At 44.8% G+C, this 72,089-nt stretch overlaps 1 protein-coding gene across 3 annotated transcripts; it reads left to right on the top strand.

The window, feature by feature from the left end:
• The first annotated feature begins 19,312 nt into the window (after positions 1 to 19,312).
• Positions 19,313 to 69,685, top strand: LOC133890169 (myosin-6-like). Of its 3 annotated transcripts, none has more exons than XM_062330625.1 (39): positions 19,319 to 19,792; positions 20,634 to 20,762; positions 20,986 to 21,129; positions 21,457 to 21,602; positions 21,682 to 21,838; positions 22,051 to 22,109; positions 22,243 to 22,402; positions 24,436 to 24,585; positions 24,672 to 24,808; positions 24,888 to 25,034; positions 25,140 to 25,241; positions 32,976 to 33,033; positions 33,147 to 33,248; positions 33,544 to 33,581; positions 33,663 to 33,789; positions 34,967 to 35,134; positions 35,217 to 35,348; positions 53,258 to 53,367; positions 53,440 to 53,500; positions 54,089 to 54,266; positions 54,363 to 54,568; positions 55,094 to 55,213; positions 56,170 to 56,268; positions 60,148 to 60,357; positions 61,647 to 61,786; positions 61,908 to 62,016; positions 62,173 to 62,211; positions 62,296 to 62,376; positions 62,481 to 62,651; positions 62,774 to 62,923; positions 63,900 to 64,073; positions 64,335 to 64,487; positions 64,562 to 64,632; positions 64,722 to 64,821; positions 67,061 to 67,117; positions 68,420 to 68,476; positions 68,589 to 68,669; positions 69,015 to 69,100; positions 69,193 to 69,685. In XM_062330625.1, exons 1-39 carry the CDS (start codon positions 19,790 to 19,792, stop codon positions 69,305 to 69,307), a joined length of 4,527 nt encoding a protein of 1,508 aa, XP_062186609.1. In that variant the 5' UTR covers positions 19,319 to 19,789; the 3' UTR covers positions 69,308 to 69,685. The 3 variants fall into 3 exon arrangements, with proteins under 3 accessions (XP_062186611.1, XP_062186609.1, XP_062186610.1); XM_062330626.1 differs by lacking the exon at positions 19,319 to 19,792 and adding an exon at positions 20,834 to 20,866 and having other exon boundaries at positions 20,633 to 20,762; XM_062330627.1 differs by lacking the exons at positions 64,335 to 64,487; positions 64,562 to 64,632; positions 64,722 to 64,821; ... (3 more) ...; positions 69,015 to 69,100; positions 69,193 to 69,685 and adding an exon at positions 63,858 to 63,899 and having other exon boundaries at positions 19,313 to 19,792; positions 63,984 to 64,073.
• Positions 69,686 to 72,089: the final 2,404 nt, after the last annotated feature.

Here is a 72,089-nt window from a genome sequence, read left to right as displayed (position 1 = left end):
TTCCTAGAGCCTCTCTCACACCGGTGATTTGGGTTCGAGTCTCGATGCTGGCACTGGAAGGGGTCTCTGTTTCCCTTCTATTTGAAAAATAAAAAATGTAGTGTTGATATAGCTACCCAAAAAAAAAGATATGGCTGCTACATCACTTAAAACCATCCACAGAGCTAGTCTTGGATCTGAGTTGGGGAAATGTTGTATATGGTTTTAAAGATGAGGGAAAAACTGTATTAAGAGTTGAGGGACAAAAATAGTTTCTTTCTTTAAAAAATATGTGCATGGACTATCCAGATGACATTAATGAAGCGCATCGGACTGATTAAATAATTCAAATGCAGGAAATGTTGGAGCATGCATTCAGTAGTAAAGTGAATTGTTTCATGAACTGCAGCAAAATCAGTGCAGCGTAGTATTTTTACACCAGAACCAAGAACCAATACGCTGGTGTTCGACGCTTCAGTACTTGGTGCAATTTTACCACCAAAGCATTGGTAAATACTCCCTCTAATTGCAAATATAGGTCGTTTTAGCATCTTCAACTATTCTCTAAATATAAGTCATTCTTGAACTTCTATACATTTTTTCTTTCTTGTTCCCGTCTTGCTCTTATTTAATAAATACTACTACTCTCACAAATTAATGAGTTATCTTTTCCAATACAGAATAAATGAAGAGCAAGGTCATTTGATCTACTTTCTTAATCCTTGTGCATAAGTCTAAAATGACTTACATTTGTAATCGGAGGGAGTATTTCAAGGACAAGTCTATTCGGACTCGAAGTTAAGCTCTAGTTGTGGTTGAAGCTGTGGTTGTGGTTGTAATCAAGTCCTAAGATAGCACATCAGTAAAACGAGCATAACTCTCTCATACAAAATCCATTTTAGATAATCTTGGATATTCTGTAAAGCTTACGGCGAACCATTTCCAATGGATATGAGATTGACCAAATATTCTTATAGTTTAGGTCTTGCATGCCTCTTTCCGCGGCTGCACAATCCTATATTGACCTCCTCACGTCCCTCCTATATATACACAGTAGCCGTCGTAGTTTAGATTTGAGTTTAGCTTAGATTATTTTGTTTTAGACAGTTACACTGTTTATCGGTTTGTTGAACCACAACTCGAGTACTTCATTGGTAATTAGCAATATTCAGATTGCATCTACATGTTCTTGCTTGTGTTCTCAATTCGTTTGCAGGAAAAGTTTTCTTGGCGAGGTCAACCGCGTCTGGCACGGTTGATAACCATGAAGTAGTGGTGTAGTGGTTACGAGGTTTCTCAATCTGTTCTGTTCGGAGTATTTAGATCATCAACGTTGAAACTCCACCAATCAACTTATCATATTAACTTTCAGAAGATCGGGCAAATGCGCATCAAAACTCATCACTAATGAGTGAGACATTGATGACGGGTGTCCTCATAACCTGTCACTAATGAGTGGCCCTAGCAATGAGCCATCCGAGACTATATTTAGTGACGTGTACCCTCTCCACTAGTCACTACTATCTTCAGTGACGTGTCCTTCTCTCGCTGTCACTAATGGCCCCTCGTTAGTGACGGATTTTGGTCGGGTTTCGGTCCGGGTAACATATTAATGATAGATCATTATTAAACTCATCACTAATAATGTATTAGTGATATGTTCTATTCCGCTGTCACTTATATTATATTACTATATGTGGTTTCTTACTTAGTGGGCGCTGGATGAGGCACAAACCGTGAGATGCATATGTGAGGCTACTCCTCGATGGTCTTGCCTAGTGTTGCCGCGATGCCCACATCCTATTATACTGTGAAGTGTGAACCAACCAATTGTCTTGGCCGCCACCTAATCAAGTAAAAAAACCCTGGAGGGACAAAATGGCAGGATAGCCACTCAAGTCATTGACAGCACACAATAACCTCCTAATCCTTCTGTAGGGTTCTTTGCCATGAACTTCATACATTGCATAGAAAACCCAGAAAACACAAGGCTGAACCAGGAGGTTGGTGTCCTAGATTAGCTCGGGTCGACCTAATGAAGCAACAAAAACTCCTAACCTTCCAATTATGTGGTCGGCAACGGCACCTCAACAAGCGACGCTTGACAAGTGACGTTTGTGCGTGCGTGTGGGGTTAAGCGGGCCTCTGGCTCAGCCCTGTTATATGTGGTCAGTGAAAGCCATTTAGAACACCCAAGTGGCAGACCATCTAAATTTCTCAACTTTAATCGAACAATGCACTCCAAATACTGACATTATATCTACGGCAGGAATAAAGAGCCTGCATGTTTTCATTGATTCAAGCATGAGCTTGCAAGTAGCATGTAGCAGTATAAGAAAGAAAGGAACATGTTTGGCAGAGCTTTCGCTTCAATATTTTTAGCTGATTATTTTCAGCTCTAGAAATTCATAGAGCTGAAGTTATGAGTATACCAAGAATATGTAGGTGAGTTATTTTATTTTTATTTTAATCTAAAAAATGGGACTTTAACTATTTTATTTTAGCCTACAAATTCAAGATCTGATGTGAAGCTGAGAGCTGGAGTCCTGCCAAACTGAGCCTTAAACGTCTATTTGGCAGAGCTCTAACTTCAAGAATTCTTGGAGCTAGGTATTCCCAATACCTAGCTCTACAAATTCGTGAAGCTAGAGCTATTGATACACCAAAAGTGTTTGAGTGAGCTATTTTATTTGATATTTTAGTCTAAAAATAGAGAGTGAAACCAATTCATCTTTGTCAGAGTATTGAGTAATGGGTCATCCTGCCTAATAGGCCTCACGAGAGATATGGTGACCTACGGGGATATTTCCTGAGTCCTGGCCCTTCGCGCGACCAGGTCAAGGCTCGCATGACCATCGTGAGACTTACGTGACCAGCCTCCTTGCGATATAATGTGATCCAGTGACCAGCCCTTGCAGGTCGCGGGACGTCCATACGTAACCTATCTAATCACATTTATTGATATCTACTCAAGTGCTTAAAACCTCTTTTATTGCAAATATGAGCAATTTGAAGTAGCATATTTTTGTGGAAACTCTATAATCATGTTTATGATTCATCCAATCCCAAATATGCAAAAGATTTCATATCAAATGCTTGAGTTGCTCCTATATACAATATTGATGAAAATTGCAAAATCTTTTGCTTGAGGTTTGTAGTCCGCTTTAAATTGCTCTTTTGGACATATATGCTTATGAGATGTTGACACTTTGTGATAACCGAGAAATTCGTTATATTATCAACAATTTTGCTATGTTCAACTTAGAGCATAATCCATTGCACTTGTGCTTTGAATATTCATTTCGGACTTGTGCTTGTTTTGCCTTCAATTGAATTAGTTTCAATTGGAATTGGTATCTCTTTCAATTGTTTCAATTGGTATGCTTTGAATTTTCAATTGATATCTCTTATAAGTATTCAATTGATACCCTTTGAAATTTTAATTGGTATCTTTTTCAATTGGTATCTCTTGTAGGTATCTAATTGATATCTTTGAAGTTTTAATTGGTATTTCCTTTTGAAATCTCTTTTGGCATCTCTTTGAACCCCTTTGACCTATTGTATAGCTTGTTCTCCTCATATAGCTCGTAATTGGATAAGTGTATTTGGTTTAACTCAAATTATGAAAATACACATATCATGAGGAGTTTACACTATACATGATCTTGCACTAGCTTTCGATGATTCCTTTTGTGGGATAGAGCTAATGTGCTTCGAATGATTTTTGGGAAAAATTTCTCTTTTAGCAAGTCCTACTTAATTCTTACCAATTTGATGTCAATTGGGGGAGAATTCGTTTCGATGATTCCATTTTGGCATTGATGTCAATTGGGGGAGAATTTGGACTAGATGTTATATTTTGTAAGAGGGCTTTGCTTATGGATGATAATTTGCTTATTGGGGGAAGATGTCAATTAAAGGAGAATTTGAATGTTTGCCTTTGAGAAATGAGGTGAAAGGTTTGCTTGCTTGATATGTATAAAGAAAACTCCATCCAAAATTTGAGATAGACAATATATGCAATGATATTCGAGATTCATTCACACATGCATAGATTGTGGGGGAGTTTATTATATACATATGTTGGTTTTTACTAACATCAAAACCTTTGTGGTATTTGATGCTAGTAAAACTAGTTTTGGCAATCTCAAATATCTTTGTGATATTTGGTATTTCCAAAACTTGTTCTTTGTATACATTCATCTTCGGACTATATGTATACTTAGAACTTTAAATTTTGTCAAATATAATCATCTAGTGAGATTGTCATCAATTACAAAAATGGGGGAGATTGAAAGTGCATCTAGCCCCTACGTGTGGTTTTGGTAATTAATGACAATACATATGGACTAACAATATTGTTGAGATTGTTAGTAGGTTGTTCAATAGGTGATGCATGGAGAAGAGACATGCATAAACTCTATGTGAATGGGAAGATTGAAAGTACATCAAGATGAATGAGCTCTAGGTGATGCTCGGATGTGATGCATGGAGGAGAAATATGCATCTAAATAAATGAGCTTTTAGTGATGCTCATAAGAAGAAGAAGAAGCTCAATAAGATTAGCAATAAGCTTGAATGCTAAGTTACTTTGGAGATCAAGTAACTAAAGGTATGCTTGTCAATAGAGTTTTATGGACTAACCCGTGTGCTACGTGTTTAAGAATGAGTGGGGTTAGGTTCTATATGAAGATTGACAATATGCATGAAGGCTAATAAGTTACTTGTGGAGATCAAGTAACTTAAGGTATAAATGTTGTCATTTAAGTTTTATGGACTAACCCATGTACTTTGTGCTTGAGAGTGAGTTGGGGTTAGGATCCATAAAAAGGCATAAGTTGAATTGAAATCATATATGCCAAGAGTGAAGAACAAGAATGGACTCCATATATGAAAAAGTGAATTCCTAGAAGATGTCGAATACAAAGTGGTTTTCTATGGTAAGACGGTGAAGGGCAAGCAAGACTCGGCTGCGATGGACCATCCGTGGTGAAGGGCAAGCAAATGGCTTGGCGCCGAAGGACCAAGGCGGTGGTGAAGAGCGAGTGAAGGCTTTGCGCCGATGGACCGTGCGAGGCTATGTGAAGCTATGGATGATTCACATCAATCATATGAAGAATCAAGAAGAGATGGAGTGAAGGATATATGGAAGTTGGCAACCCTCAAGGTTTGAAAGAAAAAGAAGCGGTACTTGAAAGTTTTCAAATGCTCAAAGTGGTTCAAATGAGTTTTATCTTTGAATTTGAGTATAGGTATGCCGCACTATTAAGAGGGATGCAACGTGAGCTAATTGTCACGTCTCAGTGCTCAAGAGTTCCCAACCAAACCCAAAGTGAGAGTTTGTTGTTAAGAGTCCGGAGCGGAAAGTGGGGAAGTGTCCAAAATGGGTTTTGGAGTGTTCCTAATTTGATCCTTTGTGTTTTAGGTCATGAATTCAGTTGTGATGTGTAGCCCTCTGAATAAGCTTTCCATAGAGTCCAAAATCGTCGAAATCGGACTCCGGGATCAAAAGTTATCGCCGTTTTTCGGAGGTCAGCTGTGCTGTGGCCGGAGACTCTGGTGTAGGTCGGATACTCCGGTACCTGGAAAGGCCGGAGACTCCGGTGAAGTCCGGATACTCCGGTACCTGGAGTGGCCGGAGACTCCGGGAAGTCTCCGGGGCTGTTTTCTGGGTTAAGTGCCGACCGGAGACTCCGGTGTAGGCCGGATACTCCGGTAAAAGTCCAGAAAAGAGCGTAACGGCTAGTTCTGACACATTCTGTGACCGTTCTGACGCCGTATTTGGATTTAGGGCCGGATACTCCGGTGTTCACCGGATACTCCGGCCAGTTCTGACAAAAAACAGTAATGGCTAGTTGTTTGGAGTGGGCTATTTATACCCCACTCACCCCATCCTTTGGGGCTGCTGGAAGGACACGAAAAGAACACATTTTTAGAGCCAAAAGAACCTCTCCCACTCCATTCTAGTGTGTGATTTGAGAAGAAAAGTGAGTTGGGTTGAGAGATTGGAAGATTGAGTGCAAGTGAGCCAAATCCAATCTTGAGCACTTGAGTTCTTGACAAGAAGTTCTCGAAGCGTTTGTTACTCTTGGAGGTGAAGCCTCCTAGCCGGCTAGGTGTCGCCGGTGAGCTCCCGTGCTTGTGGTGAGCCGCAGAAAGTTTGTGAATGTCGATCTCGCCTCCGGAAGGAAAGAGATCAAGTTAGTGGAAACCGAGCTCAAGTGTGACCGAGCTTGGAGAGGAAAGCGGTTGAAAGAGACCCAGCTCGTTGGAGCTTCCTCAACGGAGACGTAGGATTCACGGTGGTGAATCTGAACTTCGGGAAACAAATTTTTGCGCCTCCTCTCTTGTTTTCTTACTTTTAAGTTCTTGATCAAATCTTTGCGTATATTGCTCGATCTACTTGTTCGTGTGTATTTGAGTGTAGGTTCTCCGTGGATCTACTTGGAATCATCTCCGAAAACACACGACATCACTTGGTTTGAGCTAGAACTCTCCACTCATTAATTTTATTCAGCTTCGGGCTCTGTTCTGTACAGAAACCGGAGAATCCGGACTTTACCGGAGTTTCCGGACTTGTACACACCGGAGTATCCGGATGAACAGTGTTTTCAGGTATATGAACAGTATTTTTCAGCCTTTTTCAATTTAAGTTTTATTGCATATCTCTTGCTAGAATTAAGTAATTTTTGTCACCTTAGGATTGTAATTTCCACACTTATTTAGGGTGATTGTGCACTAGTTGAGCCTAGCATATTTATGTTTTTCTCTTGTGAAAAACTCGTTAGTTTATATTCCGCTGCAAGTTTAGGCCAACGGTAGAAAGGGTTGAATTTTTGTAAAAACGCCTATTCACCCCCCCTCTAGGCGACATCATTGTCTTTTCACGGGCACGTAACTTTTCTCTGACAGCATTGTACTTGTGTAGACACGCGCTGTCTTTGCGCAGCCTGTAGAACCTTATCCTGCTGCATTTAATGCGATGGGACGGAATGGTGCACCCTACACCGTCCCTGTCTGCTTGTCTCTACATGCCGTCCTCGTCCACTTGCCTCTACGCGCTGTCCTCATCCACTTGCCTCTGCGCGCCATCCTCGTCCACTTGCCTCGGCGCGACGTTCTCGCACACTTGCCTCTACTGAATGGCTGATAACATCCTATCTGTCGTGTGACACTGCGCCGGCCTGTGGAGTCTCACACCGTAGCTTTTAAGGCTACAGGATGGGACACCCCCCCTGCACTGCCCACGACCTTATCCATCAGGGTTGGTGCCTGATGAAGAGGATTGCTCGGACGAGTGTTCAATCAAGTCCCGTGACCAGGGGGGCTGGTCGTGGGTTTGTGTGAAGATGTAGTGAGAGTGGTCGCTAGAGGCTTTGCACCGTTCGGGGTAGCTCATGAATGACTAGATTTTATAGGAGATGTTCCCCTAACCATTTGTACCCTTCGTGGGTCCAGTGAGGCCCTAATCTGGACGGTCCGAGTCGGGTCGGTGTCATCCAGGCTTACTGCTTTGAGTCGATCGTCTGGGCTGGCGATGACCTGGACTTTTACTGGCCGTTTGCTGGGCTTGGCGGTCTCGGGCTGTGACCCGGGAGTTAGCTCGACCATGTCAAGGCTCCTCTTGTCGTAGTGTAGGGTTGTCTTGGCGTTGCCGGTAATGGTGATGGCCGTGTTGGCCCAGGGATCTTGATCGCCTGGTACGCGTAGTGAGCGACGACCATGAACTGGACCATCGTTGGTCGCCCGAGGATTGCATTATATGCAGTCCCGAAGAAAGGTGGGGAGGGCTTTAAAGAGCTTCTCGAAATTTGCAGGGCGTCCAGAGCATCGGTGAAGAGAAGGTTGATCGAGCTTCCCCCGTCGATGAGCACATAGCTTAGTCGGATGTTTTGTACTGTGAGTTCAACCACGATGGGGTAGCGACCAGGGTGCCTGACGTATGCCGGATGGTCGGGCTGAATGAAGGTGAGCGGGACCTCCGACCACTTGAGGCATGGGCTTGGGTCTGATGCGATTGCCCAAACTTCCCAGATCACCGATTTGTACTCCCTATTAGAGGAATACATTGCGGCACCTCCGATGATGTGATCGACCATGTGGTTGGCCTGTTGGTATCCCAGTGCTGATTGGTCGGGGGCAGCCTGGCCTACATCGTCATTGCCGCGCTTGTGCTTGTGCTTTTCAAGCTCCTGGTCGATGATGCCTCGTACGACCTTGCATTCGGTTAGGCCGTGGGCTTCCGTGAGATGGATTGGGTAGTAGCCTTGACCTTTTCTCCCGTCCTTCTTTTTGAAGTGTCGGTGTGTAAGGCCGGCTTGTTCGACTACCAAGACTTCAAGGGATCTGACTTTTTGCTTGCTCTTCTTATTCTTCCGGTCGGCTCCTTTGGAAGAGGCGGGCTGATCGTTTGCCGGGCGCGACCTAGAGTCAATTTGCCGCTCTAAAGCCTCCGCTGCCTGTGCGCATTTGTTTGTGAACTCGAAGAGCTCAGTGGTGTTTCGGATCACCCGGGTGGCCAGCTTCTTGACCATTTTCTGGTCTTTGACCCCCCCCCGACCCCCCTTTTGAATGCTATGATCACAGGTTCCCCCATGATCCTTGGAATGGTGTTCCGACGCTCAGTGAAGTGCCGGATGTAGTCTCGTAGCGACTCTCCTTGTCGCTGTTGGATCTGATATAGGTTGTCCTCGACCCCTGGTCGGGCATAGGTTCCCTGGAAGTTGGCGACTAACTAGTCGCACAGGTCTTCCTAGGAGTGAACCGACCCTCGGGGGAGATTCATCAACCAAGACCGGGCAGAGCCAGTCAGGGTGGTAGGGAAGTAGTTGGCCATAACCTTCCCGTGTCCTCCGGTGGCCTGCACCATTATGGTGTAGATCTGCAGGAACTCTTTTGGGTTGGTCGAGTCGTCATACTTTTCGGTAAGGACATACCGGAATTTGTTCAGCCAACACACCTCTCGTAGCCTGACGGACAGGGTGTTACACCCCATAATGTAATGGGGCGCTGCCAGTTGCTGGACGGTGGCGCGTGTCCCGGGGAGAGACGGTGGTCTCTAGGATATGGTGATTGGTGGAGCCGTCCGATATTTCCCTGCAGGGGAAGGCGTACGGTAGGGTTGTTTGCCCTTTTCTAACACCCATCGGGCCCTGTTCTCCTCCTTTCTGGTGGCCACCTGGCTCTGGATTACACCTCGAAGGTCATGCTGGTGCAGGGAATCGCGTAAGTCAGAGGATTGGCCACCCCGTCTTGGTGATGGCCCACGGGTACTTCCCATTGTTGGGGAGCACGGGATCTGTTCCGCCGCGTGCCTAGCTTTGACCCATGGCGACCGTGACCCTCACCGAACCTTGTGAAAGGAGCGATGCATGCCAATGCAGTTTGGCGCCAGGCGGTTTCCGCCACGAGGGCGAGATCACATAGCCAAGGTGCCGCCGGTGAGCCTTCTGGTACGGGCATCGGCGGGTGGCTGAGGAGAACCCATAGGGTCTGGAGATTCTGTGCCAACGTCATGCTCTCGTAGTCGAGACACTGGGTGTGGAGTGGTGATAGGTCGCGAGGTGGGGAGCCCCTAAGGTTGGGGCAGCGCGATGGCCTGGGTGAAGATGCCACCGTAGAAAATGCCCTATGCAAAGGCTCCTCGGGACGGTGTTGGGAATGCTGGGGCTGTCTTGAAGCTCCTGCCTGTTTGGCGCCAGGCTGGTTTTCCCTTGGGCGCAAAGCTGGGGATTCACCACCGACGTTTGAGGCGTGGGGCCCTCCAGCGCCCTATGTGGAATGGGCTGCCATGCAGACCTCGTGTTGGGTTTTGGAGCATCCAGATTCTGGCTCGGTGTCCCATGCCATGAGTACACCTGGTTCGTCCGGGTGGTATCCCATGACGAATACGTCGCGGCGGTCGGGGTCCTTAGAACGGGACTCAGTGGTTGCCGTGGATTCGGCCATGGGTAGCCTGATCAAGTTTTCTCAAACTTACTGAAATGACGAAAGCGCGCCCCCTACCTGGCACGCCAAATGTCGGGGGTAAATCCTTGACAGTGATCCTGGGGTGTGTTTGGTGGGTGCGTGAACGGCGTTTCAGGGAGAGAATGTATCTATCTATGCAAACGAAGGATTCTGGGACACCGGGGGTTATACAAGTTTGGGTCTCTCGGAGGATAACAACCCTACATTCTGGTTCTTTTGTGTGTTAGAGTAGATCTCACTTGGTTACAGTGGCGCTCTAGAAGATTACCAAAACTGATGTGCTGTGTCTTTACAACAGGGTCTTCATCCCTTTATATACTAGGGAATAGGAGAACTAACATGTCAGTTCTACACAGATGGCCTCTGCTCATCCTAATATCTATCTCAGGTCATCATTATGGAGTATCGGGAACGTAACTTTGCTCTGACAGCATTGTACATCGTGCATCCACGCGCAGTCTTTGCCCAGCCTATAGAACCTTATCCTGCTACATTTAATGCGATGGGATGGAACGATGCACCCTGCACCGTCCCTGTCTACTTGTCTCCACACGCCGTCCTCGTCCACTTGCCTCTGCGTACCATCCTTGTCCACTTGCCTCTGCGCTCCATCCTCATCCACTTGCCTCTGTGCTCCGTCTTCGTCCACTTGCCTCGGCACGTCGTTCTCGCCCACTTACCTCTACTGAATGGCTATTAACATCCCATCTGTCGTGTGGCGTTGCGCCGGCCTGTGGAGTCTCACACCATAGCTTTTAAGGCTACGGGACGGGACACGCCCCCCTTCACCGCCCACGACCTTATCCATCAGGGCCGGTGCCAGCTGAAGAGGATTGCTCGAGTGAGTGTTCAATTAGGTCCCACGACCAGGAGGCTGGTCGTGGGTTTGTGTGAAGATGCGGTGAGAGTGGTCACCGGAGGCTTTGCACCGGTCGAGGTAGCTCATCGACCGACTAGATTTTATAGGAGATGTTCCTGTGACCGTTTGTACCCTTCGTGGGTTCGTTTAGTCGGGGTACTCCTTTACTTGGTACACCGTCACCGAGGGGACAGGTAGGGTTATCGATGTAAGGTAAGAGTGGTGGCGTCCAAGAGGATGAGACGGGCCCCATAGTATCACCGACGCAAGGTGCAACATGCACACTCCGCGTGATGATGGTATGATAAAAGTATATCTAGCTGGATATGGGTTAGTGAAAAATGGCCCACTTATAAGTTCTCCTTCTTTTGTATATAAAGAGGAGAACAAATCTAGTATTAGGAGAGACTCATCTGTAACTAGTTCACAAACATTGATAACAAAATACACGGACGTAGGGTTGTTATCCTTTGGGAGGCCTGAACCTGGATAACCCTTGTGTTCTTGAGTTCATCACAAACACACGCACACAATAAGCATTGTTCACGTGTCCATCAACCGGTACACTCTAGAATCAATATCAGGAACTAACCCTCAACAGTTGAAGCGCCAGGTAGGTGGCACATTTTTGCGTTTTGGTAAGTGTTGGAGATTAAATTGGGCCATACATGGCCGGATCCACGACAACCGCTGAGTCCCGTTTCGAGGACCCCGATCACCACGAGGTGTTCGTCATATGATATGACCCAGATGAGCCCAATGTGCTCCAAGTATGGGACACCAAATCGGAGTCCGAAGGCTCCGAGGCTCAATGGGAAGTTTGCATGACAGTTCATGCAACGAGAGGGCAACGGAGGCTCCCGTGTTCCGGGTTTCGATGATGATCCCTAGGCCATGCGCCCAGAGAGGAACCAGACCTGTGTGACACAGGGACACTCTAACACAGCCCCAACCACCACAACGTCGCCCGAAGGAGCTGCAGCATACGGCACAGTCTTTGGCGGCAGCGTCACCAAGGCCATCATGCCACACAAATGGTGGGGGCTCCCCCTTGCGATATGTCGCCACTTCGCGCTCGACAACTCAACTATGAGGCTATGACGCCTGCACAGAATCTACAGACCGTACAAATACTTCTTAGCCACCTACCGGTAGCAGTACCAGAGGGTTTGCCAGTAGCGTCATGGTTGCATGACCTTGCCCTCTAGGTTGAGACCACCCAACACCAAACTGCAACGGCAAACACCATATCTGTCGCTAGGATTGGTGAAGGTCAAGATCGCCAAGATTCGTGTAAGGGCCCACAACAGGAAAGATCATGTCCTCCCTCGGTAATAGGGAGTGCTCGGAGAGACCCGCCGTGTTGGGACAGCCAATTGTTTGACCTGCACGACTCTTTGCGCCAACGCGACCTCCGCAGCGTGATCCAAAGCCAGGTGGCCATCCGAGAGTAGGAGGACGACTCCCGGTGAGAGTAGAAAAAGGGAAAGAAGCCGTACCACTCGCCTCTCCCACGTAGGGAGGTATCATATTTCTCCATCTTATCCCTAGGACCATGTGACTGTCGTCTCTCTCCCAGAGCACGCACTGTCGCCCATCAGCGGGTGACTCCCCGTTACGGAACGGGGTGCAACGCCCTATGAGCTCGGTTGTGAGAGGTGCGCTGGCCGGACAAGATTCGACCAGTCCTAAAAGTATGATGGCTCGATCAACCCCAAGGAGTTCCTGCTAATCTACACCATCACGATGCAGGCTGTGAGTCAGTTCGCACCTGGGAGGATCTGTGCGACTAGTTTGTCGCCAACTTCTAGGAGACCTATACCTGACTCGGGGTCAAGGATGATATGTACCAAGTCAGGCATGACAAGGTGAGTCATTGCGAGACTTCATCTGGCACTTCACCGAGCGCCGAAACACCATTCCAAGGATCACAGGGGAACCCATGATCATAGCATTCAAGAGAGGGGTCAGAGACAAAAAAGATGGTCAATAAGCTAGCCATCAAGGAAATCCGAAGCACTACCGAGCTCTTCGAGCTCGCAGATAAGTGCGCACAGGACACCGAGTCCCGAGAGCATCAAATTGATGCCATGTCGTGACTGACCTCAGACCAGCCCGCCTCCTCCAAAGGGGTCAGCTGGAAGGAGAAAAAGAAGAACAAACGCATGAAAGGACCATCCAACGTTATGGCGGTCGAGCAGACCGACCAACCACGCCAATGCTTTGAGAAAAAGGAGCGTAAGAATAGTCGTGGCTACTGCTCAATCCATCACACAGATGCCCACGACCTGACCGAGTGTAAGGTCCTGCGGGGCATCATCGAGAAGGAGCTTGGAGCACGTAAATTCAGGTGCGACAAGGATAGTGAGGATAGGGCCGACCCCGAGCAGTCGACACTGGGGTACCAGCAGGTCGATCACATGGTCCACCACATCTTTAGGGGCGCCACTACATATTCCTCGAACATGGAATAGAAGTCGGTCATCTGGGAAGTGTGGGTGACCACACTGGGCCCAAGCCCACGTGTGAAGTAGTCAGAAGTACCACTTACCTTCAGTCAGGACGACCACCACACGAGTGTCAAGTGACTTGGTCGCTACCCTATTGTGGTCGAACCCACCGTTTAGAACATCTGACTTGGTCGCATACTGATCGATGGAGGGAGCTCCATCAACCTCCTCTTCGCTGACACGCTGGACGCCCTACAAATCCCAAGGAGCGCATTGAAACCATCTCCCCCCCTTTCTTTGGGATTACCCTGGGCTCTTCGGCTAAGACCTTGGGGCAGGTCAAGCTACTTGTCACTTTCGGCTCTCCAAGTAACTTCAGCACCGAAAAGGTCCTATTTGATGTAACGGACTTTGGGACCGCTTATAACGTGATCCTAGGGCAACCAGCGATAACCCAGTTCATGGTTGTTGCCCACTACACGTATCAGGCGATCAAGATCCCTGGTCTAATCAGGGCCATCACCATCTTTAGAAATGTAAAGACGGCCCTGCACTGCGACAAGAGGAGTTTGGACATGGTCGAGCTAACTCTCAGTCGCAGCTGAAGAATGCTACGCCTAGTGGTCGCCCGATAAAGGTTTACGTCACTGCTAGCCAGGACGAGTGGCTCAAGGCAGTATGCCTTGACGACTCTGACCCGACCAGGACGGTCCAGATAGGAGCTAGCCTTGACCCCAAATAGGAACTCACGCTCATCACTTTCCTCCAGATGAACACGAACGTCCTTTCATGTAGTATATCCAATATGCCTGAAGTCCCCAGGGACTGATCAAGTACAAGTTGTCAATGCGACCTCACGCGCGACTAGCCAAACAAAAACGTGTCAGTTCGTAGTCGACCAAAAGGAAGCACTTCGTAAGGAGATTGACAAGCTCCTGGAAGTAGGCTTAATCCAAGAAATACAGTACCCAGAGTGGCTTGCTAACCCAGTCATTGTCCGAAAAAACATTGGTAAGTGGAGAATATGTGTCAACTTCACTAACCTCAACAAGGCGTGCCTGAAAGATCTCTTCCCTCTACCCTGGATCGACCAGCTTGTTGACTTAACCGCTGGTAGTGATCTTCTAAGCTTCTTAGATGCCCGATCGGGTACTACCAGATTACCATGTACAGGAAAGATGAGGAGAAGACTGCTTTTGTGACACCCTTCAAGGTCTTTTGCTATGTAAAAATGCCTTTTGATTTAAAAAACACCAGTGTCACTTACCAGCATTGTATTCAGCTTATTCTTCGACAACAGCTTGGTAGAAACATCGAGACATATGTTGATGATATGGTCGTAAAGAGTAGACCTAGTTGCGGACCTCCAGGAAATGTTCAACAACCTTCTGAAGTACCGTATGAAGCCGGACCTTGAGAAGTGCACGTTTGAAGTCCCATCAGGGAAGTTGCTCGGGTTCCTCATCTCCAATCGAGAAATAGAGGCAAACTCTGATAAGATCAGAGCCAACTGGCGACCTCCTCAGATACGTAGTTCAATTATATTTTCAAGCCGCTAACAATATTGCGGAATACGAGGGCCTCTTGTCTGGAATGTGAGCAGCCTCCGCACTTGGGATTAAATGCCTATTAGCGATAGGGGACTCGCTATTGGTTGTTAACCAAGTGCATAAGGAGTTTCAGTGCTCTGATCTGACAATGGTGGCATGCCTTGCTGAAGTGCGAAGACTGGAGCGATGTTTTTTTTTAATTTTGAATCAACTTCCTAGCCAATGAGCTGGCATGTCTAGCTTCTTCTCGCAAACTTGTTCCAGTCAGAATCTTTGAAGAAAAACTCACACGACCATCCAACGTGGTCTCGGGCCAAGGTGAAGAAGATGCTCCACTTGAAAACGGAGCACCAGAGGCAATACCTTTGGAGGCAATGCCTCCTTCAGTGTTATCGACCTCAGGTGGCCATCATGTGGTCGCCTTGCTCGATTCGGGTATGACCTAGATGGATCAGATCTCAGACTACCTTTAAAATCGAGCAATCTCTGATGATGATACATTAGCAGAAAAGATCTCACGGCAAGCCTGCAGATACTCCCTGGTAGAGGGACTCCTTTACCGCTAGGGGAGCAATGGCGTTTTGTTGAAATGCATCACTCAGGAAGAGAGGAGCACAATGCTCTCTGATATCCACAGAGTAATATGTTGTAGCCACGCTTTGTACCACGTTCTGGTCGAAAAAGTGTTCTGGTAAGGATTTTATTGGCCCACTGCTCTCTAGGATGCTTGTGAGATGGTGAAATGATATGAGTCATGTCAGTACCATGGCCGACATACCAACCTACCAGCCCAAACACTGCAAATTATATCACTCTCTTGGCCTTTCGCTGTCTGAGGTCTCGATATCGTGGGACCGTTTCCTAAAGCCCTGGGTGATTTTGAATTCCTTTTCGTGGCAATCGACAAATTCACCAAGTGGATAGAGATCGAGCTCATTAGGAAGATCACTGCCGTAACAGTAATTGCATTCATACGGGGGCTGCTAGTGCGGTTTGGCAGTCCAAATCGCATAATTACGAAAAACAGGAATCAGTTCGTCAGTAGTGCTTTCTAGGATTACTGCGAAGAGATCGGGACCAAAGTTTGCTATGCATCGATGGCACACCCACAGAGAAACAGATAGGTCGAAGGGGCAAATGGGATGATACTACAAGGGATCAAAACTCGGGTCTTTGATCGGCTTTAAAGTATTCTAGACGCTGGATAGACGAATTACCCACAGTAATCTGGTCCCTGCGAACGACTCTTAGTAGGGCTACGACCGAAACCTCTTTCTTCCTTATTTTTGGTGCAGAGGTAATGCTTTCCTCCAAGATCGCATTTCAATCACCCCGAGTGGCCAACTACTCGAACGATAACCAGCTGGCGCAACGAGAGGATGATGTAAATTTGATTGAAGAGTTCCACGAGCGTGCTCTAATTCGAGCTTCTCGATATAAGCAAAGCCTCAAATCCTATCACAACTACAAGGTGCGGGAGTAGATACTAGTCGTAGGTGACCTCGTCCTTAGACAAATTCAGAATAAGACCGGTCGAAATAAACTCTCCTCTAAGTGCGAAGGGCCCTACAAAGTGGTTAATGTCACCTAACCTGGTGCGGTCAAGCTAGCCATGGAGGACAGTTATGAATTACATAACTCCTGAAATATTGCCCTGCTGCGCAAGTTCTATGTGTAGGATTGCTCGGAGATGGGCATATTTCTCTATTTTCCAGAACCTTCCGGACGAGCGTGGAATATAATTTGTAAGTTTTTAAAGTTTAAAAGACCAGACTCTCTGTTCTACAGGATTTCACGACCAACAACAGACTCCCGCTAAATTAGCTCTCCGACCACAACACGCGATAACGCTCGATAGCCACTACGGGGCCTGACAACCAAGAAGTTAAAATGACTAGACGGCCGAGGGTTCTTGAACTGTGTTGGTCTCTGCTCGCACAATGTCAAAGGTACGAGCGGCTCGGGATCACGACCACAAGGCCACAAGTCCCCACTCAGGTCGGGCACTAGTCGCCGCCAAGGAACTTGTCGTGCTAAGGGTTATCCCGTGCTTCGAAAGCCTAACTAACGAGTAGGGTAGAACAATCAGAGCCTACTCGTCGCGACAGCATAGGGAAAACTCTCTGAAAACTCAGAACAATGGTTCGGACCAGACGGTCCAAAACCCGCAGGGCTCGCGTATGGCTTTCAGCCATCAACGAGGCTATTAGAAAGGGCCAAAACATTTTCATTCATGGAAAAGATAGGTTACAGACAGGTCAATTACATTCAACTAGGCTAACTATCCTATTACATGCTTATTCTTTCCCTCTCGACTCGAGTGTCTAGAGCCACGTTGACGGAAAGGTTCTGCCTAACTCTTGCAAATCGTAAAGATCCATCACCTCTAAGAATTCAGAAGTATATGGACGTCTACTTGCTATTGAACGAGTTGAGGAACCTCTTATACTGTTCCTTGGGGCGACAGTTGGTTGCCCCGGGAATCGAACGACGGCCTGCGTAGGGGCCAGAGAGGGTGCCCAACGCGAAGATCCTGCTAGAGTTCCTGACCCTCCTTCTACTCCACGGCTAACCCTCCTTCTACTCCTCCTCCTCCTCCGCCTTCTCCTCTTCGTTGGTCTCCTCCTTCAGAAGGTCCCAATCGATCTCCTCTTCGTCGTTGGAGATGTTGATAACATCGACCAAGGCAACCACTCAGGCCGGAGGTCGAGCGAAAGCGGTAGGGGGAGACCCTCTCTGTAGTGAGGGAAGTACGATAGGGGTTGCCTCAAACCCTGTGAGCAGGACCTTGAGATTGTCTGCCCCCGTGGGCACCACAACAAGCAAAGCTGGTGTCAGAGGCGATTCAGCCCTTGCCAAATCCTCCAAAATCATCGATCTTCCCGACGAAGAATGAGAGGAGGACACTATGATCAACAAGAAGAGTTGCCTTCTTGCCTTGCAAAAAGCATCGATAGGTGGCTGGCTGGGTAAACTCATGCTTTTATAGCCTGGCCGACCATTGATTTGTGCCTAGGGTGGAAGGTGGAACCACCGTGGGAAATGTCCCCAATCATATCATTTATTACCCAGGGGGCTCATGGCTGCTTCCCAATCAAAACCATACATGCGTAACTACGTCTGGACACCAACACCTTAGTTTTTTATACACATCTCGTCATGGCACCTCACTCTTGGAAGTACTGACAAACCTCAATCGGTGTGGCATCTGAACCACTCGAAATTCAAAAGGGCACGCATAGGGAATCAAAAGTCACACGGGCCTGACATCAATCAATGTTTCTCTCTCTTTTTCTTAGGATGCTTAATCTCCCACATGACATGAAGTTTAGAGTCAAACTCTGAAAGCTAACGGCATCGACGACCCCTGTCTAGGTGGAGTATGTTCCCTGGAGGCCCAAGTGGTGCGACCAGACCTGGCCACAACCACAGGAAAACTTAGGGGCTACGAAGTATTGAGTAAGGGGACATATTGGCTAACCGGCCCCATGAGGGATATGTTGACCGATGGAGGATATTTCCTGAACGCTAGCCCATTACGCGACTAGGTCTACTCGCACGACCAGCGCGAGGTTTGCATGAACAGCCTACTTGCAATATAATGTGATCCCGCGACCATCCTTTGCTGATCGCAGGACGTCCATAACTAACTTGTCTAATCATATTTATTGATATCTATTCAACTATTTTTCTTCTTTAGACACCTCCTACATCGAATAAAGTCGTGACTGAAGTAGATGGGAAGGGCCTCATCCCATAGCACTACTTGCTACATAGTGGGGTTTGCAGAACGACCAAGTAAATGGACGAGTTTGCAGGCGGACCCACAGAAAGCTGGGATGGAACGGTTTGACAGATGAGCTTGCGGCGCACGTTGAGGGGACATGTAGGGCTACTGAGGTAAGGTAAGAGTGGAGACGTCTAAGAGGATGAGACGGGCCCCACAGTACCACCGACGTAAGGTGTAGCACGCACGCTCTGCGTGATGATTGTATGAGAAAAGTATATCTAGCTAGGTATGGGTCAACGAAAAAAAACCCACTTGTAAGTTCTCCTTCTCTTGTATATAAAGAGACCATATCTAACATTAGGAGAGACTTATCTGTAACCAGTTCACAAATACTTATAACAAAATACATAAGACGTAGGGCTGTTATCCTTCAGAAGGCCTGAATCTGGATAATCCCGTGTTTTTGAATTTATCACAAACACACATATATCATAAGCAATGTTCACACGCCTATCAACTAGGACACCTCAGAATTATTGTCAGAGACTAACTCTTGAAAATCTTAAATTCTATTTGTTTTTTACTCATAATCTATAAACCAAGTTGCACAATAAAATCTTATAATATACCATTTAATAGAAATAAGCTCCTATAAATTCTACATATTATACTGGATTGTTATAATCAAAACTAAAATAAATAGACTTCTAATCTGAAAACGCAAAATATGAGGTAAAAAGTTAGGAGCCGTGCGAGGGGAAAAAAAGAGCCGACTCCAACTACCCTTGTGGCCTTCTTTGCCGTTGAGACCCAGCAGCCGCCGTCGCGGTGCTGAGACTGACCGCCGAGCCGCAGCAGCGCGCGGGTTTCCTCTCGCTTTTGTTTAATCGCTCAGTTCCCACTCGTCCCCAACTTCTCCCCGTCGACTCGGTCCTCGGCCTCCTCGCTGCAGTCTGCAGCCTCGCTAAGGCGCTAGTCGCTAGTCGCCTTCCTCTCCGGAAGAAACAAAAAATCAAACAAACAACCACGAAACACAGGTCCGAATCCACTAGCGCCGCTCCACGTCGCGATCTCGCGGCCTCAGCCTCCGACGGCGGCGGCACCGATCCTGCCTAGGTCTCGCGGGTCGGCCACCCGGTGCCAACCCCCTCCTTGCGGCGGCGGGAGGGCGGCGGCGGCCGCGATCGCGCCAGCGGAGCCGCTTCTTCGCCCCTCGACGCCGCCGGCCTCGATCTGACTGCCCACGGGCGGAATGGTATGGATCGTGATTTTGTTTGACCGAATTTTGTGCTTGTTGCGTGTGCTCGCTGTGATGACGTGTTGGGGTGACTGGTCGCTTGATGAGGCACCGAAATGCCGGCTCGGTCGGGGTGTTTCGGAACCCGGTGATCTTGTTCAGTTTGAGTTGTTGTGATGTCAGTCCAATTTAGATAAACACATTTCGGAATCGAGGTGACGTGTCGTTGAACCGACGAGGCCCGTGGATAAATGGTGGCTAGGATGTGTGTCGGGAGAGCTATTTGCTATTTCCCCCCCTTCTCTTCTGGCTGTGATTGTGCACTGTGGCGAGGTTGGGGCTCAAACTCCATCCTGTCCTGTGGTAGACCCCCTCTTGTTTTTTGTACCGAGAAGTCGAGTCTGATGGAACTTGATATATGGCTTATGGGCTATACTGGTGAGCTAATATCACCTGAGGAAATGAGGACGTTTATACTTGTTTGTTGTTTGGTGTCTTGAATCAATGTTCAAAGACGGGCAGTTAAATCATGGGACAATGTCTATTAATGCTTTCTGTGAACTTCTTTGCACTTTTAGTTTATATTTTATCTGTGGTGAATGAACTTGGGTTATGTATTTTGTTGTTACCACTTATGGATCTTCATACTGTACTTGTAAGTTGTAACACAATGGAAGGATTTGTTATTCAAGAGCTTCTCAACTATTATTTCGTCAGTAAATGTTGCTCCTGAGGTTGTGATTTTGAATTGAGATGTTAGTTGTTACTATTTTGTTTCGCTCATCCTTAATTTCAGTCAGTTTACCCTAATCACTGGTTAACTGACATTATCCATGTGCTTATGCATATTCTGTTGCAGGCATCCCAAGCCCGGTTTACAGTGGGTTCTCATGTTTGGGTTGAGGATGCTGATGTGGCTTGGATCGATGGGCTGGTGGAGGAGGTCCAAGGAGATAAATTAGTTATACAGTGCACTTCTGGGATGAAGGTCAGTTCTTAGTTTCATGATACTGGGGCTGTTGCAGAACTTTTGTCCTAATTTTTTTTTTGTTATCTCAGGTTAATTATTTTTAAGTCTGGAACTGTGAATCCGTGAGTGCTAGAATATAGTGCTATATCTTTTAATAGTAAATTAATTTATCGAAGGAGATGAATAGCAAAAAACGAAAAGTCAAACATGTAATGGTAAAAAATTCATATTTTGGTTACAGGTTACTACCAATTTCTCAAGTGTCTATCCTAAGGATGCAGAAGCGAAGCACTGTGGCGTTGAGGATATGACAAGGCTAGCTTATCTAAATGAACCAGGAGTTCTACAAAACTTAAAGTCTAGATATGGAATGAATGAAATATATGTAAGTTGAGTTGTGCAACATATCAGCCCTTCTTTTTATGCTACTTCATTCATGCATACTTGGAGTTCTTGGTTGCTCTGACTCTTGCATTTACATATGTTCTGAAGGGTCATAGTAGAATTACTTGTTCAAATGACACCTCCTGTTTGTATAGTATTTATGTTTCATTGCCTATGTTATTTTAACGGTGTTTAGTGTTTCTAGTTTCTACATTGGAACAGTTGGGAGTTCTGCAACACTGTAACTGTTTATGTTTTATGATCTGCTCTAGTGTGCTAAACAATCTTTTGGCCTGATCTAACGGATTAAAATTGTTCGTCCTTCCAGACTTATACTGGGAACATATTAATAGCTGTCAATCCATTTCAAAGACTCCCCCACCTTTATAACAATCACATGATGGGAATTTATAAAGGAGCAGAATTTGGCGAGTTGAGCCCCCATCCTTTTGCCATTGCAGACCATGCATATAGGTGTGTTTCAGCACAAAAACAGCTTTTGAGTATTTGTGCATTAATTATGGTGCATGCATGTGACATATTGACCATGCAGGCTTATGATAAATTATGGAAAAAGCCAAGCCATATTAGTGAGTGGCGAAAGTGGAGCTGGTAAGACAGAAAGCACTAAAATGCTTATGAAATATCTTGCATTTATGGGTGGCAAAGCTGAATTTGGAGGAAGGTCAGTGCAACAACAAGTACTGGAGGTGAGGGATATCTCTATTTAGTTCTATTTCTCTTCTTACTCTTAAGCATATTAGCAACCTGAAATAATGGATACATGGATTATGGGATGGCATCTTGAATTGTTTGTATAGCAAGAACATTGTTTTGTGGGATCACATCAAATTCACATTTCATCAATCTTAATGTCATACCAGTGTCTTATGCTTCCAATCTATCTGTTTGATTGACACAGTCCAATCCTGTTCTCGAGGCATTTGGAAATGCAAAAACAGTCAGGAATAATAATTCGAGGTAATGAACTTCAATAACACAGTGATTCTATGTTATTAATTGTTTTCAATAGTTAGTGTTTGCTCATTTAACACAACTTTTCATTTTCCCTCTTAGTTTATGGCTTTACACACTTCTTTATCTGATTATGCAGTCGTTTTGGCAAATTTGTTGAGATTCAGTTTGATCAGAATGGGAAGATCTCAGGAGCTGCCATAAGGACTTACCTCCTGGAAAGGTCTCGTGTCTGTCAAATATCTGATCCAGAAAGAAACTATCATTGCTTTTACATGCTATGTGCTGCACCACTAGAGGTAACAATGTCAACACAGCCACAAAAACAAATTCTAAACTATATTTTGTAACTAATATATGTGGAATTACTTTGTTGCCAACTCTCTACATGCTATTACTAGGGGAGTTTTTATGATGTAGATGATATGGTATTACCGTGTAAAAAGGAATCAATTTAAGGTATCTTATGGGACCAGCGCATTGTGAAACTATTACTTCAAATTAAATACAACACATATCTTTTTCTCGAACGAGCAGAAGAGCTGCGTGTCATTTCATTAAAGAAGAAGAGTAACAAAGTACAACATACAACACCTAAACACTTAAAAACTTAAAACACATAGGGCTGGCATGCCACAGGAAAATAAAGACGACCAAACAAGCACTAGGAAATAAAACCTAATACCCAACTAACAAGACTTGAAGGTCCTTTGCTCTGGTAGCACACAAAAGTGCTCCTTGCTCAGCCATAACTCAAACCACCATTTCCAAATCAGGGGAAGCTCCATTGAACACACAATCATTGCGATATTTCCAAATTTCACAAGCGACAAAATGATTAGCGAATTTAGTCCATTGTTGTGCTGCTTATCGATCTGTTTCAGCACTCGACACCACCAGCTTGAGAAAGTTTTCATGTCCGGCTGTGGCGCCACAACCTGCAGACCGACCCATTGAAAAATGCTGAACCAAATTTGTCTAGCAACCACACAAGAAACCAGCAAATGTTGAATAGACTATTCAGCTTCATCACATAATGGGCATGAAGGAGGATGAGGCAGGCCACGTTTAGCCAGTTTGTCAACTGTCCAACAACGATTAAGGATTGCAAGCCACATGAAGAACTTGCAACGCAACGGCGCCCAAGATTTCTAAACCCGTTTCCAAGGAGCAAACCTGATTGAACCAACAAAAAAATGCATTGTAGGCCGACTTACTGGAGTATACTCCCCAACCAGACAACTTCATTTGAGACTGGGCCAATAGCTGGGGCAACAAGCCCGGTAGTCCGGCGTCGTTGTCTGGAATACACGAGCAGCGGCTTCGGCAACGCCTTAAATGAAACAAAAGAAGGCTCCACAGTAGAAGTAGAACCAGAAGCGCTTGGTGAGGAAGGTGCAACAACAGGGATTGGATCAACAACTGAGTCACTCCGGCACTTAGTGTGGCGCTATTGTCTCAAGTACACACAAAGAGGCTTAGAAGGCACAACAGCTGCAACAACGGGCGCACGAAGGCTTGGAGCAAACTTCGGTGCAAAGGCCAAAGAAGGTCCAACAACCACAGGAGCTTCCACCTGGAGGGTCGAAGCAACAGCTGAAACCAATGAAGAAGCCAGGACCACAGGAATCTAATCCTCCATGCCACCACCCTCAACGGGTGAAGAATTGACTTCTACAAGGACTGAGAGGGCAGAGACACCAACATCCCCAGCAGGATCGCAGGCCACAATAGGAAGATCCGTATTGCGTCCTGTGCCCACCTCGAACCCCCCATAGTCAGTTGATAAAGAAGGTTGAATGGAATCCCCTGAGACGGCGGCGGATTTCCGAGTAATGACGTGACTCCACACCCGAAGTGACAGAACTCCTCCCAATGTTGCACAACCCCAGTCTTGATCTAATCAAAACATGAGCAGCGTGACTACAAAGGCAAGCAGACCCACCGGAAGAACCTGGCCTATCCGGATAACACATATCTTTCTGGACAACTTTTTTAAATGAAAACTTTGAATTGGTTGTACATGCTATTCTTACATATATCTGTGCAGTCAGAGATTATCATGTTATACATTACTGGTTTATCACTTTGGTAGCCGATATGCCATATTTTCAGTACTTTTGTTATGCACCAAATCTGTTGTTAAGAGTTTCATATGTTTAATGGAAAGCACAAGACATGTAATACATTGTACTTTTCACTCTTTATTTCTTCCTGTGACCATTGTAGATTGTGCTTTATCATAACCTTTTGTTTTATTGGTTGACACTTGTCTATTTGCATCTGTATTGTCTATAACTTTTGATCTGTGCTCAAAATGTTGCTGTGGCAGGACCGTGAGAGATATAAATTGGGAGATGCCACATCATTTCACTATCTTAACCAGTCTAGTTGCATTAAGCTTGACAGAATGGATGATTATTCAGAATATATCACAACTAGGAGAGCAATGGACATTGTGGGCATCAGTTCTGATGAACAGGTAAGTGCAAGAGTATGGTTAAAATTTATTTAATTCATCTGAAAGATAGAATCTTTCCTTAGAACTTCCGTTGGCATTTCATGCAGGATGCAATATTTAGAGTTGTAGCTGCTATTCTTCATTTGGGCAATGTGGAATTTGCAGAAGGGAGCGAAGCAGATTCTTCTGTACCCAAAGATGACAAATCCCAATTCCATCTTAGGACAGCTGCTGAGCTTTTCATGTATTAGTCCTTTCTTGTGTTTTCTCCAAAATATTGTTTGTCATATTTGGCATGATCTGCATTTGGCAACATTCTGCAGGTGCGACAAAAAGGCTCTCGAGGAATCTTTGTGTAAGCGTGTTATGGTAACACGTGGTGAAAGTATTGTGAAAAATTTAGATGCACGAGCAGCAGCTCTTAGTAGAGATGCATTGGCCAGAATTGTTTACTCTCGTTTGTTTGATTGGTAAGTTCACATTAATCTGGAATGTAATTGTCATGTTCATGTCTGTTGTATTACTTCCGTTACACAAAAAGATAGTTCACTTCTGTAATGGTTCTATTTCTTCAGGCTTGTAAATAAGATCAATACTTCAATAGGACAAGATCTAAGTTCAAAGCTTCTGATTGGCGTGCTGGATATATATGGTTTTGAAAGTTTCAAGACAAACAGGTGCTAACTGGTATGCCTTTGCATTTAATCTTTTGTTTATCTTTATCAATGTTTTAATATAGTGTAACAAAACTTGAGCGGCATGTTTTTTTTACTGGATAGTGGATATCAGTGATATAGCAGGCACAACACGCTTAACTATATTTGCTTGAATAAAAAACTAATCAATCTATTTTGGAGTTAAATAGCTTACCTTGCATTAGGATCATTTGTTACATTGCATATCTCAAGTTCTGGGGAATTGGTTCAAAATGGGAATGATCGATTATGCAACAAATAGATCATAATATGCTAGCGTGCTATTTAAAACAATGATCTTGATGTGCTTAGAAAACAGCCACACTTCTTCTGCATTTTAACTAAAATTATGGTTTTTATATCAGCATATCTTAGGAACTTTTTTCCCAATCCACTTTTATCTGAAGTTGAGGTTTTGCTTCCACTTTTGTGGGAACTGGAAACAGGTGAAAACTATGAACGAGAGTACATATTGTGAGAATCATTCAGTATGCATGTTGAGTTCATTTTAGTATAGCAGTAGAGCTGATTGGGGAAAAGAATCTCCTCATTGCTTCAAATAAAACTCCACTGCTTAAGTTGCTCCTTTTAAAGCAGAAAAGGTGGTTTATTCAACCAAAGAAAAGTCAGTGATTCATATATGCGAGCACATGTCTCAAACAAGCTGAATCAGATTCACATATTGAAACCATGGTAATTGCTAACATTGAAAGGAAAAAAAAGATCTGTACGAATGGTCTTACTCTCAACATTGTTATGAATAGTACTTGTATTCATCATGAGGGCCTTGGCCTGTATATATACATGTACAGGATGCCATAATCAGGGCTATACAAGGCAACTAATTAGACGTAATACAAGGCAAACTATCAGCTCTATACAAGGCAACCATATATCTAACACCCCCCTCGAACTTATGGTAGGTTAACAATACTTAGTTTGGAGAGGTGAAACTATGCTGAACTTATTTGTGCCTTTGTGAAGAAGTCTGCTAACTGAAGCTCTGAAGGCACATACTGAAGAGCAATCATCTGATTTTAAACCTGTGCACGAGTATAAGAAGCATCAACACCAATGTGCTTAGTGTTAAAAATAGCAACTTGTATTCAATTGTAGCCTTTTGGGCAATATATAGAGTACATGAGGGAGTACAGGATAAAGACTTTAATAACCTCCTATACAAAATGGATAGGGACTCTATATTCCTAACACACCCTCAACTACAAGGCGTATGCAATAGCGTTGTATTTGAAAGAGGTGATACTAAGTAATAAACTTAGACAATATAAAACTGATACATCCAAAATCTATCTGTTCAAAGTCGTCGTGGAGTGGAGTCTTGTAATTCTATGGAATCAAGCTGAAGAAGTGCAAAATAGGGCACAATAGTAGAGTCGTGATGATGATAACAAAGAATGCCCTTGATCAAGAATCACAACAAAGCGACAATGAGTAGCAAGACAACAAAAGAAGTTGTCACAAAAGCTATGAAAAGACCTAGATGGTATAATTGCATCAATAACGATGGGAAATGATTAGCTAAACGAAGACATAATTTAGCTAACCACAAAAGAAATCGACGAATGGACAAAGGAATATGTGGACTCACACGGTATAGACGAACTCAAAAAGAGACTGAAACTTGGATGTGGACGCATCGGAATTGCAAAGACGCTAATACGAGATTAAGACACTAGCAGACAGCAGTGAAATACTTGTAGATACTAGCGATGCAAAAGCTAATCATAGCAAAAGAAGCTAAGCAGCAAGCACCAACAAAATTATGCCGAAACTAAATAACCAGCACCTCAAGCCTAAAGAAGCAGCACATAGCACAACCTAGCATAGCCGCATGCCACAACACCTAAGATGAAACATTAGCATGAGTTTTGACAGTCCATTGAAAACATGGGCCAGCACAATCATCAGTAGGCCCAAAACTGCCATCAGTAGCCCACGTAGCAGGACCCCTAAGTAGCAGCACATGCTGGAGATCATGTCCAAGATGGCCGATGAGAGCGAGGCCAACCCGCAGAAGGTATTAGAGGAGGCGCCATCGATCATCTTCATGGACAAGATTGACGCCATCACGCCTAATCGCGAGAACCATGGCTAGGTGAAGCGCTGCTTGGTCTCGCAGCTGCTCATGCTCATGGACAGGCTTCGACTGCGTGGTCAGGTTGGGGATGGATCTGGCTGGGGCCAAGTTGAGCCGGCTGAAGGAGTAGCATGGCCCGATCGAAGAGGAGGCAGGCGAGCCAGGGCGAGGCGGGGCCCGAGCGGCAGAGGAGCTCGGCGGCTGGCGGGCAAATCAGGAGGTGGGTGGAAGAGCACGCCGATGGGTGGCGAGAGAGCGCACCAGTGGATGAGTGAGTGAGCCGATGGGTGGCACTCGACGCGGGTTGGCGGCGGGATTTGTCTGGGTGGAGTAGAGCCGAACGGATACGGATGCTGATGGCGTTGAATCGAGCTGGGGACAGGTGTCGTGCAGGCGGAGGGGTGGCCGACGCGGGAGGTAGATCCACTGACCCTGATCCGATGATCGGTGACCCTCTAGAGGCGGAGGAGTGGGATGGCGCCTGGATCTCGCGCTGAGTCGGTAGTGCACCGGGCAGCGTCATGCGATGTTAGGTCTTGGGACGGGCGGGGCAGAGGCCCAACTCGGGATGGAGCTGGCCGGCGCAATAGTGGGGAGGAGCCAGTGATTAGATGAAACCGATAGGAAGAGAGATTCACACAGTAGCTGTCACCAGGCGCGGGGTGGGCGTCGAGGAGGCGACTGACTGATCCAATTGGCATCGGGATCCAATCGGAATCGGGCAGGGAAGATTGGGAGAGCCGATCCAACTGATGGATAGACCAGCGAAGAGCCTGCTTGCTCAAGAAGAGCGGCGGCGGCAAGAGAGAAAGAGCTGATGGAGAGAGCCGACAGAGTAGATCTATACGGGACAGGGAGCTTGCTCGAGTCCATAAAGAGAGCGGCGAAAACGATAAATCACGCCCTCAAGAACAGAATAACTAGGAGGTGATTGCATGTACAACTCCTTGCGTAGCTCGCCATTAAGGAATACATTCTTCACATCGAGCTGAGAGATAGATATCACACCCGATTTTAAGATCAAACCGAATGTAAACTACATGTATGCAAGGATCAAGTTACATACACATAGTGACGTCATAAGTGAGTAGCAGACACAACATCCATTAATACAACGTACTTTATTACATCAATAACCAAAGGGTCTAAAAGAAGATTACAAAGCAGTGGAAGTACACCCTTTCATTCCCGTACCACCAAATGATCCTCACAATGCTGAGAGAAAAATAAATTACTGAGCTAGGCTCGTCCCATACCAAGTTTGTGGTTGTACTGTTTTCATGGGTGGTCGCTCCACGAACCGGTCCTTAACATGGTCTGGGCAAGACCGCTATCAACCAACACAGGGAGATAACCAATATCCGATGAAGTTCAGAATCTACCCCACTTGCTCAGACCCTAACTTCCATGAGTCTAGACATCTTTACCAAGGTTATCACCATGCATTAGTAAACAAAACATCATTTGCCTATTCTACCCATGAGTAAGCGACACTAAGCATTTTCTACCCAAACGATGATCACCATTCTACGGCTACAAGGAAAATGGGGGAAAACTAGTAAACCCTATTTGGGATATCATGTTTGACGAGCATGCAATTTGTAAAGCAAAACTTTATAAAAGAAGGTGCAAAATGTTCAAGGACACTTGCCTTCTCCGATGAGTTGCTCGAAATCTATGAAGTCTTGATCCTGGTTGTTCTTGAACGCTTCTAGAACAAACTCTACAAGCGAGCAAACAAGCACCACTAAGAATAGACACTAAACAGAGAAAACACATAAAACGAACACTAGAACAAGCTACGACACACTTTCAGGAAGATTTGGGCGCAGGCGCAAGAACCGCCCAAATCGGAGCAATGAAGCGAAAACTACGGCCAAACGAAATTCTAAGCGACCAAAAACAACAAAAACTAATTTCTGGAATTAAACCTAATTTTTAAAAGGCCTAAAACATTTATTTAAAATTTTGTAGAATTATTTTATAGCATAGAAATGATTAAAACAATTTATGAAATTTATTTGCATTTTTCTGGAAATAAACTAATTTTATATGCATAAAAACAAATTTAAAGCATTTATTCTATCAAAGAATTAATTTCTAAACATTATCATAATTAATATATATTTTCTAAACCACTTTCCAAATTATAAATTTATTCTAACATTTTTGCAATAATTTTTAGACTAGAAAAACATTAAATAACATTTACATAAACAAAAACAGAGCTAAAAACATTTATAAACATTTATCTAAACTATTTTCTGGAATTTTTCTATTAAAGAAAACCTATTTTCAGAATATTCGGATTATCGCGCGAATTATTTTCTAATGGGAAAATCGGATTACTGCGTAAGTGATGACGTCATCGACTGACTAGGCCTCTGACTCGGAGAGAGCATTGACTGGACCTGACACGTAGGACAAAACGATGACGTGGTTGCACGAGGCACGCTAACTAGGCAATAGAGCTGACGGGGCACTTCATTAAATCGGAGCCGTTGATCTCGGATCAGACGGCTGAGATCGCCTAACGCGAAGGGGTACGCTACTTCTAATCTACGCCGCACAACGATGATCCAACGGCAGAGGGGGCGCCTACCTCTTCTCCGGCGATTCGACGATGACAGCGACGGCTCGGGGCGACGAAGGACGGCTGGAGACGGCGGAGATGGTGCTGCGTTGGTCGAACGATGTCGATGAGCGGCAGAAGAGGAAGTAGAGGTTGCGGCGATTCCGTTTGATGGCTTATCGGGTGTCGGGGAAGACTGTGGAGGTTCGGCGACAGTGGGGCTTCAACAGCGAGTTTCGGCGGCCTATGGAGCTGCGTGCAATGGTCGGAGCTCGACGGCGAACGGTCGAGGACGACGACGTGCGGACGGAGAGCATCGGCGGAGGCTCGGACGGCGTCGGGGAGGCGCTGAGCGACTCGGCAACTGTGCGGGGTCAGAAAAGGTCTGGCCACGGCGCTAGGGCTCACGGTTTGAGGAAACTCGATGAGGTTTCGGAATTAGGCGCTGTGGAGTGCGAAGATGCTCGGCCAAGGGGTCAATTGAGGTTTTATAGAGGGGAAAGGGAGAATTGAATCGATCGGTGGAGTCTTGATGCGACGGCGAAAAATACGGCTCGGTTTCCTTTTCTCCCGTCGATTTCCTTCACCACAATGATCTTGCCTTGATGGAGGGTTGACGGTTTCCTTTTGGCAGCGTTACTTAGCAATGATTCGGCTTGAATACGTGCGGGCTCGGCAGAATTGAAACAGGCGAGTGGAAGAGGTGGAAAGAGCGGCGGAAGAGGAAGCGGTTGACGGCTGGGTTCGACACAACGGAGAGAGACAGAGAGGGAGAGATTAAGGAGGGGAGGGGAAGATCGGGCGTGACAATAGACCACTGACGAACAGAGGCAACAACAAGAATAGTGCGAACATTGGTCATGTGTGCCAATGAGCAAAAATTTCATCAAGTCACGACCATGCTCATGCTAAAAACCGCGTGCCATTAGACGGGCTTTGTAGCGCTAAACCCACTTGCAAGTGATAGAACAGACATGAGGAAGGGGAACAAGATCCCACGTGCCAGTGCGCTCAAGAGCAGCAATCTCCTCTACCATGATATGTTGTTACTTTGGATGAAGAATGACATCACAATAAGTAGGCTCATCTAGAATGGCACCAACAAAAACCAAAGCGCTTAGGAGGCCGAATTGACTGTCAGTCCTGGAGGGTATAGCGAGGAGACTCAGGCATAGCCTTTGAAGGAGATGACACTAGGAGAAGATGGAACATCAGGAGAACGACACGTGTAGACGTGTCACAAGAGGCCTGTAGAATGGGATAGAAATAGGAGGTACGAGAGCAGAGGGCTCATCAGAGGGTAATGTCGAGGGAGAGGATCTCGGCTGTGGGAGAGTGGTAGTGGTGATGGGGTATAGGGAAAGTTAGAAAATTAAGTGGCTTAACAAAGGATATGGAAGAAACATCAGAGGATGAGAGAGAATAGAAAGAACGAGACTCATCAAAAGTGATATCCTGAGAAATTCTTATTCGATGAACAATAGGATCCCAACAACAATACCCTTTATGCTCAGAACTATAACTTAGAAAGATGTACTCAACAGACTGAGGAGTCAACTTGGTGTGCTCACGAGAGGTAAGAAGAACATAATACACACAACCAAAGAGGCGGCGACTAGAGTAGTCGGGTATCTTGCCACAAAGACGCTGAGAGGAATCCCAACCTGAAGAGCGGACGAAGGTTGAATGCTAGTCAAATATGTGGCAGTGGAAACAACTTTTGCGTAGAAGTGAGGCGAGATAAATGACGCAAGCAGAAGAGCACAAGCGGTTTTAAGGAGATGTCGGTATTTACGCTCAACAATACCATTCTGAGCGTATGTGAAGAACCTAGTCTGGATAGTTAGTGCCATTGAAAAGCACCATGCAACAAGGAAGGTATACATGGCCAGAAGAGGACGACATTTTTTTTTACCAAACCAATCCGGTACTCCTCTCTGTTACGAGACGTAACATAGATCTAACAGACTAGAGAACGATGGCGGGGTGAAGAAAAGGATCCCAATGATGCGCCTGGTGGCGCGCGTTTGATCTCGGTAGTGTGCTTGGCGTCACGTGATAGGTCCTAGTGGCGCACGACAGATCTTGGCGGACGAGAGCACACGACAAACAGGCGTGGGCAGGCGAATCAACGATAAGAACTCGGGCGAAGAATCATCGATGCAAAGCTTGGTGGCGACAGGGAACCGATCCAAGCCGAGAGGAGCGGCGAGGCAAAGTGGATCCGATCCAAGCCAGGAGACGATGCGACAGTGGATCGATCGCATCGCTGTTAAAGATGACCAAGGCGCGACAATGAGCGGATCTTTGGGACTGGTGAAGATGACGACTTGATGATGAGATTAGCTGAGGCAGCTGATGAGAGAACAACCAACGACAAGATAAGCCCGGTGGCGGATTAGATCGGCTCTGGACGACGAGTCGAAGACGAAACCGATCCTCCTGAGATGAACCCAGACGTCGACGAGCGTGGAATTGGTGGTGGGTTGCGTGCAAGTGCAACACGCCTGGAGCGGAGGCCAGAGAAGGCGAAAAACCCTAACCCTTGCTTACACTCTAGATACTATGTTATGAATAGCACTTGTATTTATCGTGAGGGTTTTAGGCCCGTATATATACATGCACAGGGCGCCATAAAAGGCATATAATCAGGGTTATACAAGGCAACTAATCTGGCCTAATATAAGGCAGACTATCAGCTCTATACAAGGCTACAATATATCTAACAAACACTTGCCCCAAAGAAGAAAACTTGATGGAAACTAACATCATGTTGTTGACATTATTGGGGATAGTGTGGGTACAAAATTAGGTTGGAAGTTATGTGCTCTTTTTTTTTAGCAATTGCATGGATTTTCTGCAGCAAATGGCTGTACTTGTTGCAGTAACGGCATAGCAATATGGGAAGTTATATGCTCTGCTTGAGAGCCTTAAATCTTCATATATCTACTTAGCAATTGGTACTATATGACATGAAACCATATGCTTATCTTTGATGATATGAGAGATAACAACTGTTATATGTTGATATTTTGCTATGCCTCAGTTTTGAGCAGTTTTGTATCAACTTAACTAACGAGAAGCTTCAGCAACACTTTAATCAGGTTAGAGAATGCGAGTCTCGTTTCTTGAGAATGTTCTGCATTCTATGTTTTGGTGTGGTCAAATAAAATTTTGATTTGTGCTAATCTTTTTTATACATATGTTCCATGAACAGCACGTGTTTAAGATGGAACAAGAAGAATATACAAAGGAAGAAATTGATTGGAGTTACATCCAGTTTGTGGACAACCAAGAAATTCTTGATCTTATTGAGAAGGTGAACAACATCCAGTGTCCTTTGCAGTGCTTTTTTTTATTATCAATGTATTCTCCATTCATTCAGCCACAGCCAGTTATTTTCTTTTTTCTTTTCTTTTTTTTACTTTCGTAGACTTGTGAAACCTAAGATTGAATGTGGAATATCTTAATACTCAGAATTATTGAACAAACTGGACGGGCCTGAGTTCCATGTGCATCTTTTGTAACCATCCAGAGATATTAGTGATATTTCCCATTGGGGTTGAGCCATGCTATGAAATCTCATTTTTGACTTCTGATTTCTTTTAATACAGAAACCAGGGGGTATAATTGCTCTACTGGATGAGACTTGGTATGTACAAGTAAATTGTGAACATTCTTGTTTTGTTTGTAGCTCTGAGCCTTTCTAATATTGTCTTATTTTGTGCTTCAGCATGTTGCGAAATTCAAACCATGAAATATTTGCTGAAAAGCTGTATCAAAAATTTAAAGGGAACCCACACTTCAGTAGGCCAAAATTTTCACGGTCCGATTTCACTATTCATCACTACGCTGGAAATGTAAGTAGCATACTTCTTTTGCCTGCCATACTATCACTTGAAAGAATAATTCCCCACACTATGTATGACATATTTTGGCTTGGTATTGCTGATACATGATGCATTCATTACCAACACATGATAGTGACACATGTGATTGCATACATCATATTATATGATACGATACAAACAACAAAATATTCCCAGCTAGTGGGCTGCAACATGGCATTCTGATATCCAGCTAAAAATGTCATGCGATGCTCGGTGTAAATTTGCAACGAAAGAAATCAACCTTTGATCATGTAACATGTGAATACAAGTAGGATTTTGTTAGATGCAAGCTCAGCCAATACCAGTTTTTGCTTGCCGAATGTTGATTATTTGTTGCCAAATGTACATCTCTAAATCAGTTGGAGCATCGTAGGGGGAGGAGATAATTAAGTACAACAATAAACAAAATATAGGTCTGTCCTATAATTGGATTGGCAACTGTAACTTTTTAACATTGAGTAAATCAAATTTTACCAATTTGAAGTCCAAGAGCTTAATGGCTGCTGAAGAAGGCTTCTGATCTACGTGCCAATATTGAATATGCTAATGGATAAAGAAAGATCTGCAACATGTGAAATTTTGATTGGTGGAAACTAGGTAATCATTTTCTAACGGACACCATTTTTCTACTTTGTGCACTTGTATACTTCAAGAAATCTAAAAGAATTTACACATGCACATCATGTTATGTACATATGCAAAAATTTGTGCAAATATGTTCATATATGCATTGTACCAAAAAAATGCTCTTGTTTTTTTTTTTTTTTTTTTTTTTTGTGTGCAGTGCACATATGGAGATATGTACATCTTTTGACATTATGTACATGCACAGAATTTTTTAGGTGCATGGGTGCATAAACCCAACTTTGGTGTACCTGAACAGATCTAAGTTTAGAATTGAATTCCCCTTTTCTAACACTTCTAGGACCAACTTTTGTCAGATACTTTGTCCCCATCGCTGATCAAAATTGTTATGCATTCGAAAAGATGGCAATTTTTTTTAAAAATATACTTACTACACATGATGCATATATCTAACCTGGAGATGCATTAGTTCTGTGGGTGAGCTGTTGCCATAATATCTTTCTACAATTGAGACTTGCATTATGCGGTTCGCACTTGTAATCGCCATTTTCTTCTTCTGCAGGTTACATATCAAACAGATATGTTCTTGGATAAGAACATAGATTATGCTGTGAATGAGCATCAAGTGTTGTTACATGCTTCTAAATGTTCATTTGTTTCAAGTCTTTTTCCACCTTCTGAAGAATCCACTAAATCCACGAAATTTACATCAATAGGTTCGAACTTTAAGGTAAAAGAGTGTGTTGCTAGCCAGATATAATTTTTTTATAGCTTTCTCATCAGATAATTTATCCTCTTCTGTAACATCGCAGCAACAACTACAAGCTTTGCTGGAAACTCTGAGTGCAACAGAACCACATTACATACGCTGCATAAAGCCTAATAATGTTCTCAAGCCGGCAATTTTTGAAAACAGTAATGTTCTCCAGCAACTTCGTTGTGGGGTAAGAAATTGTTGAGCTATTTCACTGGAAGTACATATTTTGATGGATACAAAGGTCCAATAAAAACATCATGCCATTCTTTTTTGTGTCTAATTGCTAAAGTATACTGCGCCACCTTTTTGGTGAATTTGTCGATCCATGAAATTCAATATGGTACTAGAGCCAAAGGTCTTAAGCTTCAAAACCTGGCTAATGAGAATTCTAAGAATTTTTTTTCTTGAACACGTAGGAGAGCTACGAGTCATTTCATTAAAAACAAGTAACAGTTACACACCGAGAACACTTAGAACAATAACGTGCCACAAAGAAAGAAAAACGACCAAAGAATCAAAACATAAAAGGTCACAACTAACTATCCATAAACCTCGGAGGCCTCTAGCTCTGGCAGCACACGATACAACACCCTCCTCTGACACTGCTCTCACCACCGAATTGACACTCGGAGATGCATTATTGAAGACACAATCGTTACGATGCTTCCATAACTCCCAAGCCACAAGAATGACAAGAGAATTGAAACCTTTCCTCTGCATCTTCGGGACCATCTTGTATGCACCCAGCCACCATTCAGAGAGCACATCGGTTGGCTAGGGTGCCACTGCCTGCAGACCAAGGTTCTGAAGAATGATGAGCCACACCTGCCGAGCAAACATGCAAGTGACCAGCAAATGCTGAATGGATTCAACACCTTGATCACAAAGTAGACAAGAAGTAGGATGAGGCAAGCCCCTTCTAACCAGTCGATCAACAGTCCAACATCTGTTGAGAATAGCAAGCCAAAGGAAGAACTTGCACCGAAGAGGGCCCCAAGATTTCCAGACAAGTTTCTAAGGAGTGAAACTGGTAGAACCTATGAAGAAAGAATTGTACACTAACTTACTTGAATATATGCTCGACCCAGAGAGCCTCCAAATGTGCTGATCACTCACACCATGTTGCAAAATGACCAATTCCAATAACTCCCATAGCTGAGGATATTCCACCAAAGCACTGACAGAGAGAGCCCCTTTGATATTCGACACCCATCGGCGATGATCCAATGCTTGACATACGGTCCTCAGCTTGAGCACACACTGAGGGGCAAGAGGGGACATATTATGAGCCAAATCCGAAATGGACCTACCCTGCAGCCACTTATCCGTCCAGAACAACGTGCTTGTACCATCTCCAACGATTGTCTCTATGGCAATATCAAATAAAGCCGACACAATGTGAGGAACCTGAACCTTGAAGCCAACCCATGGTCGAGAAGGTTCAGTCTTGCACAACCACAACCATCTAATGCGAAGTGCCCATCCAAGAGTGGCCAAGTCAAGAATTCCCAAACCACCAAATTGAATTGGCCGACACACAATGCCAAGAGACCAAACAATTGTCGCCATTGACCTGTTCTTGGCCCATCCACAAAAAGCCCATTCTTCTTTTATCAGTAGCTTTGAGAACCCATTTGGGAAGATCCCTTGCGATCATGTGGTATATGGGTGTTGCGGAGAGGACTACCCGAACTATAACAAGCCTGCCTGCATGATTCATCAAGGTAGCTTTACATTGAGGCAAATGGTCCGCACTTTGTCAATCAAAGGTTGCAATGTAGCTTTTGTAGGATTCCTAACCGAAAGAGGAAGACCCAGGTAAGTGCACGGGAAGTTCTTAACCTCACACGACAGTTGATCCTTTATGATTGATATGTCATCCTCCTGACAACAAATAGGAGTCATCGAACACTTGAGAATATTAGTCCTCAGACCTAAGGCTTCACCAAAAATATCCAACAATTGCTTGGTCAAGAAAAGGTCATTAACAGTAGGACGAAGAAATAACACGACATCATCAGCGTAAAAAGAAACCTGGTGATGCTGTCTCGATACCGCAAGTGGCTGCAAGACCGTCCATGTAGGCTTGATCAATCAAAGAGTTCAACACATCCATTACTAGTATAAATAGCATAGGCGAGAGGGGATCGCCTTGCCTAAGGCCGCGACGGTGAATAATGGTCTCACCCAGTTCTCCATTCAGCAACACCCTAGTAGAAGAAGTGGACAACAAACAACACAAAAGGTTGCACCATCGATGACCAAATCCCAAGTTTCGAAGCACCTCCAACAGGAAAGGCCAAGAGACCGAATCAAATGCCTTTGATATATCTAGCTTGAGAAGAATATGCAGCTCATTTCGCTTATGCAAGCATCTCGCTAATTGCTGCACAAGAAGGAAATTATCTTGAATATAACGACCACGGACGAAGGTGCTTTGATTAGAGGAGACCATGGACCCGTCATGTGGAAGGATGCCAGCCAAACCTTCTCGTCCTTCGGAGTTCGCTGTGCGAGAAAGAATTGGTTGCAACGGTGAATCCACACGATTGGATCATCCTTGCTGTTGTAATCTGGAAACCTGAGTTTATGGACGTGCGTCGCTGGACAGGTGATGTGCACGCCAGCGTTCCCAATCGGCTTTCGATCGTCGTCATCATGGCCGGAGCTGCAAGCATCGTCCACCATAGAGCCTCTGGCATCACACGCATAGACAGATGAGAATTGTGTTTGGATGTGGGAAATTTCATTGCTGTGGCAATCGACAGCGAGCAAGATCCGATTAAGCTTGGATGAGATTTCGGCTACAGTCGTAGGATCACCCATGACTGATACCAAAGATGATATGGCTAGGGATGAGGCATACTTGCCCTCTTGATTAGAGGCTCTGAGCAGCTATTAGGTGGAACTAAACTTTATTCATTGCTTAACTGTTCGGTACATCACCATCCTTAAAATAGAATCCGACCTAACAGATAATCTTATCTCTAAGCTAAACCAACTAACAAATCCTATCTCTAACTAATGAATCCAACCAAACTAACTTAAACTAACAAACTCTATCTCTATCTATTTTATTCTCCTTCTGCCGAAGTATCTGCTGCGCTGATGCTGCCTGTTGCCGCCTCCTGTATTGTCGTTTGACAAAAGCACCTATATCAAGGCGGGTTGCCAAAATTTTTGCAAGCAGCTTCGCGAAACTATGTATGAGACTAATTGGACGGTAATTTTTGACTTGCACAACATCTGGTTTCTTAGGCAAAAGGGTGAGAAAAGTTGTGTTCAAAAGCTGGAACTTGAAGAAGCACCCCTGCTGCACCGCCAACAAGGCCCTCATCACATCGCTTTTGATAATATGCCAACAAGATTTATAAAAGTGACCCGTGAAACCATCCGGACATTGAGCTTTGTCTTCAGGCAGCTCTTTAATTGTTTCCCACACTTCTTCTTCAGTGAAGAGAGCATCCAAGGGACTCAAATCATGATGCAAATGGAAAGCTTGGAGATATAGTGTTGTACTCCTTTGTTCGGCATCACCCAAAAGATTGGAATAGAAATCAAAGATCGCCGAATGTTTCTCTTCTTGGTTAGTAACAATGTGGTCATCCACCTGCAATTTAGCAATAAAGTTCTTTCTCTTCCAGATTCTGGCTTGCTGATGGAAAAAAGAGGTGTTTGCATTTCCTTCCTTGAGGTAAAGAACCCGGGAGCGCAAACGAGCAACCGTTCGCTCAAGAGAGGCCAGACCGAGGCAAAGATGCTTCAGCCTCCGGTGCAGCCAATCCTCCTTAAACGGGAGATGACGAGAGTCTCTAGCAATCTCAAGACAATGAATTATTTCCTTGGTCATGAAGAGCTGAATCCGAAGAGCCGAATCCTAATATTACCAATCCTCTTTCGATTCCAACTTTGCAGTGCCTTGCTGAGACGCCTCAACTTGATGAATATCTTTTCCACCGGACAAACATCAGCAGCAGGAGCATCCTAATAGTTCTGCACTACCTCCTGAAAGCCTTGAAATTTGGGCCAAAAACTTTCAAAGATGAAGCGACGTTTGCCACGAGTATTAACTTTCATCCCAAGCAACAATGGACAATAATCTGAGACCACCAATGCTGAATAAAATCTGGGAAAATCTCCTCCCAATCCATGGAGCAGAAAGCACGGTTGAGCCTAACCAAAGTAGGAGAGACCCGCTCATTGACCATGTTTATTTACGGCCCAAAAGAGGTATTTCTTGTAATTCCGTATCATCAATCAAACGGCGAAAACGACCCATCATTCGCTTGATTAATAAGATTGAAGTCCCTGGGCACAAGCCTAGGCCTAGCACATAAGGCACGAATGTCACGCAGCTCTTGCAAGAAAGCCAACTTCGCAGCATCATCCTGAGGGCCATATATCCCAGTGAACCACCGTTACGACCCTCATGCCCAACGCAATGAATAGATACATAGAAAGAATCAACACGGGAACAAAGAACCTGACAAATAGCACTCTTCCACGCAATCAGAATACCTCCCCTTGAACCATTAGCTGGCAAAGACACAAACTGATCGAAATCGGAGGAGAGTGATTCAAGCAAAATATGACGAGGCATCAAAGCAACCTTAGTTTCTTGAAGACACAATATCGGCCTTGGAAGAGAGCATGGAAGAGAGCACAACCTCACAGACAGAATTACGCCTAGCAGCCATATTGAGACCCTGAGCATTCCAAATCAAAATGGTAGACAAATTCATTGGAAACAAACCATAAACGACCAAAACCAAACAACAACAGCTGGCTAACTCAGACAACAAGTCGTTAGCCGAATGAACCTGGTCTTCCCCGTCAGTTGTCAAGCCAAAGATGGCGGCCAACGCTGAAAGATGGGTAGGGGTAGATGTTAAGGTCCTTTCAAACAACTTGCAATACTCGTCTTGAGCCTGCTGATCGACACGAACATTGTTCGAAATCAAGCTGAGACACTTCATCACTCTTTTTTAGCATCATAAAGCAAGAGACCTGGCGAACATGGAGCCACACCTGCCACCGCCTACTGCGCCTAGGAACCGAGCCCAGAGATATTCCTTTCTTCTCTTATGGAGAACAGGCTGCGGCAATAGGGAATCCACCGGTTTGGAGATCATGGAGATGAAAGAATGCGAACCCATCTTGGCAGAAGTGCTCCACGAGGGAGGGGAAATGGCGTCCCCTAGAGAGACAAGCGAAACAGGCCGACGACGATGCCTTGAGTAAACCAGCAATGGCTTGGCACGGATCGGAGTAGCACGACCACTGTCATCTGAAGAAACAATCAATGCTGGAACAACATCACAAGGGTCAGGTGCGCCAGGAGTCATCGGGGCAGGATTCGTATCCTCCACAGATGGTCCAAGAGCAACCGGTACGGTGGACGGCCCAACACAATGGAGCCCAACATCCTGGCCAAGCCCAACAAAAGGATCCGAACCATCCGTTGAGAGCCCAACCGAAACAGCACCATGCAAAGCCAACTCAGAAAGCGCCGACAAGGGGGCAGGTGGAGCATCGAGATCTTCCACGGGCTCCACACATAACGAAACCTCCCCTGCGGCTGGAGAGGACACGATCTTAAGGGAAGCCATGTCAATCGGATCGGCATCAATGCAGGAATCATTCTCAGAAAAGCCAGCACAGCGCCTTGGACATTCCCTAGCGGTGGCCCAACGCCAAGAGTCTTCAACAGACGCATCGGTTCCTCAGCCGTCAGCATGGCCGCCATGTGGTTGCTCCCGGGAGGAGGCCCAGCCTGGACAGCACAGAGATGACCGGCAACACCACCACCGACGACGTAGCCAACTAGAGAACCACCGCGTGGCGAAGAACCCAATGACGAATTTAAGAAACAACAGCGACACCGATCATCACCATTGCCATCGTCATTCGATGGAGGAGCACCCCCAAGCACGACAATCTTTTATGAAGATGTCAACGGTGTAGATCAGGACCCTCTTCACTAGCGAACCATCATCGACCATAGGAACCGGCGGCTCAACAATGGCCGAATCAATAGTCGGCGGGAAGGACTCCTACTGTGAGCATCAAGTCGAGAGGTAGAATGAAGAGAGGTCCGAATGTGCCACCGTCGAATGAAGGCGTTGGATCCAGCAGAACGGACTAAGGAGTTGTTCCGCCGTTGCCAAGTCCTAGGCATGCGCCGGAATGCCATGGAGCTCAAACTCGACCAAGAAACGCAGAGAGCTGCCGGAAGAGTGAGCCTGCCTAGACCACCTCTTGAAGATCAACCTGAAGAACGGCTTGCGGACAGACATCCCACAATTGAGTACGATCTCAACCGACGACTCATCTAGGAGGAAAAACATATAATCTTCTGGCTGAGAACGATGAATGGACAAAGCATCATCATCAAAGTTGAACTTATTCGCAATCTTAGCCACCACCTCTCGAGACGAACACATCACGACGAAGGTCCTACTCAGCACGAGCAATACACTCTGATCTGTCCAGGACACAAAACCTTACCTCAGGCAAAGAAGCAAGGGTTGCAGACGAGGGAAGCGCCGGAGAAAGGTCACGGGGACATCGACCCTTTGCAGCAGGGCGGAGAGGCAGGACCAGAGTTGCAGTGCTAGAGGAGGAACACCGCCTACGACGACGTGAGCTCCCACCACCAGAAGAACGTGAAGTCGAAGGTTTTCTAGTAGCAGCAGAACCAGCATCACCTGAGGAGTGAACCATAGCTGCCAAGACTAGAGAGATCGGAGGAGACAGCCGGTGCCAAACCGAGGGCTGCGAAGAAACCTCCCGACGAGAACCCTTCAAGGAAGCAGGCACCAAAGCAGGCCTCGAGCCAGAGCGTCATCCAGGGCAGTTGTAAGAACGATGCTCCACCGCTTTGCAACAAAAGCAGTAAGGGCCAATTCGGCACTGAGTAGCGCAATGGGACGTCGAGAAACAATTGAAGCACCTCCTTCTGAGATCAGCGGAGACGGAACCGTGTGGCCGACGCGAAGGCCGAAGATGTTGCCGTCGTTCCCGCCGACCTTCCCCCACTTGCTAGCCTTCGGCGTCTGGACCAAGCCTCAACGAGGGAGATTGGTGTAACTCAGAACGCACCGTAGGTCGCCAAGAAACAACGACGCCAGACAGAGCAAAAGCAGGCGGAACGATCAGAGAGAAAGGCGTCGAGGCTCAAGAGGCCACAACGTCACGATAGCATGGTGGCACAGGAGCATGCAGACGCGAGATGCATGACCTGGGAGAAGACAGACTGGAATCTTGCCAAGGAAGAGCCTTAGACCTACCCACTGGAAGGAAAGGGTAGGCCAACGGTGACAAAGGAGACAAAGGAACCAGCGTTGGCGAGGGGGAAGGGACCGGCTCAAGAGGGAGTGTAGACTAGACAGTGGCTGCTGGGGCTGGAGCAACCACCAGTGAGGAGCAAGGAGAGGAAGGGGCACCGAAAGGGCAAGGAGGTGAAGAGGAAGCAGCAAGGACACCGAGAGGGCAAGGGAGCAGGGAAGGAGTGAAAAGGTCCATCTCAAACGTTCGCTAGATGACCCTTGGTAGAAAGGTAGCCTGCCACCATTCTCATTTCATTCTAAGAAAAAATAATTGTAGCCATCCTCTCTAGTCCGCATCATTTGCCTGATGGAGCGTACTTTTCATCAACATATTAAGCTTTTGAATCAACAGATTAGTAACTAATTCGTATACCGGATCTAAAACATGTCATATACTACATAAAATGTCATAAAACCTATGTAGCAATACGGATACGTGTATTGGTATCGGGTCGATACCGATACGCGAATACACCATTTTCCAAAAACCCCATTTTCCCAAAAACCATGATAAGCGGATATGTTTTACTATTTAAAAAAAAGGTAATATAGTGCATATAAACTATAATAGCATGAACAAATTACCTTGTTCTTGTGACGTTTCTTTTCTCTTTTTCAACAGCTAATCCAATGATCCAAGTAGACAACAATCAAGGCTAAATAAAAATGTAAAAGATGGTTACAATTACAAACTACGAGTGCATAGTTTAGAAACTTGGGGAAAAACAGATTAAATAATGTATTACATCACCTTAGAGGAGTTCCTTCCCCTTCCAGTTCCAGCCAGGCTCCTTATTGAATCAGATAGTATATCAATTAGCACATAGCTACTGCACATATGCAATTCACAACATAGCAGTTCACATATATTTAGCATATCAATTAGCACATAGCTACTGCACATATGCAATTCACAACATAGCAGTTCACATATATTGAAATTGACATAGCAGTTCACAACAATAAGCCATAGAGATAGAGTTCATCAGTTCACAGTTTAGGTCCTACTTAAAGTTCTATTGCATAACAATAACATAATAGTTTCAAATTTAGGAAATGATAATGCAGCTTGCAAGTTCATCCTCCACCAATCTTCTTCTTCATCATCATTTGCTTCATTCTCTCTAACAGCAACCTCTACATCTCCAAAAGACACGGCTTGCAACTTAGGCTCATCAAGGGAAAAGTCAGCCACTTCAAGAATCCCTAAACCACTTAGAGATTCAAAAGAATCTCCTCCCACATCCCACATCCTTGATTCCCTTTTCTTGTATGTATCAATCCTTCTTGAGAGATATCTCAGATTTGAGTGCACATAGACCAAATCTTAGCACGCTCTGGAGTTAAGACATTTCTTTTGACACTGTGGATAAAAAAACTATAAGTACTCCAATTTCTCTCACGGCAAGAAGGTGAGGCTGGTTGGCTAACCAATTTGATGGCCAAATTCATCAATAGAGGAACTTACTGTCCATGATTTGTTCACAAGTCATGGGAGAAACAAACCATCTATCATGAATAGTATTAGGATCGTTGAATTCTTCGAAACAACTTGAGAACTTTGTGTATTCTTCTTTCACTTGAGACAATTCTTCTGGTGTGCGAAAGTACTTCTTGAAGCATGTCATCATCATTTTTGATACCTCTTTGTCCTTGTGCAGAGGTACACAGCCAACACTTCCTTGTATCCATTGTATGCTATAATATCTACAATATGAACAATAACAAGTAAACATAAGCATAAGCAAGACAACAAGTAAAATGCCTCGTAGACAACATGTAAAATGCTTCATAGATAGCAAGTACCTTGGGTTGAGTGAATGAGTCAAACAATGAAGTGGATTATTGCCTTTTGTCCACCTAACAACTAATATATCTCTTTCTTCATCTGGTTGCTTCCCTTTCTATTCATATATCTCTTTCTTCACTTTTTTAATCATAGAATCCCGCATATCATAAATTAAGTGAAGACATGGTGTGTCGGTGTCCGTCACACGTATCATCTCATAGATAGGAGTAGTAATCTTAAGAACATACTCCACATTCCTTCAGCACACCTTATTAAGTACCTTGTCATGGACAATAGTTGATGTAGCATTATCTTTGTAGATGTCCCACGCCTCACTAATTACCATTTGCTTAAGAGACATTTTTACCTCCCATTTGTTTCAACATACACACAATTGATGCAAATTGTGTTTTAGCAATAGCTAGTAATTTCAAATGGCTAAACTCATTGAACATTGAAAGCCGTATGCCATGGTTCATTATAAAATTCTTGATGATTTGAGCATCAGTTTTAATATCATGTATAAATTCAAGTTGTTTCCAAACAAATTCCTCTTTTTCATTCTTTGGGAGTTTAGGCTCACAAATACTTTTCAAAGCAAGATTGAGAGTATGCACAACACATGGTGTCTAGCTCATATTCAGCTTCTATACGCACCTTTGCAATTTGTAGCATTGTCCGTGATGACTTGTACGACATTTTGTTGACCCACTTCTTCAATAATAGACTTCAACTTCTCAGCAATGTATTCTTTTGTCTTCACCTCTTCCTCACAATTATCAGTCCTCAAGAACATAGGTGCCATCTCAGAAATGGCAACAAAATTGATGAGTGTCGCCTCTATGGATCTGACCATCCATCAGCACAAATCGTCGCTCCCTTCTCCGGCCATGCGCTCCTTGTACTCTTGAATAGCATCTCAATGTGACCCCTTTCTTGCTTTAGAAGTGTAGTTTTAAGTTTGTTGTACCCATGCATTTTATAACCCGCCAAGTTGCGGCTGCAAGCAAAGGAAATTGCTTCTTGAAAATATGGATTTCTTGCAAAATTGAAAGATAGCCATGCAAATCAATTAAAAATCAGAATTAGCACCAGCATGTAACACTTATAATTGCAAATTTTATGATTGATAATGATCAATGAACTGCAATGCATACCTCCAAAATAAAATGATGTAGCAATTATAGCATCCAAGTGTTTGCGGTCCTCCAATTGCCCAAGCTTTCTCCAATGTAGATGCATGTCCCCTCTTGTCTTCTTATTGCTGTTGCATGAAGAACCCGAACCCTTAGGCAAGGACACGGTTTGCTTTGATCTTTCTACTAAATCTTTGCACCTTTGAATCTCTCCCCTCATCTGGCTAAGAATCTCATCGAACACTTCCTAATCCCCTTGTTCGACTTCTGCACCTTCGGACACTTCCCAATCCCCTCGTTCGACTTCTGCAGCAAGTGAGCTTCAACTCTAGTGTAGCTACTAAATCCGACATAGGGACAATACTTGCATTTCCATTAAGTATTGGCTCCACCTGATTTAGGCCTCTCTAAAATGGTGACATGGTCCCATACTGGAGACTTGATGTCGGTAGAGGTTGCACTTGCAGAAGAACTCGCCATCTTTTCACCGTCGGGCGTCGGAAGGAACAAAGGTTGCAAATTGACATCTCAGAACCTAGGAGGGGAAGAAATCGGAAGGGAAAAAAAAGGAACGAGGAGGAAACACGGAGCAAAGGAACTCACCTTGCCTTCGCCAATCGCCAACAACTTGCTGCTGGAGGCCAATCGCCTGTCACCGGTCGCCTGTGTTCTTCGCCAGTCCCTACGGGCGTGTCTTCGCCGGTCGCTACTGGCGTGGAGGCGGCCTTGCTGTGGGTGTGTCTAGCCGCTGCGGGCGTGGAGGCGGCCTCGCTGCTGGCGTGTCTTCGGCGACTGCTGTGGGCGTGGAGGTGGCGTCGCTGCAGGCGTGTCTTCGCCGGCCGCTGCAGGTGTGGAGACGGTGCCGCTGCGGTGTGCCCGGCGCGCGTGGCGTTGCGCCCGTGCGTGCGGCTAGGGCACGGAGCGACTGGCCGTATCGTGGGCATGTTCAGGGCATGTCCGCGGGCCTGCTATATTGCTACAACAGGCTGGGCCGTATCTTGTTCGTGGGCTGATATGTATCAACCCAAGTATCCGAATTTCCTGGATTATTTCTTTTACCGATATGACATGGATACGTATTGGTCGCATATCCGGGACATATCCGTATCGAATACGTATCCAGTGCTGATACACGCCTCAACTGAGGTATTGGTGTTTCAGAGTGTTAGACATATATGTGCTGTGTATGCGTGTGTATACCTGGCGTGGCTGTCATGCCAGGATTAGGCCGGCTGAGTCAGCCGTGCCTTGGTTAGGATTAGGCTCCCAGGCCGGCCGGCATCCCTTGATTGTAGGCCTTCCTTAAACTGCCTCAAGGGCTGCCGCCTATATGTACTGCCCCACCTGTGCAATCCTAATCAATCTACAATTTCCACGCAATCCTATTACTTTCATGGTATCACGAGTCCGGGTTACACCCGATTCTTTTCCTTCCGCTCTTTAGCACGCCTTCCGGCACTGCCTGCCCGATCCCGCGCCTCTGCGCGACGCGCCTTCCCTGCGCGATCTCCGCGCCCCGCGCCCTTGCGCGACCCATGGCCGGCTCACTGCCCGCCGATGCCTCCGCCTCCGCAGCGGCCACCGGCGCCACCAACAAGGCCGCTGACGACGCCCAGCGCCCGGACGATGCGCGCGCCCAGCGCAAGGCCGCGCGTGACGCCGCCCTGGCGCGCGCTGCAGCCGCCGAAGAGGAGGCCGTCGCCGCCGCCCGGGACCGCGACGCCGCCGAGGCTCGCATTCGCGAGTCCCTGGCCCTCGCTGCCAAGGCCCGCAAGGAGGCCGATCCGGCCTCCGACGACGATGAGGCGGCCAACGACGACGACAACGACGCCGACGATACCCTGGACGCTCGCCGCGCCCTGCAAATGCATGAGGCTGCCGCCCTCCTCCAACTCCATGCCCAAGCCGCCGCCGTCCAGAACATCCGCAGCCTCGTCCTCGTCGTCCTCGACTCCGCCGGTAACTACTCCCGCTGGCGTGAACAGTTTCTTCTCGCCGTCAGCAAGTACTCGCTGCAGGACCATGTCCTCCGCGACCCTCCGGCTGTTCCCTATGCGGATTGGATCCGCATGGACTGCGTTGTCCGTTCGTGGCTCTACGGCACCATCGCCACGGACCTCGTCGACATCGTCATGGCACGTGGCGACCACGGCGCCACAGCTCGCATCACGTGGCTCGCCATCGAGACCCAGTTCCTTGGAAATAAGGAGACGCGCATCATCCTCCTCGACGCCCAGTTCCGCAACTTCAAGCAAGGGGACCTCAGCGTCACGGACTACTGCAAGCGTCTGAAGGGCATGGCCGACGACCTCGGCGATCTCGGGTCGCCCGTCTCCGACAAGCTACTCGTCCTCACCCTCGTCGGCGGCCTCAACGAACAGTTCCACGCCGTCGGTCGCGACATTCGTCGCAACCGGCCCTTGCGCTCCTTCCTGGAGGCTCGCGACGACCTTCTTCTGGAGGAGATGACCATGCCATCCCCGCCGTCGGAGCCACCCCATGCTCTTCTTGGGGCCACCACCGGCCATCCTCCACCCCGGCCTCCTGCGCCTCCCCACAGCAACCGCACCAACAACGGGGGGGGGGGGGCAAAGGAGGTGGCCGGGATCGCCGCCAACGCGGCGGCCAAGGACGCCGCGGCAAAGGCGGCCAGGGCAAAGGCGCCGGCTCCAGCCAGGGCGCCAAAGCCTCTGGCCCCCCTGGCGCAGGCGACACCCCGCCAGGTGCTTGGCCGTCACTCTGGAACCCCTGGACCGGGACGATTCAGATGTATCCCGGTCCCGGGCCCGCGCGGTCTGGACCGCTTCGTCCCACCCCGCCTCCTCCAGGCGGCCCTCCCCTGCCCCAGGCGTACATCACTCAACAGCAGGCCGCCATCGCCCAGCAGCAGCAGGCCTGGCTTGTCCAGCAGCAGGCCTGGGCCGCCCAGGTGCCTCCGGCGCAGCAGCAGGCCCCCCCCCCGGGTTCTACGGCGCACCCACGGCCCTGCCCTCCTCGTGGGATCAGCAGTCCCTCGCCTCCACTTTCAGCACCATGACGCTCAACCAGCCGCAGGCGAACGACTGGTACCTCGACTCAGGTGCCTCCTCCCACATGACGTCCGACACTGGTACTCTGTCACATTTTTCATCCCCGCGGTATCCCTCTCTTTCATCCATTATTGTCGGTGATGGTTCCTTGATCCCTGTCACTGCCACTGGTACAGCTCGTTTTCCAGGATCACTATCTCTTAATAATGTTTTAGTTTCTCCTAAACTTATTAAGAATTTGATATCTGTTCGCCAGTTTACCTCTGACAATAACTGTTCCATCGAGTTTGATCCCGCTGGCTGCTCTGTGAAGGATCTGGTGTCCCGGAGGGTGATCGTCAGGTGCAATAGCTCCGGTCCTCTCTACCCTCTTCGGTTCCCCGCCGCTCACGCTTTGGCTGCTGCTTCCTCGTCCGACGTGTGGCATCGTCGTCTTGGGCACCCTGGTCTTGATGTTTTATCTAGAGTCGCATCTGCAGTTCCTTTTTGTAATAAAGCTGCCCACAACCCTTGTCATGCTTGTCAGCTAGGTCGCCATGTACGCCTCCCATTTCAGTCCTCGTCCTCTCGCGCATTCAATAATTTTGATTTGATCCATTGTGACCTATGGACATTTCCCATTCCTAGTATTTCGGGTTATAAGTACTATCTGGTTGTTCTTGATGATTGCTCGCATCATTTGTGGACCTTTCCTTTGCGTCTCAAGTCTGACACCTTTGCGACTCTCACTAATTTCTTCTCACTTGTGGGTACTCAGTTTGGCGCCACAGTGAAGGCCGTGCAATGCGACAACGGCCGCGAGTTCGATAACTCCAGCTCCCGCACATTCTTCCTCTCCAAGGGGATGCACCTGCGGATGTCCTGCCCACACACTTCGCCACAAAATGGTCGTGCCGAGCGCATGATCCGGAGCATCAACAACGTTGTTCACTCCCTCCTCTTCCAAGCCAGCATGCCGCCTGCCTACTGGGTGGAAGGTTTGCACACTGCCACCCATCTTCTAAATATCCTGCCGACCAAAACCCTACAAGGGTCTACACCGCACCAGGCACTTTTTGGCACCGCACCCACATACAGTCACCTGCGGGTCTTCGGTTGCGCCTGCTATCCAAACCTCTCTGCCACGGCACCGCACAAGCTAGCTCCTCGCTCCGCTCTCTGTGTTTTCCTTGGCTACTCTACTCATCATAAGGGATACCGCTGCCTTGATCGTTCCACCAACCGCGTGATAGTCTCTCGCCACGTGGTGTTTGACGAAGCGCAGTTTCCCTTCTTCCAGCAGTCCTCGCCGGTCAATACTAATGAGTTTGATTTTTTGGAGCTTCCCGATGTGGTGCCCTATGGCTTGGTGCCTCCACTCCTGCCTGCAGGTTCCCCCTTTGGCGTTGATGGCCCCGCACAGCCACGTGCGGCCGGTGCTCCAGCGTTGCCAGGCGCTCCTTCGGCGGCCTCCCTGTCCCCGGAGGCATCACCAGCCGACACCAGCATCCCGGGAGCGCTACCAGCCGCTCTGGATGCCCCTACGCCGCCTCCCAGCGCCTGGCCGGCCGCTCCTGCAGCACCATCCGGCGGCCGGCTGAGCAGCGCTGCTCCTGCGCCGTCCCCTGGCAACCGGCTGGGCAGCGCCTGGCCAGGGCCCATTGCGCCACCAGCCGGGCCCGCACCTCCCCGTCCCGTGCACCAGGAGATGCCCGCCGCCCCCCGTCCGCTGCTGGTCTACCTTCGTCGCCCGCGGCCTCCACCACCGACGTCGACACAGCCGGCGGCACCGGCCTCTCTGCCTCCCGGTGCCGTTCCGGTCCGCCCCGTCAGCAACCAGCACTCCATGACGACACGTGGCAAGTTGGGCTTTCGGCAGCCTGCCTTGTTCCACTCATCGTCTCTCTCGCCGGTCCCTCGGACTTATCGCGGGGCTCTTGCTGACCCAAACTGGCGCCAGGCCATGCAGGAAGAATATGACGCTCTGCTCTCCAACCACACTTGGGATCTCGTTCCTCGACCTTCAGGCAGCAACGTTGTCACTGGCAAGTGAATCTTCAAGCACAAGTTCCATGCAGACGGGTCTCTGGAGCGCTATAAAACGCGTTGGGTTCTTCGTGGATTTACACAGCGCCCTGGGGTTGACTTCTCCGAGACTTTCAGCCCAGTTGTGAAGCCCGCCACCGGCCGCACAGTGCTCTCGTTGGCTCTCTCTCGTCAGTGGCCTATCCATCAGCTTGATGTGAAGAATGCCTTCCTCCATGGCACTTTGTCTGAGACTGTCTATTGTGCACAGCCAGCTGGTTTCGAGGATTCAACTCACCCTGGATATGTTTGCAAGCTGAATCGCTCCCTCTATGGCCTCAAGCAGGCTCCACGTGCCTGGTACAGTCGCTTTTCCACATACCTGCAGCAGCTCGGCTTTGTTGAGGCCCAGACAGACACATCTCTCTTCGTGTTTCACCGTGGCCCCGACACAGTTTACCTCCTACTATATGTGGATGATATTGTCCTGACGGCATCCTCGTCGACCCTCCTCTGCCGCACCATTGAGGCTCTGCAGCGGGAATTTTCGATGAAGGACCTCGGCGAGTTACACCACTTCCTTGGGATGCGTGTTCAGCGCTCTGGTGATGGTATGTTGCTCTCTCAGCGCCAGTTCATGGTGGAGATACTGGATCGTGCAGGTATGGCTGACTGCAAGCTTTGTCAGACACCGGTTGACACAAACCCCAAGCTGTCCGCCAGTACAGGTGATCTCCTCTCTGCTGCGGATGCGTATGACTACAGGAGTTTGGCTGGCGCCCTTCAGTACCTGACCTTCACCCGCCCGGACATCTCCTATGCTGTCCAGCAGATCTGTCTTCACATGCACGCCCCTCGAGACTCACATCTCGCGGCCCTGAAGCGCATCTTGCGCTATGTGCGTGGCACACTCAACTTGGGCCTCCTCTTGCGTCCCTCTGTGCAGACCGAGCTCCTGGTCTACTCTGATGCTGATTGGGCGGGCTGCCCGGACACCCGCAAATCCACCTCCGGTTATGCAGTCTTCTTGGGCGATAACTTGGTCTCCTGGTCTTCCAAGCGTCAGAATGCAGTCTCCCGCTCCAGTGCCGAGGCCGAATACCGTGCAGTTGCCAACGCCGTGGCTGAGGTCACCTGGCTGCGCCAGCTTCTCACTGAGCTACGCGCCCCTCTGCGTCGCACTGCTCTGGTCTACTGCGACAACATCAGCACTATGTACATGTCTTCCAACCCCGTTCAGCACCAGCGCACCAAACATGTGGAGATCGATCTACACTTCGTTCGGGAGCGCGTTGCCACCGGTGAAGTCCGCGTTTTGCATGTCCCGACGACCTCCCAGTACGCCGACATCTTCACCAAGGGCTTGCCCTCTTCAGTCTTCACGGAGTTCCGGTCCAGCCTGAACGTCCAGCCAGCCGACGATCAGACTGCGGGGGGGTGTTAGACATATATGTGCTGTGTATGCGTGTGTATACCTGGCGTGGCTGTCACGCCAGGATTAGGCCGGCTGAGTCAGCCGTGCCTTGGTTAGGATTAGGCTCCCAGGCCGGCCGGCATCCCTTGATTGTAGGCCTTCCTTAAACTGCCTCAAGGGCTGCCGCCTATATGTACTGCCCCACCTGTGCAATCCTAATCAATCTACAATTTCCACGCAATCCTATTACTTTCACAGAGCATAAAACTTTGGCAAAAACCCATATTTTCTCCCCTGAACTTGAAAGACCAATCAAACTTCTAACTCTAGTTTTATTAGTGATTTTGTGGTGTTGGTTGTGGAGGACATGTCACCTGTTGTTACTACTTGGCACCGCAGCTGGTTGCCATTGTATATGCAACCCTCTCTCCAACCAGTGAAACCCTAGTACCACTACCTCATTGTTCCATCCAATCTGGCATCACCAGCGGTCACTCCGCTTCCCCACCTCAATCACTTTGCTCCCCTACCTCGATCTCACCATATTTCAGAAATATAGAACCCAACTTGTCATAGCACATTCAGGGATTTTTAAAATTTCCAGTGGCAAATAATGAACCCATCGATTCTTATTTGGTTTATACGCAATCATAAGGAATGTATCGGTTCTTACCGTCCAATATGGGCGGGCCTGCCCAGCCAAGCCCATTAGGGGGCTGTGCTTAAGGAGCAGCAGCTGCCCTCAGGACCGGCTGAGGCAAGGGGTTGGCAGCATTCATGCATATCTTCATGGTTACATTAGTTGTATGCATCTACCACGTGTTAATGTGTTACCCATGTTAGGTGACCGGCTTTATTAGCTCGGAATATTATCTCTTCGGATCAAGCAATGAGAACGAATAAATCTAGTCTCCTCCCAAGGTTCTTCCTTCCACTCCATGGTCTATTCTTTCTCCTACAATCCCTTCCTTTTCATGGTCTGGACCCACCCTCCTCTGTGTGGTCTTTACCCCTAATGATCTAAGGATCATAACAGACCCAGTTGTGAAAAGAAAAGTAGAGAAAAAGCATGCACACACATAAAGTATTCTGAGTATAGCTATAACCACTCACCACTGTAGTTGTGGCGAAATGGATTACGTTCAGCATATTTTGCTCCTAATTTGGAAGTATGAAGTCAATATTTGCATAATCCTTGTTGATTGTTTATTTCTGTTTCCCAGTTTTTCAGTTCAAACTTGTTAGACGACTTTTGAATTTTCTTCCATTTAGACAATAGGGAAACATGGTGGCAGTATGCCAATAGATTTTTATGCTGTTAACATCATGTTCTTTATGCAGTTTTGTATGACCTAACTGTTTAAGATAGAGACTCTCAACCTGACTTTGTAAACAGGGAGTATTAGAGGCAATAAGAATAAGCTGTCTAGGGTATCCAACTAGGCGGAGATTTGATGAATTTGTTGACCGTTTTGGTGTTTTACTACCTGAAGTTCTTGGTGAAAGGTAAACCTAGGGTATCTTGATCTAAGCTTTTGCGTTTTTTTTTTCATTTTGTACTTACTGTTCCATTGGCAGTTATGATGAGGTTACTGCTACAAACATGCTCCTTGAGAAAGTCAATCTCACAGGCTATCAGGTAGCTTCTAATTGCTGAAATGAGTAGTTTTTATGTATTTAAATTAAATCAATTTTATTTTCGAAATTGTAATAGGTTTCTGTCTTCTCTAGTGTTTTTCTCTATTGTCAAGGCTTCCAATGCATTTCCTGTATTCCCCTAATCTTATAAACACTGAATAGGCCACTCAGATAGCAGTTTCAGTTACATGGTGTATACTTGTTTTGAGTAAGCCTTTATGCAAGTTGCTGCAAAAACCTAAAACGATTGAAAATAATGTATGCTGTACATACCTTATAATTCCATGGCAGAAGTTTGTTATATATTAGTTTTATAGTTCGATGGCTAAGCAGAGTGGGCCAACTCCAATTCAAACAATGGACCTATTGTCTTGATATCACGAGAAAAATATTGTAATTCTTTTATAAAAGCTTGCTGACAACCTTGTATATGTCGATGGATCATGAGAATTAGTAGTAAGGAAAACACTAAGTGTAATGCGATATCTCCATCCTTATCTGGACAAGTTGCTGCTTCTGAAGTTCTAACTTTATTATGTTTGTTTTCATTACCGTTTGTGTATCTTATATCCTTATGGCCAATTCACAGATAGGGAAAACAAAAGTGTTTCTGCGTGCTGGTCAAATGGCTGAGTTAGATGCTCTTAGGACTGAGGTGTTGGGTCGTTCTGCTAGCAAAATCCAGAGAAAAGTTCGGTCATACCTGGCTCGCAAAAATTTCATTCAGCTGCGAATATCTGCTACCCAATTTCAGGCTATTTGCAGAGGTATGTCTTCCTAGAATAATACTGCAAAAATATATATTTAGTATTTACTCTGATTTTGAAGTGGAGATAATGACTGCTGAGCTGTGATGACTGAAGGACAAATTGCAAGACACTACTATGAAGATCTTCGCAGGGAGGCTGCTTCATTGAGAATACAAACCTGCTATCGTATGCACTTCGCAAGGGAAAACTACAGAAATCTCTGTTCTGCGTCAACTATAATCCAATCTGGTCTACGTGGTATGGCTGCACGCAAGGAACTCCATTTCCGTCAGCAAACAAAAGCTACAGTGATTATTCAGGTATGCCTTTTCAGGTCTTCTTTTTTGTTTCATTGAAAGCATCCAACTTTCAGTCATCGATTCAAAGTCTTATCTTTCTATGCATAAATTGTTTGGATCATACTACTAGGACAGCCAAACTATGATTGTGTTGGCTTACTTTCTGTATCCATGTTTAATTATTAATTAAAATTGACCATCTTTACCTGAGGATTGTTATATCTTGTTCTAAACCTAGCATTTCCCAAAAAGTTTATATTTATATTGATGAGTACTATCCTGTTAAATATATGTTCCATTTGCTAAATTAGTTGTTGGACATACTTTCTCATGTACTGACTTCAAGCTATAAACAAATTCTTTAGTTAGGACCTCCAAATAGGTAATTTTCCATTTCGAGTAGCTTTATTTCTTCAAGTATCTTTATCCAACTGGATGCAAATTCAAGTGAATGCATCTGTATTCTCCATTTCTTAGGAATCACTTTTTAACTCCATATATGATACACTACTTTAACCTTACTTTTACTGATTTTGTTTTCCACAGAGTTTCTGGCGCAGTTATGTGGCACGGTCTCGGTACATGAGCTTGAAGAAGGCAGCGATTACAACCCAATGTTCTTGGAGAGGAAGAGTGGCTAGAAAAGAACTTCGCAAACTTAAAATGGTAAGAACTGGTATAAATGACCTGAGTATCCAGTAGTTAAGTGTAGCAGAGATGCGTATGTTGCAATGGATTTGTGGCCATAACAAGAAAGGTTCGGATCTGAAATAATGATGTACGTGATAAGGTAGGGGTAGCGCTAATTAAAGAAAAGTTTGTCCAACATCAGTTGAGATGGTTTGGACATATCCAATAGAGGCCTTCACCTGTACATAATGGGATACTAAGGCGTACTGATAATGTGAAGAGAGGTAGAGGTCAACCAAATCTAACATGGGAAGAGTGTGTAAAGAGAAATTTGAAAGATGAATAAAATATTTTCAAAGAACTATCCATGAATAGAAACGTGTGAAAGTTAACAATCCATGTGTCATAACCATAACTTATGAATCAGTCTTCTTGTACCGTTATTACTTTTACTTTTTACTATTATTAGTACCTTTATTTATTATTGTTTTACCATTATCTTTTTAGTTAGATCTTGTGGGTTTCATATCTAGCCTACCTCAACTTGCTTGGGACAAATGCTTTGTTGTTGTTGTTAGCCTGCTGCTTCAGTATCTTTCTATTCTTTATCTGCTCTAGACACTAGACTTACCACCAATGTCTGTCCATTAGAGATGTCAGATGAATTAACAACAACGTTGTACACTTTATTGATTGACAATTGGGTATATATGTATATACACATACACACCACACAATGAGATCATGTGCCTTATGGGCCAACCCTGAATAATAGGCCAAAGACCACGTCTTCTATATTGCACATATATACACTTAAAAGTTAACACTCCTTCATCTGCAAGCTCACCTAATGGCCCTAAGTCTAGCTATCACACTTCTGGTACTCTGAAGCCTGGATCAACAATGAAACTTAGACAGAGTTTGCTATGTCATAATTGGTTAAGCTACATTGGTCTATTGACTTTTTTAACACTTTTATGTACTACTTTCAGGCTGCAAAAGAAACTGGTGCTCTCCAAGCTGCCAAGAATAAATTAGAGAAGCAAGTTGAGGAGCTCACCTGGCGGCTGCAACTAGAGAAACGCATGAGGGTAAATTCTGGACTACTGTAGTTTACAGCCATACCATTCATGTTGCACATGTATATGGTTGATGTAACATCTGCTAATTTCGTAAATACTACTCCCTCTTTTTCTATGCGATGTGTTTGGGAGTTTAAAAAATGTTCTTTTCATTTGATATTATAGGATTTCAAGAACCATGCCTATACTTTCGAAATGTACGCGTGCTTCATTTAATATGTACTACCATTTACAGTCACGATGGATGGTTGAGTAGAAATTAATGAGGTAGCAAGAGACAACTTTACTAGGGGCATGGTGTCATTTGTCGCATTCTTTTAATGCGTATGCACAATTCCAAACCATCAAATACAATAAAAGGAAAATGTTTTTTTCATGGTTTCTAATGGAACAAAGCAATGCTTTTCTTTGGTAGTAGTTAGACCATCTCCAACGGTTTCCCTTCGCGAGTCCTGTTTCCCTACACGAAGGAATTCTTTCTCCTTTCCCTTCATGATTCCCTTCGAAGGGAAGCTATTAGAAATAAGGAAAAATAAAGAGAATGAAAACAGGGAGGGGAATCAGGAAGGGAACGAAATGAAGGGAATATGGTTGGAGATGGTCTTATTGAAAATTAAAATACACAGAACCAACACATTAATGAAGGAATTGGGAAGTGTTATTCCTATATTTGTTCACTCAAGAAACGCGAGTTCACTAAACATTTTGGAGGGGCTTTCTGTATTTACATTGCAGGGACAAATTTGAGAACTCTATGAAAAAATGCCTGGTTGTAAATATGTCACTCGCTTTTGATGCTATGTACGATGCTTATCTAGCTGTTATCTTTTCCTTTTTTATTGAGATGGTTTTAAACTCAATCAAGGAGCTGCAAAAGAATCCTAAATATATTATCAGATCTGCATAATATATATAGCATATAAATATTCATATATCTTCTCTTTGTATGAACTTGGAGTTTGGTTTCACAACTTGTGCATTTTTTTTCCTGAAACGTGCAAGAGAGTTACATGTCATTTCATTAAAGAAGGAAAAACAAACAACTGCAACACTAAACAAACCCAAGCCAACAAATGAAAAAACAATACACACACCAAAGAAAATAAGAAACCTAGACTCCTCAGATAACAGAGACCGGAGGTCACAAGCCCCCGCAGCACACCACAGCGCGGCCTCATCCGTGACAGACCTCATAATCGGACCCTCCCCATTGAATACACAGCCGTTACGATATTTCCAGACTTCCCAAGCAACTAGGATAATGAGAGAGTTGAGGCCTTTCCTTTGCAACCATCTTGATGACGCGACACCACCAGCTAGAGAACACATATACTCCTGGCTGTTGACAAACCAAGTGCAGCCCAACCTTCCGTAGGAGAGCAAACCACACCTGACGTGCAAATAACAAGCCACCAACAAATGTTGGATAGTTCATCAGCCTGATCACAAAGGGGACAGGACTCTGGATGCCGCAATTCCCGCTTAGCAAACATGCCTGCCGTCCAACAACGGTTAAGGATAGCAAGCCAAATGAAGAATCTGCATTTCAGAGGCGCTCAAGACCTCCACACTCTCTTCCACAGAGCAAACTCAATCGAACCATTAATAAAACGCATTGTAGGCCGACTTGAATAAACCCCTGAACCTGATAACCTCCAAAGATGTTGGTCCTGAACACCGGGCTGGAGGGCAAAACCATCCAATAAATCCCAAATATGAAGATACTCCCAAATAGCCCTCAGTGAAAGGGTGCCCTTGATATTAGACACCCACCTTATGTTGTCCAAAGCCTAAAACACTGACCTTTGATTGATCGCCCTTTGAGAAACTAAGGAAGTAAGATTGGGAGCCAAATCAGCGACATAATGACCATGCAGCCAGCGATCAGGCCAAAACTTTGTATTGTTGCCATCACCAACCATAGAAACGGTAGCCATGGTAAACAAAGCACAAGCATTTGGATGAACTTGCGCCTGAAAACCAGCCCACGACCGCATCGGCTCAGTCTTTTGAAGCCACAACCACTTCATCCTAAGAGCCCAACCAAGAGATACCAAATCGTGAATACCTAAGCCACCAAATTGAAATGGCGACACACATGTTGCCAAGAAACCAAGCTGCTGCCACCCTTAGCTTGGTCCTGACCTGACCAAAGAAAGCCTCGTCTTCATTTATCTATCGCCTTGAGAACCCACTTGGGGAGATCGATGGCGATCATTTGGTAAATGGGAGTTGTTGTGAGAACCACGCGCACCAGAATGAGCTTGTCGGCCCAATTCAACAAGAGGCCTTCGACCCATGGAGATTGTCAGAGACTTTATCGACAAGAGGTTGGAGGATGGCTTTGGAAGGCTTACAAACTGCCAGAGGGAGGCCAAGATAAGAACACGGAAAATGCCTTACCTCACAAGGCAGAAAGTCCCTTATGACCTCTTGGCAATGAATTGGACTTACGAAACATTTGAGGATGTTAGTCTTGAGACACGAAACCTCACTGAAAAGCTGTAGAATATGCTTGATCAAGTCCAAATCTGAAGCAATCGGTTGAAGGAAAAGAACCACATCATCCGCATACAAAGAAACCCCAAGCGGAGAGAGACTGCAGCAGTCCATCTTGGCTAGCACGGTTGATCAGCGAGTTTAGGACATCCATAACAAGGATGGAAAGCATAGGGGAGAGTGGATCGCCCTGGTGGAGACCCCTGTGATGCACAATCACCTCCCTTGGCTCCCCATTCAATAAGACATGGGTAGAGGATGTGTACAACAAGCTGCAAATAAGATTGCACCAACAATGACCAAATCCCAAGAAAAGTAATATCTCCAACAAAAAAGGCCACAATACCGAATCAAAAGCTTTAGAAATACCCAACTTAAGGAAAATTTGAGGCTCCTTTTGATGATGTAGCCGCTTCGCCGTTTGTTGGACAAGCATGAAGTTATTTTGAATGTATCACTGATGGACAAAAGCTCTCTGATTAGCCGAGACCAAGGAACAAAGCTTCGGTGCCAATCTGTTGGCTAAGATTTTGGTGACTAATTTTGCAAGCTATGGACCAAACTAGTTGTTTAATTTTGCTTTTCATGTGTTTTCCATAAACTTAAACTTATGTGAAACAAGAAGTAATGTGTGTGATGTGAATAGTGGGCACTTTTACAAGATTGTAAGTTAATTTGATCCAGAAAGCTCATTTAAGCATTATATATTGGATGGACTTTTTCTTTATCTTAATGGCCTTTTAATAGTAACTACATCATCATATATATTAATGACCTAAAGACTCCCAGCTTCTCAAAGGTATCAAAATTATCCTAGTATTTTTATTTATCATTCTGCATTATACCGTGAACTTCTGAACTGAATTAGGTCCTTTCCAGTTCCAGTCCAGTTTGAAGTTGACTGTAATCTAGGGATGCAAGTGGGTCAGTTCGGCTCGACCCAATTGTCTCATCCTAGCTCTTTTTGTTTACCGAACATGTACACAGTATACATAATAAGTTAGGAAGTAAACCACCATTGAGTGGAGTGGGTGGTCGACCCTCTTACGTCCGTACTGTAATTGTTCCTTTTAGCGATACTTCATTATATTAATTGCTGTGTATAATGTGCAGATTTTAGATTGGTTCATTCATAATCTTGACCACATGATCACACTGTAAATTAGCCAAGCCAATCTATTATTTGAATTACAGTATTAATGTTACAATATTGCAGAAATGCACATTTTTGTGGTAAACTTTGTAAATAAGGTTAAGTTAAAACAGATATGTAACTCTGTAACATGGATTATTACTGTTGGCACAACCTATGTCACTATAAACAGTCATTTTAGTTTGCTTCATCTAATGCCTATGTAAGCATTTTGTGCACATTTTACTTGCCTGTAGACTGACATGGAAGAAGCCAAGACACAAGAAAACAGGAAGTTGCAGCAACAATTGCAGGAACTTCAATTACAGTCCAAGGAGACAAAGGATTTGTTAAAAAGGGAACAGGAAATTGCCAAAGAAGCGCTGGAGAAAGCTGCCTTAGTACCAGAGGTCCATGTTGATACAATTCTTGTTGATGAACTCACAGCTGAAAATGAGAAGCTTAAGGTAAGTAGATAGAATCAGTTTGATGTTCACTGCATTAGATTTGTTGCATCAGTCTATCTGTCAACTCCTGTGGTAAAATATTATCAAGAGCCCTCAGGGTGAGAGAAATGCATAATGTGAGATCATTATCTGTTTTAAGGAAGGATTAAAGGCTCTATATCGTATCACATTATGTTTTAAGTACAGTTCACAGAGTGCAATATTCCATAGCCTAACTATGAGTAAATGCTAATGAGATATGCGCCCAAGGTATTCTGATCCTCCATCTGGTTGATGGTGCTGCTACCTTGACCAGGGCAAGGAAGTTTTATCCTGGTATGGGAATAGTTTAGTGCCATGTGCGAGAGTTAAGCAAGGTAGGAGATAAATCGGTTTAGATAAATTAGGAAGGAAATAAATTAGAATTAGAAGTCAAGTCTAGATTGAGATAAGTTAGGGAGTCCGGATTAGTTAAGATTGGAAAGAGTTAGATTCTGTTCAGAATTAGGAAGGAGATAAGTAGAGTTGGATTCGGATTGGGACTCTTGTCAGTTGCCTGGCTATATATAGTTGGCAATAGTTGTGTATCAATATTCTAAGTCTCCCTCATCTATAGTCTAAATATCTCATCCCTAGCAGTCGACGCCGCTCGGCTATCCTCCTGACGGATGTTTATCCCCGTTATGATCTTGGATCATAACATTTAGTTTGACAGGGGTTAATCAAGGTTTGAACCATGTGGAACTATATTGTTTGAACCATGTTGGTTCAAGTCGTGGTATTGTGCTTGAATATTGTTGATGTAAATTAGTCTAGTAGCTTCATTGGTCAGGAACTTGGAACAAAAGCATTTCAACTTTTAATTGATAAAAATAGCTTGGACTTTGAATCTATTATAGTCATCTGCAGGTGCTTTCCTGTGAATAACTATTTATTATCATACTTTAATTTTATGCATTTATTATCCTACTTTATTTTGGTGCCTCAACATGGTTTCCGCGCCAATATTATTGACAACCTTTGAACCGACTAACTCATCTGATGGCCTTAGAGAAACTTCTCAAACTTATCTGGTGAATCCTAGTTCATGATGAAATACTCATCCTTTCCTTGTAGCACTCGCTTGTAGGAAAGCTAAATAATGCTGATTGGAAGTGGTTTCAAACTTATCTTGGTTCTTTCAATGAGGCTTGTGATACCATCCGACTCTATCAATTCATTTCTCTTCTTTTCTTTAATTTCTCTTTCCTATCTATCCTGTGTATTACTACAAAAGATGGTGACTTGATCCTTTTCTTCTCTACTTTTAGGCTTTAGTGGACTCTCTTGAGACCAAAATTGATGAAACAGAACAGAAGTTTGAAGAAATGAAGAAAGCCAGGGAAGAGTGGCTGAAGAAAGCTACAGATGCCGATTCAAAGATAAATGAATTGACAAACACAATGCTAAGGTTCTTGCTATGGCATTGTGTACACAATATAATCTTCTTGATGTTGATACATCGTGTACATGTGTTCTTTTGCTGATTACCTTCCTTCAAAAATGTTTTTTTTCTTCTGTGTGATGGGTAGTTTTCAAGAAAAGGTAACTACTATGGAAGCAGAAAATCAATTACTTCGGCGGCAAGCACTGTTGCATACTCCTGTGAGAACCATACCTGAAAATGTATCTCCAAAATCTGTATGTGGCCTCTCCATTCCTCACTTCATACAAGCATTTTAGTGAAAATGTTGGTTTGCTAGTAAAAAAAATATCTGTATCCATATTTTTTTTGTATTTCTACTTTGCTACACATGTTCATTACTGACACACTTCTATGTCTTTCTACCTTTGCAGAATTGGATTAATGGCAGTCCACGCAATGACGAACAAAAGGTCAGAAGCAATTATCTTATACAATATGTTAAATTACTAGTTACCGTTGTTCATGTTTGAACCTAATTTGGCCGTTCTCTCCAGACACCTCATGGCACTCCTCTAGCTCCCAAGGAATATGGGAGTTTCAGACAGCCTAGGGCATCCTTTTTTGAGAGGCAGCATGTATGTTAAAATTAATTTTCATATTTTTATGTTTTAAACCATTTAGTGAAGTTATAGGACAATATATCTTATGAAGATTGGCTTGAACCATTTACTTCTTGCAGGAGAGTGTTGATGCACTTATAAACTGTGTTAGTGAAAATATTGGCTTTAGTGAAGGAAAGCCAGTTGCTGCAATAACCATATATAAGTGTCTTGTTCATTGGAAGATCTTTGAAACAGAAAAAACAAGTGTTTTTGACCGGCTTATTCAAATTTTTGGTTCTGCAATGCAGGTATTCTCTGTTTTTGTTGATTCTGTGTTTTTTAGGATTCCATGTTCCACAAACATTTTGTTTCTGGTATATCTCAGTCGATTTAGTTAGTTCTTAAATAATTGACATTGTGTGTATTTCAGAAACACGATAGCAATGAGGATCTTGCATACTGGTTATCGAATTCATCGACTTTATTGATCATGCTTCAAAAGAGCCTAAAAGCTGCTGGCTCAACAGGAACCATCCCACTGAAAAGACCACAGACCCAATCATCATTCCTTGGGAGGATGGTATGCTGTGACGCTTAATTACTCTGGAGTCGAGTCACATGTCTGTCCTCTTGACGATCGAGTCAGTGTTGGAATTTCGAGTAAATTTGTGTCTACATAAAAAGTTTTCATTGAACAAGGAGTAAGGGGTACAATAATTAATTGTGGATGGAAGGTCCTGATTGTGATATTGGAGACAAAATAGTTAGTACTTTATATAAAAAATCTGGGAGGAATGTTTAAATTTCCATGCAGTAAAAAAACATATCATAGAAGGATGTTTGATTGCCTATCAACACCTGTAGACTATTTATAATTTCTGAAGATGCCATAGAAATATGATTTTCAATGGAAGGATGTGTTTTCAAGAAAGGACACCATCTTTCCAAGATTGGAGAAGTCATTCTTTGATGAAGTAGACCTACAATTGTACAGAGTCAACTTCACCCTTAGCTCCTCCATTTCGCTTTGGCTTAGCATTTTAGTCTGACTTTTTTCTAGTTTCCTCTTGCTGTCTTCAGCTCCTAACCCCTGTACAGGTTATATCTTTGTAACTCCTTTTTATACCCTTTCATATATATAATATAATACTGCAGTAGGGGCTTCCCCTACTGTATTTCCCTCCCAAAAAAAAAAAAAATTGGTACATACAGTTACAAACTTCCAAGGTAAACCATCAAAAGTGTCTCTTAGGTAGTTTAAGATCTGAGGGTTAGTATTCTAATTGAATTTGATCCAGTGGAAATATTTTGAGGTGATGTGGCATAATGTGGATGCTGCATTAGGAGTCAATTATAGAGTAAATGAGGATTTGAATCACCTTGCTCTGGTGCATATTTTGTTGTTGTTTTGAGGCGAGGTGCATATTCTGTTGTGATCTAAAATGCTTCAGATGCATAAGATAGGATGTGTCCTGAATCTTAACATGTCATATTTTAATTCTTTTCTTCACAAGGTTGGTACCTGATGGCCGCGTCTGCTGCTGACATTTTTTCAGGTATTCCGCTCTTCAAATATCACTGTTGATATGGACCTTGTGCGCCAAATTGAGGCCAAGTATCCTGCTTTTCTTTTTAAGCAGCAACTTACAGCATTTGTGGAAGGCTTATATGGAATGATCCGAGACAACGTGAAGAAAGATCTTTCTTCATTGATGTCTCATGCTATTCAGGTATCTTACCTCCCATGTCAGTTGAACTAGCAACTGAAAGTTTTTGCCATCGCACACACACTCTTTAGGCTACTATGAATGAATAAGAATGTTCTTTCGTGATGTACATCTTTGTTCTGAAAAGTCCCTATTTTTTATTGATTAGGCTGTCATTTATTGCTTCGAATTATTTTTCTGTTTCAGTGCCCTTCACCTGCAAGTACTTCCAGTGTTTTTATTGTTTTCATTAGTTTTAATTATTGGATCATGTTGTCACTGCAGGTCCCAAGAACTCTGAAAGCTAGTATGGTAAGAGGGCGTTCTTTTGGGTCATCAAGTTTGCCAAGGGGACGCTCATTTTCAAATCAAGCTAGTTATTGGCAGGCGATAGTCGACAATTTGAATGAACTCCTGAAAATTTTGCAAGACAATTGTGTAAGTTTTAACTTATTCTACATACCTCCCTTTAACTGCTGGGTATTGTTCTAAACATTCTGCTGAAATTCTAGGTCCCGTCAATTTTTATCCGGAAGATATTTACCCAGATTTTCTCATTTATCAACGCACAACTTTTCAATAGGTAATTGTCTGCTGATTTTAGTCATATAGTGCTTTGTCATTTTTCCCCAACGCATAAGTTGCTTACAGTGTCACTGCACTGTTCTGCAGCCTTCTTGTACGTCATGAGTGCTGCTCTTTCAGTAATGGAGAATATGTAAAACAAGGATTGGCACAACTGGAGGTGTGGTGTGGAGAAGTCAAGCCAGAGGTAATCATATGGGTGCAGTTGCAGCATATGTCTGAATCTGAGCTTTTTTGTACCATCTTCCTCTGATGCACGTTGTTGTAAACATATTTTTCCACTTGGTGATATAGGCGCAATAGAGCATGAGATCAAGTTTTTCCAGTTGGTGATATAGGCGCAATAGAGCATGAGATCAAGTTAGGAGATAGGTTACCTTTTTAATTAGGGGATAACTTTGGTAATTTAGGATTTGATTTGTTTAGAGATAGAATCAGCTAGGAGATAGAGTTGTATTCGGTTTAATAGTTAGTTGGATTAGGCTTGTGACTATTTAGTTGGCCGGCAATAGTTGTGTATTAGGGCAAGCAAGAAATAAACAAAGTAAATATCAGAGCCTGATAATTAGGGCGATGTAGTTATCCTAGTCAGCCGTTTCTCAATATTTGGTATCACGAGTCATGTTCCTACGCCTGTCTTCCACGCCGCCTCCGCTCCACCAGCCCTCGCACGCCATCGCCGCTCTCCTGCTGCACCACGCCACCGTCGCCCTCCTGCTACACCACGCCGCCGCCGCCGTTGCTTTCCACGCCTTGTTCCCGCGTCCACGGCCATCACCTTGTCCCTGCGCCACCGCCGCCACCGCTTCTTTGTTTTCAGCCGCCAGATCCTCAAATTGGATCCAGTTCACAACACCCCCCTTCCCATGCAGCAGCCCTCCATCCAGTCCCGCTCTCAAAACCCAATTTTCATAGCCCTTGTTTTCCGCTACTATCGCCCAGCTATCCCCATCTATTAGCCCAATAGCACATCAACCATGTACAACATGATTCATCTCAAGATAGGGCCTCCGCCCTTTCCCAGGCTCTCTTTTGTTACTGATTATGGTAAAGAAGATCCACAACCTTGGCTCAACTTGTGTGAACAATTTTTTTCCTGGGGAGCAAATATTGGAAGAAGAAAAAGTCTGCTATGCTTCATATCATATGATTCGCAATGCAGAATAATGGTACATGCAATTTGAGTGTAATCATGGATTGGTCAATTGGGATGTGTTTGAGCACTACGTCAACATGTGTTTGGGTACTTCCATCTGTAGCAATGCTTTGGGCAAATCAATGCCACACAATGAAGGTTATGATCCCATGAAGACCTGAGGTTCAAGATTCTAGTCTACTTCAAAACAAGCCTCCCCCAGCTTGTTTGAGATCTGCGCCAACATCGATGCTTTGTTGATGAAGCTGAAGGAGCAGGAGGCGTTGCGTTCTAATGCAGTGGACATGTTGCCACCATCTGCCCCAATGGTCACATTAGCACAAGTCGCTTCGCTGTTATCAGTGCCAGCTGAAGTGCTACCATATGCTTTTGTGGCCACACACCTGGAACCTTCCATAGTGCTATCAACTCCTGCTGTCACATGCATGATACTGCCAGAGCCTTGAGCATTGTCACTCTCAATTCAGTTGTCCTTAGCTGCTCTAACGGTGCCTATGCTGAGAAACAAGGATGATATCGCCTCCATCCTTCACAATGTGGGCATGTTCAAGAACTACAAGGAACCTTACAAGAACATCAAACTTTCATCAGCGTGGGGTTTCCATGGGTTGCAGCCATGGCCACCATCGTAGCTCGAGGACAAGCTGTTTCATGGCAAGGAGGGAAATGATATAGGCGCAATAGAGCATGAGATCAAGTTTGGAGATACGGTACCTTTTTAATTAGGAGATAAGTTTGGTAATTTAGGATTTGATTTGTTTAGAGATAGAATCAACTAGGAGATAGAGTTGGATTCGGTTTAATAGTTAGTTGGATTAAAATTGAGACTCTTTAGTTGGGTGGCTATATATAGTTGGTAATAGCTGTGTATTAGGGCAAGCAAGAAATAAGCAAAGTAAAGATCAGAGCTTGATAATCAGGGCGATCTAGTTATCCCAGTTACCTGTTTCTCAATAGTTGGCATTAGACCAGTAAAGCAATAATGTTATAATGGGTTTTTAATTCCTATGACACCCAAAAGATGCACCTTTCTTTGTGGAATTTTATGAAATAGAGGGGCTCTAGTGTGGCGTGGACCATTAAACTCTAGCATCGCACTCTTGTGAGCAATAAATGTCCATCTTGTAAAACCCCTCTAGGTTCTCTCTAATCTTGCTATCGTTTTACAGGACTATCATATTTCTTGTGGTTCAATGTTGAAATACAATATCAAGATTAAGTATGCATTTTTTTTTTCTTTTGCTCCCACTTAACTGTTAAATGCTAACAGTATGTAGGATCTGCATTGGATGAACTCAAGCACATCAGGCAAGCTGTTGGTTTCTTGGTATGTGATTTTTGTTTTAGCTCCACTCTTATTACCTTGGATAGATCACCAGAACAATTCCTCCACACCTATCCTTATACATTGTACCTCAATATATCACATGCTAAGCTAGTGTGAGAACTGAAGTATGGAAATTGTTAAACAAGTAACAAGCTATAATATTGACTTGATCATGGTTGGTGTAAAACATTTTAAGGGATTTAACCCAGTTCCAATGTTTCCAGATTGTCAAAGATGCTGCTTTTTACATCATACCTGAATATATGAGTGAAATAAGTATATAGCTTTCTAGGATGGAAATAAAAACTTTTTGTTGTCTTGGAGAAAAGGAACGAACAGAAGAGGGGATTGGCTTAATGTGGTCAATGTATTGCTTGAGCCTCGAGGGTGGATTATATAGAGTTACAAGGTTTGGAGGGTAAGAAGCCTCCTAGAGATAAGATGAAAACATGGGATCGTAATCCTAACAAATCCCGGTTAGTCGTGATACTCTAATCCTACCCTACCATAACAGCTGGATCCTTACCATATACTCTAACAAGGAAAGATACCAATGTTTCTGTTATGGACTCCTTTTGTGGTCATGCCTACAGGTGTTGTGTGCGTGTGGCTGTTAGCAGCAGCATGTCATGCCAGGCCGGGTGGGCCTGGTGCATTAGTTGGAAGGTATTAGGGATAAGATTGTTAAGTTGAAGTTGTTAGGTATAAAATATTCATATAGTTTGGCAATGGTCCTTACATGTGGTCTTCTGTAATCAGATTAAATCAATCACTGATGAAATAAGCTTTCCCAAAAGATTTGAGCTCATAACCTCTTTGCTGCTGTCAGGAAAGAAACTTGCTGCACGCAAGAAGGCATGTTGCCCCCTTGTTTGCTGCCCTATCCACTCCAATCCCTAACCCGGTCCACCTCCCTTCTACAAAGCCCAAGCATATAACATAGTAATCAGATCAGTTTTATTAGAAAAATAATGACAGGTTCCTCTGCAAGCTGATTTACAGCTTCCATTTTATTTAAAAATAAAACACGACTTTTCCAAATCCATATTGCTACTAGAATAGTTTTTGAAACTTGTACATACTACATACCAAATTCATACTACTTGTATGGGGGCAGCATAGACCCCTTTTGGATGTTGCTATCGCCAGGAACCCTATGTCAGTCCCTAACTAATCTTTTGCATTTGGTAAATTTAGCAGCGAAATGCATTTATGACAATCGATGTTTATATTTTGTGGTTCCATCTTACAGAGTTTACGATATGAATTCTTAATACTGATATATTTGTGTTGTTTGTCAAGGTCATATTCAAAAAGTTCAGGATTTCATACGATGAGATAGTCAATGATCTCTGCCCAGTAATCTCTCTCTCTCTCTCTCTCCCTCTCTCTCTCTCTCTCCCTCTCTCTCTCTCTCGCACATGCACGCGTGCGCACACATGGACATCACATCTATTCTGGTATTATGCAGGTACTAAGTGTGCAGCAGCTCTACAAAATATGCACTCAGTACTGGGATGACAAATATAACACCGAGAGTGTATCAGAAGAGGTAATCGGAGAAATTTTGATTTTTTTAATGCTTAAAGTTAATAATCATTGTTAGTGTAATTCCACCCTGGATGCAAGTGGAATGCAGTAAGCACAATCTGTGTAAGCAATTATATGGGAAATTTATTTGGATTCCAAAGTTTGTGCAATATGAAATGTCACTCCAGTTTTGAATCTATTTGATACCACTTATGTATCAGTTAACAGGACTGCCATTTTTATCTCCAAATTTTCACCATTTCTCTTGTTTCCTGGTTTTTCCATTTTGAATGGATCATTTGCCCATTCGTACAACGTAGAACAGCCAACTAATACAGGAGCTGATTGATTTTCTTGTTGCATGTAGGTTCTTGAGGAGATGCAAACATTGATGACCAAGGAATCGAGCCAAGATACTTTAGACAACACCTTTTTACTGGATGATGAAATAAGGTGCATTAAAGATTTACTGTGCCATTACTATGGTGCTTGTGTAGTGCCAGTGATATGCTAATTGTTAAGTTTTGACTTTGTTTGTGTTGCAGCATGCCGTTATCACTTGAGGAGATAGCAGATTCTATGGATGCCAAAGAATTTCAGAATATCGCCCCACCATCAGATCTTGTTGCAATGCCTGCCTTTCAATTCTTGAAGAGCTGAGCCCTGAAAGAGCCAGAGCCTTTTCGTCTGTCATACTTTGCTACACAGGCATACCTCTATATTCTTTCACCTGATGATGTAAATTCAACCTAGGTTTCCTCTCCCTGTTGTGCTATGAAATTATTTTTTGTCCTAGATAGTTTGATTTGTTCACTCAAGTTTTAGCTGGTTGGGTTGGGAATAGGTAATTTTCTTTCTGCCCTCCCGAAATGCATGTCTGCACTACAGTTAGACAGAAATTCCTCATTTTTCCCGTCTTGTTGCACCCCTAAAAAATATTCTTTTATCCACATCCAGTTGGATTCAATTCTTCATAAATGTAAATAACTTGTATAGTAAAATTATTTTTGAAGAAATTTTATGTGGTTTGGAATTGTCTGTTATTTGTTTTACATTTTCTTTCCTGGGTGAATGACTTTTACTGCGGCCTCTTACATGTCCTTCTATATTTGGATTTGTTTTTACTTTCGCCACTAAAAAGCTCCTGGCTCTAAATAGTTGCAATCCACATTTGGAAGCAGTGAAAACAAAAGTTTCGATATGACTACCTTATAAGCATGACTGATGGTTTACGGAATCTCTGTTGAATCTTCATATTGTGGATCATCGCATCACCTCTGTTGTTATCGTCTGTCGACATTGATCTTTGGCTTGTGAGTTTTATCTTGCACTATATACTAATGTCGAGTTTTGGTTGGCCGTTTGGGTTTAACATAGCGATTTAAATAATATTTTTTAATGGAACTGTAAAAAAAATATCTGATTTTGCAAAATTACAATAATAGAATCATGTCGGCGTTCTTATGCCGATGCCAACCAAGGGATATCGGCATACGGACTGCCATAGGCTGATATGGTAGTTGAGTGGAGCCAGGCTCGACTCATGAGTAGGGTATGGTCAAATAGGGTATACATCATAACTAACCTAACTGTGTATTCAAGCTAGACCTAATATAATTTAGGGAATGTAAATTATTGCTTATAGGTATGGTCAAATAGGGTTATTATAGCTAACCTAGTCGTTGATGTATCTATTGAGTTAGATGGCCTGAAATCACATGTTATGAGTCTTTTACATGTGAATCAATAGTCCTATAATGTTGTCCTAGAGGGTGTGAGGGTATGGTTTGTTCCAAACAGCTCGGTTGTTATTCATACGTTGTTTGGGATGAGAAGGAATGACGCATGAGCTTTGTACTCATGCAAGGTATTAGAGGAGAACTTTGAAATGTGGGTGTACATAAATATAGTGTCACGATTGGTGCAAGGTGATGCAGTGACTAGCGTGGAAGGTTCCGGCCAGCATGTGATACATGAAGAGGAGGGAGGGTATGTCGGGGAGGGCAGTTCCGATACAGAGGGAGCTGGAGTGGACCCTTCTGAGGTAGATGCAAGATGCATGGATGATGAAGCTGGTGATAGCGAGGATGAAGAAGCTGCTGACAACGATAAGCCGGTGCCGGCAATCCAGTACTTTCGTGGTGCTGGGCTACTGGATCAGTAGCCGTCGTTGAGTATAACACCCTATCGAACTAGGAATACCATAATAGTGACATCCAGGTCGGATAACGGTTTCAATAGGGAGAAGGTCATCCACTTTATTAGCAACTATGTTGTAATCACAAGAAGGGACCACAAGTGCGGTCGATCTAACCCTACGGAGTATGAGGTTAGGTGTATTAAGTATCCGAATTGTCCTTGCTTCGTACGATCACATAAGCCAAAAATATGAGAACTATTTTGTGCTCAGTAGGCACACCCCACATACATGCAGCGAAGAGGCTATTAGGAATGTGATCCGCGCCGTTGATGCGAGGTTTTTAGCCCAACTCCTCATCACCCTTATTGGCACGAACATATGTTTGTCACCAAAATCCATTATGAAGGAGGTGCATACTAAGACGGGTATGCTGATCAATTACCACACCGCATGTCGAGAGAAGCAGAAGGTGTTGAAGATGTTGTTTGGAAGCTTCGAAGAGTCTTACAACTATGCTCCGAGGCTGCTGCAGAAGATTGACATGACGAATCCAGGGACTCAATGGGCCATGGAGGATGAGCCGATCAAGCTGGAGGATGGGTCATACAGCACCACTGACTGATACCTCATTAGGTTTTTCTGGTCCTTTGGACAATGCATTGAAGTTTTCAGACATTACAAGCTGGTTGTATACGTGGATGCCACGTTTCTTAGCGGCAAGTACCATGGTAACGTTATGACAGCGATGACGGCGGATGCAAACAATCAGATCATTCTTCTCGCGTTTGCAATGGTTGAGAGTGAGAACAATGATAGCTAGTTGCGGTTCCTTAACTTGGTGAGGATACGTGTCGTGGCCAATAGGGAACGAGTTTGCATCATCTCAGACTGCAACAAGGGCCTTCTGCTTGCATTAGACATGCTGCATGATAGTACAAACTACTCTACTGCATGGCCTGATGTGAGAAGGTAGTGCATGCGACACTTGGGCGCGAACCTGTACACAAGGTACCACAACATGCCTCTCGTAAAGAGGTTCAAAGGATTGTATCTTCAGAACCAATAGACAAAGTTCAATGAGATATAGAGAGAGTTAAATGAGACCACTCATAAGATGATGACAGAGCAGGAAGCACAGGAGGACCATCTGCGGATGCAAATGGTGGGGGGGGGGGCTAAACTATCGTTAGCCATTCACGTGCTATGTTTAGCCAGTGGATAGCAGGAAAGCCGGCGGAGCGTTGGGCCCTAATCCATGACACTAACGGTGCTAGGTTAGCACATAACATTTTAATGATCATA

This window comes from Phragmites australis, chromosome 14, assembly GCF_958298935.1.
Source record: "Phragmites australis chromosome 14, lpPhrAust1.1, whole genome shotgun sequence".
Classification (NCBI taxonomy): Eukaryota; Viridiplantae; Streptophyta; class Magnoliopsida; order Poales; family Poaceae; genus Phragmites; species Phragmites australis.
Note: the sequence above shows the minus strand (reverse complement) of the source record. Positions and strands in the feature narration are given on the sequence as shown.

Bases quoted from the DNA above. Each gene is read 5' to 3' on its own strand.
- LOC133890169 (XM_062330625.1), top strand. The intron at 25,242-32,975 runs GTGCTAACTGGT...GCTATGCCTCAG, and splicing joins GAAAGTTTCAAGACAAACAG to TTTTGAGCAGTTTTGTATCA. The intron at 68,477-68,588 runs GTAATCTCTCTC...GGTATTATGCAG, and splicing joins TAGTCAATGATCTCTGCCCA to GTACTAAGTGTGCAGCAGCT.